Below are 72,089 nucleotides of genomic sequence, written 5' to 3'. Positions count from 1 at the left end.
ATGGCTCCCTCAATAAGGTATTTCTTTCCTTGCTCTCATCTCTGTCCTTCCTCCATCTCGACTATCCTGTTTCCTCAAATTTTCCTTGCCCCTCCCATTCTCTCTTCTTCCCATTCTATCTTCCCTTTCCCCTCTACCCCATTTTCCCAATTTTGTTAGGTGATTTTGTCTATTTTGACTTTCCAGGTGGATCTATATATGTTTATCTTAGGGTTCACCTTATTATTTAGCTTCTCTAGGATCATGAACTATAGGGTCAATGTTTTTTGTTGATAGCTAGTATCTACTTATGAGTGATTACATACCATAGTCATCTTTTTGGGTCTATGTTACCTCATTCAGGACGGTATTTTCTAGTCCATTGATTTGCATGCAAAATACAGGATGTTATTGTTTTTTTACAAGATAGTAGTACTTTAATATGTAAATTTGCCATATTTTCTTTATCCATGCTTCAGTTGAGGGGCATCTAGGTTGTTTCCAGGTTCTCTCTAGAACAAATAATGCTGCTATGAATGTAGCTGAACAAATGTCCTTGCAGTATGATTGAGTATCTTTTAGGTATATGCCCAAGAGTGGTGTTGCTGGTTCTTGTGGGAGATTGATACCCAATTTTCTGAGAAACCACCATACTGATTTCCAAAGTAGTTGTGCAGGTTTGCCTTCTCACCAGCAATGGATGAATGTTCCCCTCACTCCACATCCTCTCCAGCATAAACTATCATTGGTGTTTTATCTTAGCCATTCTGACAGATGTAAGATGGTATCTCAGAGTTATTTTAATTTGCAGTTCCCATATAACTAATAATGTTGAACATTTCCTTAGGTGTCTTCCAGCCATTTGAGTTTCTTCTGTTGAGAATTCTCTGTTTAGTTTTGTACCTAATTTTTTAATAGGGTTACTGGGAATTTTTATGTCTAATTTCTTGAATTTTTATATATTTTAGAGATCAGTCCTTGGTCTGATGTGGGGTTGGTGAAGATCTTTTCTCATTCAGTAGGCTGCCTTTTTGTCTTATTGGTTGTGTCCTTTGATTTACAGAAGCTTCTCAGTTTCAGGAGGTTCCATTTATTTATTGTTATCTCAGTGTCTATGCTACTGGGGTTATATTTAGGAAGTGTTATCTTGTGCCCGTTTACTGGAGGCAACTTTCCAGTCTCTCCCATATCAGGCTCAGTGCAGTCAAATTTATACTGAGGTTTTTAATCCATTTGGACTTGAGTTTTGTGCATGGAGATAGATATGGATCTATTTTCATTCTTGTATATGTTGATATCTAATTATGCCAGCACCATTTGTTGAAGATGCTTTTTTTTTTTCTATTCCATTGAATAATTTTAGCTTCTTTGTCAAAAAGCAGGTGTTCATTGGTATGTGGATTAATATTCAGGTCATTGATTTAACATTACTGGTCATCCTCTCTGTTTAAATGCCAACACAAAGCTGTTTTCATTACTGTAGCTCTGTAATAGAACTTGATGTCAGGGATAATGATGCCCCTGCAAGTTCCTCTATTGTACAGGATTGTTTTGGCCATCCTGTTCTTTTTCCCCATATGAAGTTGATTATTGTTCTTTAAGGCCTGTAAAGAATTGTGATTTTGATGGGGATTGCATTGACTGTATAGATTGCTTTTGGTAGCATTCCCATTTTGTTATGTTGATCTTATCTATTCAAGAGCATGGGAGATATTTTTATTTTCTTGTATCTTCTTCAGATTTTGCCTTCAAACACTTAAAGCTCTTGTTGAATAGGTCTTTCACATCTTTGTTTAGTGTTACTCCAAGCCAATTTATGCTTTTTGTGGATATTGTGAAAGGTGATTTTTCTCTGATTTCCTTTTCAGCTTCTTTATTATTTATATATAGAAGAGCTAAAGATCTTTTAATTGATCTTATAATCTTCTAAATAACTAAAGGTATTTATCAGCTGTAGAAGTTCCCTAGTAGAGTTTTGGGGTCACTTCTTTATATTATTGTATCATCTGCAAATAACAAAAGTTTGACTTCTTTGTTTCCAATTTTAATCTCCTTGATCTCCTTTTGTTGTCTTATTGCTAGAGCTAGAACTTCAAAAACTATATTGAAGAGAAATGGAGAGGGTGGACAGCTTTGTCTTGTTCCTGATTTTAGTGGAAGTGCTTTGAGTTTGTCACCAATTAATTTGATGTTAGCTGTCGGCTTGCTGTATATTGCTTATATTATGTCTAGATATGTTCCTTATTTCCTAGATCTATCTGAGTCTTTTATCATGAAGAGGTGTTGGATTTTGTCGAAGGCTAGTGCAATGATTATATAGTTTTTTCTTTCAGTTTATTTATATGATGGATTATATTGATAGATTATTATATGTTGAACCATCTCTTTTTCTCTGTGTTGAAGCTGACTTGTGTAACAGCGTAAATGAATGCAGACAGATTATAAAAATATATACAGTTTTAATGGGGAAATAGACTTACAGGACCGCAGGTTCCCGCGGAGAACAGGAAAGCAGAAAAAAGGGCTGCTAGGATCATGCCCGGCAGATTTATCAGTAAACATTAGCCCGAGGTGAACACGCCCCCAATGGGCGGGACTTATCCCTACATCTCCCCCTTTTGTCTAAATAAGACAGAACTAAACCAAATACAACTATATACAATAATAACAAATAATAAATATAACAAACAATATTGAGAACAAAAGTTTTGCTAAATATTCTATCTCAAGGAGTCTAAATAATGTAGAGAGTAACTACAATTATATAATCTTCAACTGCGTCAAAGATCTGAGAAGGGAATAAATATTACTTAACAAACGAGAGATATCCAAAATGTGCAAAAATTGACAGAGACAACTGACTACCTAGGCAATCACCCAAAGTCTCGTTTGCAATGTTGAGTCAACCAACTTTGGCTAAGGCCTAACATAACTGACATACCATTCTTAGAACTATCCTACCCTGTCTTGGCAGGATAAGACAATCCTGTTTCCACTTAGGGATATTCTGTGTCTTTGTCAGAAGTTGAGGTAAGGGCTTTTCTTAACCCAAAGGACATTTCTGCCAAGAAGACAAGCTCCCAGTGGAATGTCTTTGGTGCTCAACGTTCTCTCGGGAGTAGAGTGGCATTGCCAGGAGTAATTGTGTCTAGTTGGCACAGAATTTTAGGTTAGATTAAAGGCCATTTTCTACAGCTCTTTAAAGAGGCTGAAGATCATACTATGTATACTAAATATAATCTCTATGTATCTAAAAGACCTGATTAACCTAAAAATAGATATGACAAACATACAATTCTCAATACCTATCTAACTTGAAGACTAAAAGAATAAACAACTGTGCAATATATGAAGACAATTATCTTCAACTGTAAACAATGTCATTATATAAATAATATCAGAGGTAGAAATGTACATTGTAATATGGTAGATGTATCAATACAATATAGACAAAGTTATAAGCATGCTTTTATACAAAAATGGAGGTAGAAACACTCACATTCAATATTCAATATATCAATATACAAGAGAAAGTACCAATACAATTTTCTAAAAACAGTAATTCACAAATACTAATCATCTCATAAAACCAGTTTTTTTTTTGAAAATACCCTTAATTCCATAAAATATCACCCCATCCCCTCAACCCTAAACCAACCACTAAAAGATGTCCATAACCCTGAGGGCAAACTCTGTTGGGAGAGGGGATGTCATCCTCTAAGATTGCTTCTAGCTGACATGGGGGTGACGTTCTTCTTAGGGGGTCCTGTGAAAGCAAATGATGGTAAAATTCCCAATTTAACCTTCGACCTAAGAAAATTGTAACTAGTCTCTGAGTGTTTTGAGAAGGTCCGGCCAGAGTGTTGTCAAAAATGTGCACCATTCGAAATTGTCTCATGTAGTTGGTACCAAAAGATAGGTCTAATATTAGCGTTATAAAAAAAAATTCATGACATCATAAAAACCAGATTGAGTTGATGTCGTGGGGCCTCATCTTCATCCTGGAATCTTCAAAGATTACTGTAGGAAAATTTGTTGCTTGTTATGGGAAATTTAAACATTAACAACAAGGACATATACTGACATATAAAGAAAGACACAGATATGAGGAAAGGCAAAGAAAGTTTAAGATATATATATATATATGTATGTATATATATATATAATTAATACTTACAGAACATGTCTATCCATCAGTAATTAAATATTCAGGGTCCTTTAAATTCTTTAAAGATGGGTATTTTCCTGTGGAGATAAGAAAGGAACCCTGCTCCCAACCTATCTGTATTACTTACCATCAGTATTATCACCATCCTTGTGATTGAATTACTATTTATCTTTTCCAAGTGGTTTCTCTTTATCAAAACGAACCTTTATTACTTTTGACGGTATCCACAATTTTTCCTCACCTGTGGAGACAAGAGCAAATCCCCTTCCCCAACGCAGCACATCTCCTGGCTTCCATTGTGAGGTCAGCACATCCTTGAAATAAACTGGTAGTTCAGTAGACTTTTTCATTATCCAATGTCTTTTTGCAGCCATTGTTCCCTTCTCATTAGCTCTGAGAAAATTCAAGGTTAAAAAAGCATTATGTAACCTATTTCTGGGGGAGTTTTTCACCCATTTCTGTTTGTTCAACATATCCTTTATAGTTCGACTTGATCTTTCTCTGACTGCTTGACCTGTAGGATTGTATGGTATACCTGTAACATGCTTGATATTGTAATAATCAAAAAACCATTTCATTTTCCTAGAGACATAAGCAGGAACATTATCTGTCTTTATTTGTGTAGGTATACCCATGATAGCCATGACTTCTAATAAATGAGTGATTACTGAATCAGCTTTTTCTGAACTTAAAGCCGTTGCCCACTGAAAGCCTGAATAAGTGTCAATGGTGTGATGAACATATTTTAATCTGCCAAATTCTGCAAAGTGGAACACATCCATCTTCCAGATTTCATTCCTTTGGGTGTCCTTTGGATTAGCCCCTGAAGGCAGTGGCGTTTGGTTATAGAAAGAGCAAGTAGGGCATTTCTTTACAATCTCCTTAGCTTGTTGCCATGTAATAGAAAACTCTTTCTTCAAACCTTTGCTATTAACATGATGTTTTTTATGAAATTCAGAGTCTTGTAGCACACTACCAATCAATAATTGATCAATTTCTGCATTACCTTGTGCTAGAGGACCTGGTAGACCCGAATGGGATCGGGTGTGTGTTATGCACATAGGACAAAGCCTGGTCCTAATCAAATCTTGTACCTGGATAAACAATGAGGTTAGTTCTGTATCATCAGGTACAAATTCAGCAGTTTCAATATGTAAAATAACTCTTTCTGCATATTGTGAATCAGTAACTCTATTAATAGGTTCTTTAAAATCCCTTAGCACCATAAGAATGGCATATAATTCTGCCTTCTGGACAGAATCATAAGGACTTTGTTCCACCTTACCCAAGTCTTCTGATTTGTAACTTGCCTTCCCTGATTTATTGGCATCAGTATAGAATGTATGGGTTCCAGTTATTGGAGCATCATGGATGATTCGAGGAAGGATCCAAGAAGTTCTCTTTATGAAGTTAAGCCTCTTGCTTTATGGATAGTTGTTATTAATGTCTCCCAAAAAATTAGCACAAGCTCTTTGCCATGGTTCATTATCTTCCCATAATTTCTTTAGTTCATCAGCAGTGAAAGGCACTATAATTTCTGCTGGGTCTATGCCTGCTAGTTGACGAAGTCTCAACTTGCCTTTTATAATTAACTCAGAGACTTTTTCCACATAAGTTTTCAGTTTCTTACTTGGTTTATGTGGTAAAAAGATCCATTCCAAGATAATATCATCTCTCTGCATTAAAATTCCTGTAGGAGAAAATTTTGATGGTAGTATGGCAAGAATACAATCGAGCTCTGGATTTACCCTGTCCACATGTGCCTGTTGTAATTTTTCCTCAATCATCATCAGTTCCTTTTCTGCTTCAGCTGTTAATTCTCTAGGACTGTTTAAATCTTTGTCACCATCCAAGGTTTTGTTCAAATGAATTATTAGATCAGGTGTTATCCCAATAGCTGGTCATAGACTGGAAATGTCTCCTAACAGTCTTTGAAAGTCATTAAGAGTCTGTAGGCCATCTCTCCTAATTTGTGCTTTTTGTGTCTTAATTTTTTGCAAACCTATTTTATAACCTAAATAATTAACAGAATCTCCCTTCTGAATATTTTCAGGAGCAATTTGCAATCCCCATTTAGGTAAAAGTATCTTTATTTCTTCAAACAGTATGTTCAAGGTATCCATGTTTGAATCAGATAACAAAATGTAGTCCATGTAATGATATACTATCGATTTGGAAAATTTCTTGTGTATTATTTGAAATGGTTAATTCACAAAATATTGGCACAGGGAGGGGCTATTTAACATACCCTGGGGGAGGATGGCCCAGTGGTACCTCCTCAAAGGTTGAGAATTATTATAAGTAGGCACTGTGAAAGCAAATTTTTCTCTATCTTCTTTTTGTAAAGGTATAATGAAAAAAACAATCCTTTAAATCAATAACTATGAGAGGCCGTCCTTTTGGCCATAAAGAGGGCAAAGGAATTCCAGATTGCAGAGGGCCCATAGGTTGAATAACCTTGTTGATAGCCCTGAGATCTGTCACCATTCTCCATTTACCTGAATTTTTCTTAACCACAAATACAGGAGAATTCCAAGGGCTGGTAGATTCTTCTATATGTCCAGCATCTAATTGCTCTTGTACCAGCTGTTCTAAAGCCTGTAACTTTTTCTCAGCTAAAGGCCATTGCTTTGTCCATATTGGTTTCTCAGTCAACCATTTTAGAGGCAAGGTTGTTGGTATCTCTGAAGGGACATCAATTGCTTGCTCTTGTACAGCCTGAATGGCCGGTTTTCTCCGTTTTTAATATCTTTTAATATTATTCTCAGAAATATAGGCTCTAGAAGTAGCAGGAATGTTAATTTGGGTATTCCATTGTTGTAATAGATCACGACCCCATAAATTCATTGCAATATTGGCTACACATGGCCTTAATTTTCCTATTTGTCCCTCTAGTCCTATACATTCAACCCATCTCGTGCTCTGCCTTACTCAAGATAGGGTTCCAATTCCCAGGAGCTGAACATTTACATTCTGAAGAGGCCAATATGGATGCCAAGATTCTGGGGTAATGATACTTACATCCGCACCTGTGTCTAGCAGACCAGTAATAAAAATGCCATTTACACACACTCTTAGCTTTTGTTTTTGATAATTTATAGAAGTTTGCCAAAACACATGGAACTCATCTTTCTGATCATTATTGCTTGTAACTGTAGGCATGGTGCGTCCTAATTGTCCTGATGAGACACGTTCTCTGCAGTAACTGGAAATGACTGAACCATGTTTGCCATGGGGGCCTGTGAGGTCCCCCTCTCATGTTTCCCGTCTGTATCAGGTTGCCTTGTCTATCTCTTGTAGACCTGCATTCATTTGTCCAATGTCTGCTTTTTCCACATCTTCTACATAAACCTGAAGGCTGAGTCCTCCTATTTCTGTTATTTCTAGAAGATGCATTATTATTATTTCTGAAAATCCATTTTCTACAATTCTTTTTCATATGACCCATTTTGCCACAATTAAAACTTTTGGTATTCTGATGTCTCCTTTTACCATTGGAAATTGCTTCTTCTACCCATGCTTCAGTGCCATAGTCAAATGTATCAACATTCAGTGTATGCAAGACCCATTTTTCCAAGAGCGCTGATCTGAGCTTTAAAGGCCCCAAAATTCTTTTGTATTTTACATTTGTATTTTCATAAGCCAAAGACTCAATCATTATATGTCTTGCTTCTGGGTCAGATATCGCTATTTGTACAGCTTTAGTTAGTCTTTGTAAAATGTCATTAATGGGTTCTCTCTGACCCTGTTTAACTCTGACAAATGATTGCAATCTCTGTCCTGGGTCTTGCACCCTGTCCCAAGCCCTTAAGGCTGCTGTAGTACACATGAAGAGTGTGTTTTCATCCAAATTAGCTTGTTCCTGAGGGTCAGAAAAGAGCCCCTCTCCTAGAATTTGATCTAGGGAAATCTCAATTCGCTTTGCTCTTTCCTGCTGTTCTAAAAGTCTAGCCTCTTGCCTGAATAAGCATTTCCATTTCAATTGCGGTCCACTCTCAAGTACCACAGAACTCAGCTGTAACCAGTCAGAGGGAGTTGCTTTGCTTGTCGTGGCCCAAGATTTTAACAAATCTTTAACAAAAGAGACATGCATCCCAAAAGTCATTACAGCCTGTTTAATTTCTTTGAGAACATTCATACGGACAGGCTCCCATATATCTTCCTTGATGACCCTAGGGTTTCTGGAACCAAACACTTTCTCTGTTGTTTCTACTGGAAAGGCAGGTAGAACTATAGGTAGAGCTTTGTGGGAATTGTCCCGGAGAGATTTACCCACAAATGTACTTAAAATTTGCCTTTCTACCCCTTGCTCCTCTTCATCAGAATTTAGAAATTCCTCAACCTTTTCAATTCTATTCACCATTGCCTTCTGCAATGTCTGAATCTCCTGTCCAGAATTATGTTCCAAAGCCTTCATTGAGGATTCTAAAGTATGAAGTTTGTCCATTAGAGATAACATCTCATCTTTGGACATAATTTTTATAGCATAAACCGTGCCTTCTTGTATTGACAATCTTTCCGTCAATCTGTCATAAGCTTTAGACAAAATCCGATTGTCACATTCAGCAGTTTTGATTCTCTCAGTTAATGTTTCAGTTCCTACTGAAAGGGACTGAAGCTTACGATCCAAATCAGCTGTTCCCTCTTCCATAGTAATGAATTTCTCCTTCATATCAACTGTTAATATTTCAGTTCTTACAGAAAGGGACTGAAGCTTATGATCCAAATCAGCTGTTCCCTCTTCCACAGTAATGAATTTCTCCTTAACATTAGCCTGTACCTCTTCTAAATTTTGCTCATTTTGTCGAGTTGTGTTAAACAAAGATCTGTTCTTTGCCTGGAGAACTTCAAACTTGTTCTTGAGAAGATTGTTGTCATTCTCAATTGTTTTTAAACGTTCAACCTCATCTCGTAAAGACTTTATCATATTTCTATTATCAAACCATATAGTACCAAGTAAAACTACGAATCGCAGAAACATCCATATCTGTGGGGTGACAGACACTTTTTGTAAAATCTCCCACATGGTACAATCAAAAAGGCTGATAAAGTCTTGAATGATAATGTTTTCAGACATTTTTCTTATTTATAAAAGAAAATTATTTACCTGTAATGACTTTTTCCTGCCAGTGGTGGCAAAAGAAATGCACCTGAGTCCACGTGGTCTAAGCCAGAGCCGGTCTGAAACAATTAACTCAAAACAAAAATTATTGTACTGCCTGAGAAGTTAGATTGGTCGCGGAAGGGGTCACTTTGCTGTTGTGGAGGCTTTTGCTTCAAAACCGCAGGTGCTTCCGCTAATTCAGGCATCAGGGTAACGCTGCAAACTTAGCCAAGGCAGGCAGGGAGCAGTTAATGTGCTCTGGCCCGATTAAGTCTGAAAGGCTAGGCGTATGGGGCCGAGTGGGGTTTCGCGGCTCTGCAACTGTATCCTGGCCTGGACTGGGGGAAGGGAAAGTGAGCCAGGGAGCATGCTGTGAAAGCTAGCAGGCTGTGCTCGCTGGAGCCCAATCACACTTCCTGAGCTCTGATAGCTAACTTGCTTGCAAAGGCTGGGAAAGATTGAGCTTGTGCCCCTTGTGCTGGGGCGGGGGCAAAATAGCCTGACATTGGATGCCAAAATGTAACGGCATAAATGAATGCAGACAGATTATAAAAATATATACAGCTTTAATGGGGAAATAGACTTACAGGACTACAGGTTCCTGCGGAGAACAGGAAAACAGAAAAAGGGGCTGCTGGGATCAAGCCTGGCAGATTTATCAGTGAACATTAGCCCGAGGCAAACACGCCTCCTAATGGGCGGGGCTTATCCCTACAGACTTGATTATGGTAGATACCTTTTTTGATGTGTATTTGGATAGGGGTTGCCAATATTTTATTGAATATTTTTGCTTTTATGTTCATGAAAGAAATTGGTCTATAATTGTCTTCCTTGGCTGAGTTTTTGTGTGGTATTGGTAACAGGGTGACTGTGGCCTTATAGAAAGAATTTGGCAATGTTCATTCTCAATCTATTACATGGAAAACTTTGAGGAATATAGGTATTAGCTCTTCTTTGAAGCTCTGGTACAATTCTGCACTAAAACCATCAATCCCAGGCCTTGTTTTGATTGGGAGGTTTTTTGATAACAGTTTTTATGTAGCTTTTGTGTCTATTTAAATTGTTGACCTCATCATGTTTTAATTTGGATATATGGTATCTGTCCAGAAATTTGTTTATTTCTTTTATGTTTTCCAATTTTGTGGAGTACAGGTTTTTGTAGTATGACCTAATGATTCTCCGAATTTCCTCAGAGTCTGTGGTTATGTCTCCATTTTCAATTCTGATTTTGTTAATTTGCATGTTCTCTGCGTTTTGATTAGTTTGGATAAGAGTTTGTCTATCTTGTTGATTTTTTCGAAGAATCAGCTCATTGTCTCATAGATTCTTTGCATTGCTTTCTTTCTTTCTTTCTTTCTTTCTTTCTTTCTTTCTTTCTTTCTCTCTCTCTCTCTCTCTCTCTCTCTCTCTCTCTCTCTCTCTTTCTTTCTTTCTTTCTTTCTTTCTTTCTTTCTTTCTTTTGTTGATTTCAGCCCTCAGTTTATTTCCTGTCTTCTACTCCTCCTGAACTCCATATCCCAGCATTACAATCCCACAGGGTATTTAAGTGAGCTCCCAAAAGAGGAACACCAACATGTGGTGGTCTCTTTCCTTTTCCCCCTGTGGTGGTCACATTAGTGGCCTCCTGGTTTGCCCTCTGGGCCATCCGAGAGTGCAGGAATCCCGTTAAGCCCAGATTTTTTTTTTTTAATTTGGCTTGTTGTGATTTGGCTTGATTGAGATTTTTGCGTTGGCAGAGAGCTCATATTAGGAAAAAATTCTAACAATACCTGTCTCTGTAGTTCCTGTTTGTTTACTGAGATTTTTTTTTAATATCCAGAATTCCATTGATTTTTGTTTTCTTTATTTCCTCTATTTCATTCTTCAAATCTTGAACTCTTTGCTTCACTTTTTTGATTGTTTTTTCTTGTTTTTCTTTAAGGGATTTATTACTTTTTCCCAATTTTCTGTTTGTCTTTTCCTCCATTGCTTTAAGGGAGTTTTTCATTTCCTCTTTAAAGGTCCACATCATCTTTATAAAGTTACATTTAAGATCCTTTTCTTCTGTTTCTTCTGGGTTAGGATAATCAAGTCTTCCTTCTATGTGACCACTGTGTTCTCCTGTGACTATGGTACTTTTTAGATTGTTGTTGAGTTCTTGCATTGGCACCTACCCATCTCTTTCTTCAATTGATGCTGGCAGTTTCTTTGTGTCTTGGTCCAATCCTTGGAGTGGCCTTCTGAGTCTTTGGGAATTGTTCTTGGTCTGTTCTGTACTGTAAATATTTGTGTCTCATGGTGCCACTAAGGGCTCTCTTAGCCTGCTCTCTTTGTCTTCTTTCCTAGTTCTCCCTCTTGATCTTTTCTGAGGGATCACTGATTGTGCTTTAGAATTTCTCTTTTGGTTCTCTTTCTTTACCCTCTCAGCAGGGAATGCCCCTGCCAGCCTGCTAGATAAGCTGAGGCAGGTGAGGGAAGGGTCCGAAGATTCATTTGCCCTACTTTCTAGATCCTAGAGAATGGGATGTCCTTCCAGGTGGCTGGTCACTTACCTCTTGGTCCTTTCTATATTGTAATAAGCTGAGTTTTAGAGTTTCACCGAGGTTGCAGGAGAATAGGCAAGTTTGGGGATGGGATGGGGCTTGTAACTTTCTGAGTCTGGTGGATGGAGTGGATATTGGGGTAGCCTACCTGCAGGAAACTTTCCTGCTGACTGGCTAGAGAAGCCTAGGCAGTTGGGGGAGGGGCCCGGGGTTTTGCCCCACTATAGAGGGCCTTCAGAGTGGGGTGTCTTGCCAGGTGGCTGGTCACTCATCTCTTGGTCTTCTCTGCATTGTAGCAAGCTGTGTTTCAGAGTTCCACTCAGGTTACAGGAGGATAGGTGAGTTTGGTGGTAGGACGGCTAATCTTATCCTTTTCAATGGTATTAAATTTTTCATATAGTTGGTTATTATTAGTCTGTAAATAGTTTATGTTTTCTAAAAGTGCCTCATTCTTGGCTCTGTTATCAAATCATTTTCTTAGCAAATCAATATGAAAAACAAAGATAACTCCCAATATCTAAAAAATGGATTTACCAGAAAAACCATATAAGCCTTGAAGAATATCATTCATAATATAGCAAAAAGTTTATTAAATTCCTGAATGATAATATTGTCTGCCATTGTATAACTTTCAAATTTATTAATTTACTTTCTGCCATTAGATTTCAGAAAATTCTTGTAGGTGTAATAATCTTTATTTACCAACATGTCTTATGTTTGCAGCCACGTTGTGGGGAGATGTACCCAGTGGTGGTGTGGTTTGTGCCACTTTTGTTTTGCGTTTTGGTGTCTGGTTAAATATTTGATAATTCTTTGATTTCCAAATGTATAACTAAATCAATTACATACACAGAGAGTTTTTTTGTTGGCCAGAATATCCAGGAGCCCAGAGCTCATGAGCAGGGAACACAAATCAGAAGCTGTGCATGTTGCTGTGTGGCAGGGAAGGTAGCAGAGGGGGCAAGCCAGCCGTGCCGTATCTCTGTTGTAACAATAAAACCCCTTAGTAGGTGAAATCAAGCCAGGTGGGCAAGGGGTGGGAGACCTTCTGTGGTGCAGACATTTTGAGCCTTTTATGCCAGTTCCTGTAGGCATGAAGTTGTGATTCCCATGGTTGTCAGACAATGTTGTATGCTATAAAATAATCCCACACTAACTCAGAATTGAGTATAATAAAGGGCCATTTTTTTTTAGGGAGAGACTCACAGATCATTATTCTTTTTATGAACAGGGAACAGGAACCAAATTCAGAAGCCAGTAGAGAGAGTAAATACACACTTTCCATTGGCATTTATAGTATAAGAGGTCACACCCACGTGGGCTGATATCTTAAAGGCTACTGGCCGATGGAGTTCACACAGCAACTGCTAATGTTATCGCAGAAATTATATATAGACAAGTAATGCTAAATTGACTTAGTAGATTGTATACACATGCACACACACATACTCACACATAGACACACACATGCAGGCATGCACACAAACACAGATATACACCTGTAACAACTAAAAAGTGAAAATGATGTAATCATATTTTAGTTAAAAAAATAAATGGCAGAATGTATAATTTGCTGTGGTCATCACATACTTCTCTCTTTGCCATTTGTTCACACTTATATATGGGATATTCCCTTCCAGGTGAGTTCATTTTACATTTGCTAAAGAGCTGTTTCTTCAGAAGAGTTAATAACAATCTCACATAGTTTTCATGATGCTTTCTTTTTCATTGTGAACAATATTAACTACAACTTTTTATAAAATATTTGAGGCATTTTTCAGAGCTTAATTAGTATGGGTGACAGATTTTAAGATGACTTTTACTTATCACTGCCTCCTATTACTCATGATGGTGCATGTGGGTGGGATGACAGATTATGACAAAGGTGACTAAATGCTACTTCTGTGATCATATTACATAAGACTGTAATATCTATCTTGACTAGGAAAACTCTATTCTGCTCCAGTCAATTAAATGACCTTACATGAGAAAGCCCCTTACAAAATGGAACTGAAGAGAGTTCCTATTTGAAGAAAAGAAATCAAAATTCTCATATTGAATGATCCCTAAAAGCCAAGTCTCAACAAACCATGAACCAGGAACCATATCTTCCCCCCATAGAGCATCAGCTAAGACCTTAACACCTGACCTAACCTTATTTCTTGCTTTTTGGGATGTCATGAAGCCACAGCAGATCTACTCATTTTCTGGACTCTTTACTATCTAAATCCAGACTGTAGTTAGTACATGTGCATTGTCCAAAGACACACCTTTGACATCTTTTGTTATGTAATATAAAATAACCATCATATTTTTTAAAAAGTCACACAAGATCTATATTTGTTAGTGAAAATTCACTTCAATTTTTAAATTTTGATCCTTTCTTGGGATAGTAACCTGTGGTAAGATAGCCTTATCATTTTTGATTTTATTTATTTATTTTACATACCAATGGCAGTTTCCCTTGGCCAATTCCCTCCTCTTCCCCCTCCCTCCCTACAGTGCACTGTTTCTCTATTGTTTCTGCTTAGAAAGGAGCAGGCCTCCCATAAGTGTCAATAATGCATGCCATATCAAGTTGTGGTAGAACTCATCTTCTCCCCTTGCACAGCTAGACAAGGAACCCCTATGTGATGAATAGGCTTCCAAAATTCAGACAAATAATTAGGGACAGGCCCTATTCCCATTGCTAAGGGTCCCAAAGATAGACAAAACTACACAATTATCACATATATGTAGAGGGTTTAGTTGGGTCCCATGTAGGCCCTTGCTGTTTGTCCAGACACTGTGTTCGCCTATAAATCCAGGTTAGTTGTTTTTGTGGATTTTCTTGTGATGACTTCCATTCCCTTGGTTCTTACATTCTTTCTTCCCTATTTTCAACAGGATTCCCTGAGCTCAGATCAGTGCTTGGCTTGTAGGTCCCTGCAAGTCTGCATGCATTTTCATCAGTTGTTAGATGAAGGTTCTTTGATATCAATTAGGGTAGTCACCAAACTGACTACAGTATCTGGTCAGTAAGAAATACCTATCCACTAATGCTGGGAGTTTTAGCTGGGATCATCGTTGTAGATTGCTGGGAGTTTCCCTTAGACAAGGTTTCTACCTGACCCAAAAATGCCCCCTTATATCAAGACATCTCTTTCAGTACTCTCCTCCTACATGTATACTTCCAATCTAATCTCTCATTGTTGGGGACTGCAGACCCTCAGACCCTGAACTTTCTATCACCCTTTGCCTGCTGGAGTGAACAGCTAGTTTTCCTTTGCTTACAGATGCTTTGAGCGTGAGATCTTCATGAATTCTTGATGACAGTGGAGTGGTTTCTGGTGCGTTTGCAGCTGAAAATCCCAAGAATTGGGGCATGGCCATTAGTTAAGTAAAGCCCTATATAAAGTACCCTGAAACACAGTAAAATTGGTATTCTTGTTTCTAGAGTAATCGTGTCTTTGTGTGTTTTATAATCTCCAGCCCCTTGCCCAACTCATGAACCATCCCGTAGTGCAGGCACTACACCTCATGATATTCTAATCACCATCCACCTCTAGTCTACCCAGGAGATTTCTTCTGTCTCTTTCCCAGGGAGACCCATGGATGCTCCTTTGAAAGTTCCTTGTTAACCTCAGCTGGGTGTATGGATTTATAGCATGGTTATCTTTTACTTTGTGGTTGATTGTACACTTATGAGTGAGTACATACCATGTTTGTCTTTCTAGGTCTGTGTTACCTCTCTCAGAAAAACTTTTTATAGTCCTATCAATTTGCCTTCAAGTTTCATGACGTCATTGCTGTTAACAGCTGAGAAATACTCTGTTATGTAAATGTACCACATTTTTAAATTGATTCTTCACATGAGAGAACCTAGGTTGTTTACAGGTTTTAGATATTATGAATAGAGCTGCTATAAATACAGTAGAGCAAGTGTCCTTGGGGTTTGAGTGGGCAACATTTTGATATATGTCCAAGAATAGTATAGCTAGGTCTTGAGGTAGATTGATTCCCAATTTTCAGAGAAACTATCATATTGATTTCCAAATTGACTGTACAAGTTTGCATTCCTACCAGCAGTAGAGGAGGATTTCACTGGATCCAAATCCTCTCCAGAATAAGCTGTTATTTGTGATTTGATCTTAGCCATTCTAACTTGAGTAAGATGGAATCTCAGAATCATTTTGATTTGCGTTTCCCTGATGGCTAAGGATGTTGAACATTTCTTTAAGTGTATCTTAGACATTTGAGAGTCTTTTGTTTAGATTTGTACCCATTTTTATTTGGATTATTTGGGGATTTTTTTTTTTTGGTGTCTAGTTTCTTGAGTCCTTTATATATTTTGACAATCATCCCTCTGTTGGATGTGGGGCTGGTGAATTTATTTTCCCGTTATGTAGGCTGTCATTTTGATCTTTGGACAATGTCCTTTGCCTTAGAGGAGCTTTTCAGCTTCCTGAGGTTTCATTTATTAATTGTCAATCTTGGTGTCTGTGATAATGGTATAATATTCAAAAAGTTGTCCCTTGTGACCAATGAGTTCAAGGCTATTTCCAGTTTTCTTTTCTATCATGTTCAGTGTAAGTGGATTTAAGCTGAAGGTTTTGATTTACTTTAACTTAAATTTTGTGCTTTGTGATTGAAATGGTCTGTTTGAATTTTTTCATTGTCCAAGAGTGTTTGTTGAGCAGTATTTAAAATTGTAAGATGCTAGAAACAAATTAAATGCATAATAAAGATAATTAATAAATTAAAGGCCTATACACTGAAGTATGATTCATCCAATGAAATGAACATCTAATTCTTTAATCACATAAATTATTCAAGATATATTGTTAAAGTAAAGGATTACAGAATTTTATAGCATGATCTGTTTTTTTTTTTGAGAAATGAGGAACTAATTTATTAAATACAAGTATTAAACTGCCAAAGAGTAGGAAAGAAAAAAAAACAGAATTAATAATAAGAGCATGTCTGCACCAGGTTCTCTGTATATATACTGTAGCTTTCAATTTAGTTCTTCTTTGGGACTTCTGAGTATGTAAACAGATGGGTCTCTGATTCTTGTGTCTTCGAGTGTGTCTGTTTTGTTTTTCTGTTGACTTATCCTGTCCAACTGCAAAATGATGGTTTTTATTTTATGTATTATATTTTACTTTGTTATTTTTGTTGTTATCTCTTAGAAACCTGCTGTTTTCTAATGAGATCTAGGAAGGGATTGGATCTAGACTGAAGGGGAGGTGAAGAGGAAGTAGAAGTAGTAAAGAGAGAGGGAGTATATTCAGATTAGACTGCAGGAGAAAAGAATCTATGTTTAATAAAAATTAAAAAAAAACAGAAGTGATACAAGGTAGACAAATTCAAGAGTATAAAACAAAGGCAATTATATTGATATGTGAAGAACAATATCTAAAAACAATACCCTGACTGATGTCACAAAAATTCACAGCTGTCTTGTGGTGAATATTCACAACTTGAACACTCAGATATTTATGATGTACATTGTGGCATTTTGATATATTTATAGATTATAAAATTGACGAATAAAGCATTGCAACATATTGTTGCCATATACTACCAGTTTGAGACAGGATTGTTTAAATTCTATTATAATAGAAATACAATATATTGCTATCAATGATGATAATCAGATCTTTGAAATATGTTTGAACTCTTCTACATGCCAAAATAAAATTATAACAGCACCATTTATTGAAAACTCTTTCTTTTTTCCATTGTATAATTTTGTAAAAAATCAGGAACTAATAAGTTTATGGATTTACTTTGGGGTCTTCAGTTTCATTGATCTACCTATCTGTTTTTATGCCAATACAGTGCTATTTTTTATTTCTACAGCAATGTAGTAGAACTTGAGAACTCTGCAAGTTCCTTCATTGTACAGGATTGTTTCAGCTATCTGATGTGGGCGTGTCATATCAATCTGTTGATTTCATTGGTTAAGTAATAAAGAAACTGCTTGGCCCTCATAGGTTAAAACATAGGTGGGTGGAGTAAACAGAATAGAATGCTGGGAGGAAGAGGAAGTGAGCTCAGACTCAACAGCTCTGCTCTTTGGAGCAGACGCCATGCTCCCCTCTCCCCAGCAGATGCAAAAAAGCTCCGACCCAGGATGGACGTAGGCTAGAATCTTCCCGGTAAGCACACCTTAGGGTGCTACACACATGAATAGAAATGGGCCAAGCAGTGTTTAAAAGAATAGAGTTTGTGTGTCGTTATTTCAGGTATAAAGCTAACCATGCGGGAGCCGGGCTGTGGGAAGAGGCCCGCAGCTCCCACTACAGCTATCCTGGGTCATCTCCCCCCATATATAGGTAAGTATTGTTCCTTCCAGTTCTATAAAGTATTTTGTTGGAACTTTGATGTGAAATGCATTGAAACCATAGATTATGTTAGGTAAAGTAGGAATTTTTACTATGTTAATCCTACCAATTGAAGTGCCTGGGAGATCTTTCCATCTTCTGATATTGTTTCCAATTTCTTTTTTTTCAAAATTTTAAAGTTTTTTTATACTTCTCATACATAGGAGATTGTTCCATCTCCTGATATCTTCTCCAATTTCTTTTTTCAAAATCTTAAAGTTCTTCTAATACATGCCTTTCATTTGCCTAATTAAAGTTACCCCTGAGATATTTAATATTATTTGGGGCTGTTGTGAAAGTTATTGTTTCCTTAATTTCTTTCTCAGTCCAATTATCATTTGTAGACTGGAGGGATAATGAGTTATTTTAGGTAATCTTGCATTCAGTCACATAAATAAAAGTGTCTATCAGCTGTAAGAATTCTCCAGTAGAATTTTTTGGATTGCTTATGTATATTATTATACCATCTGCAAACAGTGATACTTTAATTTCTTCCTTTTCAGTTCACACCCTAATTTCTTTCTCTTGTCTTATTGAGCTAGCTAGAACTTCAGACTATATTGAATAGTTAGGAAGAGATTGGACAACTGTGCCTTTTTGTTGCTTTAGTGGAATTGTTTTGAGCTCCTCTACATTTAATTTGATGTTGACTACTAGCTTGCTGCAAACTGCATTTATTATGTTTAGTTATGTTCCTTATAATTCTGATCTCTCCAACACTTTTATCAGAAGCACTGTTGAATTTTGTTGGTGACTTTTTCAACATCTAATGAGATGATATATTTTTCTTTCAGTTTTTTTTATATTCTGAATTACATTGATAGGTTTTCATTTGTTGATCCATTCCTGAATCTCTCAGATGAAGCTGACCATAATCATGATGAGCAATTATTTTTTCTGATTTGTTCTCGGATTAAGTTTCTGAGGATTTTATTGAATACTTTTGCATTGGTATTCATGATAAAAATTGGTGTGTAATTTTCTTTGTGATAATACTGAGGGGATTAGGTTTCAGGGTGTTTATGACTTCATGAAAAGAATTTGGCAACATTCCTTATATTTGTATTTTGTAGACTAATTTGAAGAATATTAGCATTGTCTCTTCTTTGAATATTTTGTAGAATTTTGTGCTGAGTTCATCTGTCATGGGCTTTTTTGTTTAAGGGAACCTTTAAAGATTGTTTCAATTTCTTTAGGAGTTACTGATCCATTTAAATTGTCTATCTAATTATGATTAAATTTTGGCATGCTTTACTTTTCAAAAATTTGTTCATTTATTTTATATTTCCAATTTTGTGGGTACAGGTTTTTGAAGTATGAAGTAATTATAGTTTAAATAATAAAACCCCAGAGATAGAAATTGGGGTTCAACCTGAAAGCCACAAAACCAATCAACCCAGTCACTAAGGAACACATACCTCTGCCAAGGCAGGGCAACTGAAGACTAGCCACCTAAACCTCTTTCTCCTTGCATTTTCTATTCATTCCCTTTAGTGCTAAGATTAAGGGTATCACTCCCTAGTACTGGGACTAAAGGTTTAGGCCACCACCTGCATCTTTCTCCCAAATCCTGATATTAAAGGTGTGTGTGTGACCATTACCTGACCTCTAGTGGTTTTAAATTTTGCTTCTGGTTTTCAGGTAAGATTTATTTATTAAAATACAAATAATATGCCACTATATTTCCTTTTCTTGTTTAAGATAATAAAAGAAGGCTATAAATAATATAAGAAATACCACATATAATAAGTACAATGACTATACAGGCAATAAATTCATCAGCAATGTCTAACTTATTTTATTTGACAAATACAGAGAAAATACTCCATATGTATCCTATTTTGATGAGTTCAAAGTCTTGTACCTAATTTACTTTCTATCAAAACTTACTTTCTGCATCAGGTCAAAAAGGAAAACTACAAGCTAGTCTCAAGTCTCTCAAAGACCCAAGAAGGAAATAAAACTGAGTAAGCAGGAAGTGCAAGCAAGCAACTCCCAAAAGGTGAGTGTAATGACAGAAACAGCTGGCTGCCTGGACAATTACTCAGTTTCTCTGCAATGTTGGGGCATCCATTTTCACCCTATAGGCCTAGCATATCTGATAGATTTTACTGTGAAGCAGGATATTCTGAAGGGCTGTTCCTCTTTGTCTTGACTATCTTTTGTGTCCCGCTTGTCCAGTTAGGGTATACTGTCAAAAGTTGAGGCAAGGACATTTTCTTACACAGTGGCTTACTTTTGCCACAAAGAAAGTTAAATTCCAGGTGGAGTCTCTTTGTTGCCTGTCTCTGAAGTAGGTTGGTGCTGCCACGAGCAGACATGTTTCATTGTCATAATAAAGAAGAACGGAGGTTATTAAAACATATTAAATTACATATTCTGTAGATCTCTAAAGTGTTTGAAGATGACATGTCTATCTAAAATATATCTTTGATTGACCTTGAAAACATACCAAAAGCCACTGCAAGTTTGATTAAATTAAGTGACTATTACTAACCTGCATTTCTTTATTATCCTAAATGGTTGGTAATAGTAATTTGCATTACACTGTTAAATGAGTTATATAGGAACAATACCTTGAAAGAGAGTAAAAACACATGTATAGTATGTTCTAATAAAATCAATCTCATTATATAAAATTTGTATCAATATAAAAATGTCCAATCCAATATAAAACATAGCTGTTTTAAAACTAGTAGTTGCTTTTTAAAAGAAGATTTAATAATCTACCTTTTTATTTTATCATATGCAAATTCTCCCTCTTTTCTTTTCAGAGTAGATTCAATAACCTATCTTTTCCTCCAATCATTTCTATATCTATCTTTTTTCTTTTCAAAGCAAGAACCTTGAATCTAATTTCATTTGTTTTGCCTTTTTCCTGACCATTACCTAACAACTTGTAACTAATCCCCTAAACAATGACAAACATCTATAATCCATTGAATGATCAAAAACCAACACTCCACCTCTTGGGAATGTGAGTGTAGTATTTTTAAATTTACTTTCTGTTGTTTGGGAGTTGACAGGATCTTTGGGAGCTCATGAAAAAAAATTGGGTTAATTATCAAGTCCTTAGAGAGGTAGCTATATCATTGTTTGTCCAGTCTATGCATAATGGGAAAGTGTAAGTATTGTTTCAAGTCCTGAATGGAGTAGTCTATAAGCTGGATCATCTCAGCAAGCCACCTCAATATTTTTCTTTCTGAACAGTTTGTAGTCCAAAGCCAATCCACAGGTGGTGTTTTTCAGCTTAGTAGTGTTATCAATAGTCCTGGAAGAGTTATTGTTGTGGGGCCCCATCCTTCTTATGAATACTTCAAAGGATGCTGTTAAGTGTGCTCATGGTTCACTGTAGAAAGCCGATAGAGACTCAAAGCCAAAATCATGTACAGGAAGATATAAGAAACCTTTTTCTAGTATTAGTACTCTATATTATCATTAATATCATGACAAAAATTTTAATAAATACATGTATAATAAATATATGTATATATTAGTCTTATAAACTTTTATTTTAAGGAAAGCTGTCAAAGGGTCAATATAAAACTAAAGGATTATGAGATTAGAAGCAATAAAAAAAAGTCCTTAATTTTCTGTTTTTTTTCTGACTCTTTCATGGCTCTTATGACATGAGACCAAGATTTTGAACTTCACTGTAATAAACATGCTTGTGTTTAGAGAAGGAGAGAGCCACATTCCAACTCAAAATTCAACTCTAATTTTTAATTAGACTGTGACTACAAAAAGATCATTTGCATTATATTTCTGCAGAGAATAGGAGAAACAAACATTTGGAAAGATTTATGAAATTTTACCATGATGAAAATGTGATATACTAATATATCAATTTACTCTTTTTCTTGAGACATTTTAACTGGTTCATTTGTCATTTTCCTTCCGATGTTCCATTTGTCTAGTGGTCTTCAGATTTTCTAGCTGGATATCTTTATTCTTCCAAAACAAAAGAAATAAAACCCTTCCCCAACTCTAATTTTGGGGAGATTCACTTTTAGCAAATTATATCTGATTAAATGAAAAGCATTCGTTAGTTATGTAGGTTAGTTTAGGTTAAAAGGCCATGATGTTTGATCAACTATTATCTCTCTTTTTTAAAATTTTTATTTATTTATTTTCTATTATCTCTTCTAATTAAGGATAGTCTCTTTTTCATATTTAATCTTTGTCAATTTTGATGGTATCCATAGCTTTTCTTTTACTGTGAAAACAAAAGCAACCTAAATGTGCCTTGATAGAAGAATGGATAAGGAAAATGTGGTACATTTACACATGGAGTACTACAGAGCAGAAAAAAAAATAATGACATCTTGAATTTTGCAGGAAAATGGATGGATCTAGAAAACATTATTTTGAGTGAGGTAACCCAGACACAGAAAGACAATTATCACATGTACTCACTCATAAGTGATTTTTAAACATAAAGCAAAGAAAACCAGCCTACAAATACAATCCCAAAGAACTTAGACAACAATGCAGACACTAAGAGAGAGACTTACATAGATCTAATCTAGATGGGAAGTAGAAGAAGACAACATCTCCTGAGTAAATGGGGAGCATGGGGACCTTGGGGGAGGGTTGAAGCAGGGAGGAGATACTCAAGGAGGGGAGTAGAGAAAAATGTAGAGCTCAATAAAAATCAATAATAAAAAAATAGTAAAATTCTGACTGGATTTTAAGTCAGTGAACTAGTTTTGCAGCATTCTGAGAAGAGGGTTCAAGGAGAGACTGTAACCCATGGTAGAGAAAGAGAAAATGAAAAGAAGAAAAGAAACTTAGCTGGGTAAGACTGGAGCACCACATGTAGCTATGGCCTGTGTTGGTGGCTAAAAAGCCTCAGCAAAGTTTTTTTTTGTTTTAGTGAATTCATACTCCAAACATTGCATGCCAAATGTAACACACAAAAAAAATCAAAACCTGGAAACAAAAATTGAGATTCAACCTTAAAACCAGAAAAACAAAGCAACCCAGCCAGTAGAGAAGTCTTACCTCTACCAAGACTTGGCGACCACAGACTAAGTGCTTAAGCCGCTCTCTCCTTGAATTTTATATTTCCTCTAGTGCTGGAATTAAAGGCATGACTACCTTCTACTGGGATTAAAGGTATAGACCACCACCACTTGAATTTGCTTCTGCACTGATCTTGTGTAACCCAGAGTAGCCTTGACATCACAGGAATCCATCTACCTCTGTCTTCAAATCCTGGGATAAAAGGTATGTGTCATTATTACCTAACCCCTAGTAGCTTTAGTTTTGCTTCTGGTCCTCAGGTAAGATTTATTTATTAAAATGCAAATAATATACCACTATACCTAATGATCCTTGCTATGCCTCCCTTTTTGTTTCTGATTTTGATAATTTGGTTATTAACTTTTCTGCCTTTAGTTAGCTTGGATAAGTGTTTGTCTACATTGTAGATTTTCTCAAGGAACCAACTTCATTTGATTGATTCTTTGTATTGTTCTCTTTTATTGACTCCAGTGCTCAGTTTGACTATTTCCTACCATCTACTCCACTTGGTGTATTTGCTTCTTTTAGTTCTAGGGCTTTCAGGTATGCTATTAGGTTGATATTATGAGATTTCTCCAAATTCTTTTTTTCCATTTAAGCACTGCCTGACCTATTAGTTCTAGCCTCTTCTTGGCTAATTCTCACATCTTGATTAACCCATTTCTAATAATCTGTGTAGTACCATGAGGTGATGGCTTACCAGGAAAGATACTAGCCTACATCCATTTTGGGTCGAAGAATTATGGCATCTGCCTGAATCTGCTTCTTTCTCCCAGCATTCTGTTCTGTCTACTGTGCCTCTCTAAGCTGCTGTCCTATCAAAGGCCAAGGCAGTTTCTTTATTAACCAATGAAAGTAACACATAGACAGAAGACCCTCCCACATCATTTCCCCTTTTTCTGTTTAAACAAAAAAGAAAGGCTTTCACTTTAACATAGTAAAACTACATATAACAAAGCAGTTATCAAGTAAGAATTACAGTAACAATATTTATATCTATTTTATCTTTATCATAATGATGGAAAACTATAACTACAACTAACCATTCTTTAACTCCATCAAAGATTCCAGAAGGATATAATATTACCTAAGTAAACAAGAAGTAAGAAACTTCCAAAACTCTAGAAATGACAGAGACAACTTGCTGCCTGGACAGTCATCCAAAGTTCCTCTGTACCATTGGGACATCCATCTTCGGCCTACTGGCCCATAGTATCCAGCAGACATTTCCACGAATCAGGAAATTCCAAAGATAGTTCAGTCACTTTTTGATCTTCTGTAAGCTTCTTGTATCTTTATAGCCATCTCCTTTAGCTTAGAAAATTTTTCCTCAGTCACCTTTTTGAATATATTTTCTGGGCCTTTGAGCTAGCATTCTTTTTCTTCTTCTTCTTCTTCTTCTTCTTCTTCTTCTTCTTCTTCTTCTTCTTCTTCTTCTTCTTCTTCTTCTTCTCTTCCTATTATTTTTAGGTTTGGTCTTTTCATTGTGTCCCAGATTTCTTGGCTGTTTTATGTTAGAAATCTTTTCAATTTAACATTTTATTTGACCAATTAATCTATTTCCTTTATTGAATCTTCAGTGGCTGAGTTCTTTCTGACATCTTTTGTAATCTGTTGGTGATGCTCACATCTGCAGTTCCTTTTCATTTGTCCAGATTTTCCATTTCCAGGATTTCCTTGATTTGTGTTTTCTTTATTGTTTCTATTTCTATTTTCAGGTTTTTATCCATTTCCTTCTCCTGTTTATTTGTTTGTTTGTTTTCCCTCACTATTCTTTAAAAGATATATTGATTTCTTTCAATTTTTGTTTGGTTTTGGTTCAATTTTTTGAAATAAAATTTCATTTCCTCTTTAAGGGTTATCTTTGTAAAACTTTAAAGGTCATTTTTCTGTGCTTCAGATGGACTGAAGCATTCAGGTCTTACTGTTATGTAATTTCTGGGTTCTTTTGGTGGTATTTTGCCCTTTCTGTTATTGAGCATGTTCTTATACGTCATTTAGGACTCTGGGTTTGGGATGATTATAGGTGTAGGTGTTGAATCTTAAGTTTGACTTTGTTGAATGGATGTTTTGATCCTTTGTTATATGTTCTGCCTCTGATCTTCTGGTCTAAGTGGACATGTGTTCTGCTGAATGGCAAGTCTTCATGTCCAGTAGGGATTTTTGATGAAGTTTCTAGGGTCTCAGATTCACCCTGGCCTCATTTAAGGTTGAAATCTTTTTCTGAAGTTGTAGATAAAAATATGGAGCCCAGTAAAGATGTTTTTGTTCTTCTTACTAGTGTGGGTTGCATATGGGCCTATGGAGTCTTTTCTAGTTGTGGGGCATATCTGGTACAGGAGGATGTTGAGGTGCTTGGGGTAATGCCATGAAGTGGGTTTTGGGGAAGTGGAATACAGTGAGTGGCTGCCAGTTGAGTCACTCATCTGCTAGCTGACTGGTGGGCCCAACATTAGAGCTAATATATATTACCTTATTCTTTACAGAGAGTGGGCTGAAGCTTCTAATCATCCATACAGTTACAAATATAAAGAATGAAAACATCAACAATTGTTGCCAGAAATTTTTTTAACATTATTTATGATTTTGAATCCTTTTCATTGTGTCTCCAAAACCACTGTGAGAAATTTTTTGGCTGGTTAAAAGATAACAATTACTATTTAGATGAAATTCAAGATAATTATCTAGCACAAGATAAAGGTACCAATGGCAATTGCATCTGACTTAGGGTTTTCCAGTCTGTAATCTGATCATTTTAAAGGATAAGGAGTCAGTTAATCAGTGAAAATGTTAACACTGCTTCAATTCATTCAGTTGAAAAACGTCATAAACAATGAGCTGAAATAATTGATAATATAGAAAAATACTAAACATTTTCATTGAATTCAGTTATAGCTGTATGTGTGAATGATTCTTTTGAGGATCCAGGTGATTCGGGTTAGGACACTAAGTGCTGTTGATATGCTTACAGTTTGTCAGTGGTTACACATGTATGCAAATAGGATTGCTAGCCATAAATGATTTCAGTATTTAAGAGTGTTATACTTTTTCAAGGTAAAACTGAGCAATTAGATAGTAAGTGTCAAAACTGAAAATGCTGAAGGTTTTAATTAAGAACTGAATAAAATGCTGATGAAAATATTTGTTAGAGAGAGGCTCATGAGGCCTCATCTCTTGCTGAAGAGCTATTGGCTGCAGGGGAAGAAGAATCCATTTTCTTCAACAGTGGAACTACTAATAAGTTGCCCAGACTCTATGTAATAAATGCACACACAACCCTTCCTAGATACCTTAATTAAGCTCAGGGGTCATTAACAATGCATGAAATTAGGTAAGAAACTTGTTGAGAAGAATAAGGGGAACAAAGAAAATGAGAAACGGATGAAAATATGCATATATATGACATTGTCAAAGAATACATAAAAATAATTTAAGTAAAGTAATTTTATAAATAAAATTTAATAACAATAAAAAGCAAAGATTACAGAAGTATGCCATAGAGTATATGCATGTATTGGCTCCAAGACTATATCAAGCCACTCAGAAATCTTGCAATGATGACCTTGAATGAAAACTTGATTCACATAAATTAATTGTGACCTACAACTCAAAGAATTTTAGTCCTTTTGATATTGTTAACAAACTCATATTTTCCATTTTTTAACAAAAACCTCAGTGGTACTAGCCTTATTTGAAAACTATAGAATTATTTTAGTCTGTATATAAGAGCATCTTATAGAAACAACTATATATAATTCTGTCAGTTTGAGCAAAGTTTGTGAGTATGTATAGCATATCCATTTTAGTATATCACCTGTGCATTTGCTTTTGAACCTACTGAACTCATTTGACCACTGACCCAAACAGCATGTTCATATTAACTTTTATAGTAAAAAGTCATGCAGATTGTTGTGTAAACAGAATCTGACCAAATATTCTGTTCTAAGAGTTTGGGAAATGCTTCAGCATTCTAAATGCTAGAGTGTACTGCTGCCTTAGGAAGGTCACACAGTCAAATATAAACAACATTACTAAGAAATTTTGGTGACTTATAAGAACACATTCAAAACTTTTCAAAGATTTGCTGCTCATGAAATAGAGAGCAACCACTTATTAGTGCTCTGGAGAGAGCTGAAATAAAACCATGAGGAAACAGCTGTTTGTCATAAGGAAACAGCTGTTTGTGACCTTCCTGTAGTGCAGGAAGGGCTTCAGGGAGAACTTAGTGGAATTTCAGGAAAAAGTGTTGAGGCAGAAGAAATAAAAACACCTAAAGAAATCAGAAAACAAATAGCAAACCGATAAAGAAATTTGCTTCTGTTTGCAGTAGCATGGTGATGCTAGCATACATAACATATATAGATGACAATTATGGGAGATTGCAAAACCGAGAAGAAACGGGTAGTATTACTTGCTATAGAAAAATGAAAAAGAATGAAAAAAGTGTTGAATCAAAACTTGGTTTCCTCTGAGTCACTCTATGCCAGCTGAACCTTTAGTTGACGATGTATTAATGTCTTTTATCAACTTGTCTTAAGCCTCATTTTGAAGCTGCTGAACTTGTCATCATAACAGTCCTCCATCTAGCTTAGTTCTCAAAAAATTTTAAGGTCCAGTGTGCTTTTAGCTATGTGGCTTTTTGAAATGAATATCCATGCAAACATTTAGTTTATCATGCATACAACAGGACATCATAAGTCACAGGAGAGAACTAAAACTTTGTCATAGGCAGATGTGTAAAACATCTTTCCTAATTGTGGGCCCATGCTTAATATGATCAAGGAAGACTAAGCTTAGCTTGAAATGTAGCAAGTAAGGATCACAAATTCACTCAGGTGTATCCCAAAGCATCAGAGCATTGCTGAGATTACTCAAGCATAAATGAGCAATTGTCCATAATTAAAGATATGAGATCATGCCCAAAACAAAAGAAAAAGAAACAGAGGCAAATCTGTGGGTATAGCATCAACATAAGATTTCTGGAGTCATAAATTCCATATAAAGATAATTATATATGTTTTATTTATAAGGATGTTTAAATAATATGGTTTTAAGATTTTTTCCATTTCTCATTTTTCTTGGCCATAATATTTCTAAAAAAATTTTTGTAATATCTTAATTTTTACCAAAACCTTCAACATATGAATAAATATTGAAGATGGTCACTTATAAGAAATCCCACACTAGCTCAGAATTGAGTATAATGGAGGGTTATTTACTTAAAGGAAGACTCAAAGATTGCAGTCATCTGCATGAATGGGTAACAGGAAAGAGACCAGACACACGCTTTAAATTGGCATATATAGTATAAGAGGCCACGCCCAAGTGAGTGGGTAACTTAAAGGCTTCTGGCTGTAGAAATTCCTACAGCACCTCTCACTTTTGTTTAAAAATGTTCTAAGTCTAATACAAAGTTATATACAATAAGAACAGATATCGGGTATTACAAACAGCATAAACAATATCAAGCAAGAAACATAATATAAATGTTTCAATAATTAGTCTATCCTAATGAGTTTAAGTCGTATATAATAAATAACTTGACTAAGTCATGAGAGGAGAGTAGCTTCAACTATCTAGTCTTCAACCACAGTGAAGACCTGAGAAGAGAAATAATATCATTTGAGTAAACAGGAAATGCATGAAGCAACTTCCAAAATGTGCAACAGATGACAGAGACAACTGGCTACTTGACCAATCACCCAAAGTCTCATTTGCAACACTGGAGCAACCACCTTTGGCTGAGGCCTAGAGGAACTGACAGACCATTTTCAGAGGCAGGAAATGTTTCAAAACCATCTTACCCCGTCTTGGCAAGATTTGACAGTCTTTTTTCTTATATCCTGATTGTCCTGTCCAGACATAGTGCATTTTGTCAGTGGTCGATACATGGGCAATTCCTTGCCCCAAAGGCCAGTTTTGCCAAGAAGAAAACAAGCTCCAAGTTGAGTATATTTGGTGTTCAACATTTTCTTGGGGACAGAACGGTACTGCCAGGAGCAATTGTGTCTCAATCAACAGAACCCTAAGTTATTTAAATGTTATATTCTACAGTTCTTTGAAGTGGAGATTACCTATCTATGCAGAATACAATCTCTATGTATCTATGATTAGTCTAACTATAAGTATGATAAACATGAATGACTATTGACCTATAATTCTTAATACTTATATAGCTGAAAATCTAGGACTTTATATTAGAATATTAAATAACCTTTAAACAACTGTGCAGCACATGAGGACAATGATCTTAAAATGTAAACAATATATAAGTATCTTGATCAGAGGTAGAAATGTATATTGCAATATCCTAATATATCCTTATATCTTAAAATTGTATCAATATACAAAATGTCTTAAGCAGATGTAGAATGCATACAATATGACAAAATTACTTAGCCTACATATATAAGTATTGTAGATGAAAATATGAACAAATTCAATATAATTTAAGTTTGTATCAATATACCAGAATCTATACCAATGTAAGTTGCCTACAAATAATAACTCACAAGTATTCACTCCATTATTCACTATTATTATGAGTGTTGGTAAGCTCACACTAATCTATTAACCTATCTAATTTCCTCTTTCTATTTTTTGCGAAGAGATCCCCAATCCTACATAATTTTCTCCCCAACCCCCAACCTTATACAAATTATAATCAACCCTTAAATGATATCCCTAATCCTGAGGACAAACTTTGTTGGGAGAGGGGCATTGTATTCTAGAATTACTTCCAGCTGTCATGGGGGCAATGTTCTTTCTGTGGGATCCTATGAAAGTAAAATGATGGCTAAGTTCAAAGATTACTGTCTGGTATAAATGCAGATAGTCTCTGAGTATTTGATAGGGTTTTTCTGAGATTTTTATTTGAAGCACTGATCAGAACATTGAAAAATGTGCACCATTTCAGCTAGCCAAGTTGAAACCATCTTGAGCAGCTGGTATCCAAAACAGGTCTTATAGTAGCACTATCACCATCATGACATCATATCAACCAGGTGAAGTTATTGTTGTGGCACCCCATCTTCTTCAAGGAAACTTCAAAGATTACTGCAGTAAATGTCATTGTTCACTATGGAAAACTAAAACATTATTTATATATACATATATAAATTTATAATAGAGCCAAAAATAGGTGTGAAGAAAAGTAAATATTTTTTTAAATTCTTTTTTCTTTCTGCCCCATACAAGACTTGAGACAGAAACACTGATTTTTTTTAACAACATGCTTGAATTTATATAAGGACAGTGCTGTTGACCAACTACAAAGTCAGTTCTATATATCCATATATATATATACATATATGTATGTGTGTGTTTGTATGTATATGTATAAATGTATATGTTTTGATCACCTGTCCTTACAAGATATATTCCTTTTTCTTGATGATCCCTATTGGATAGTTATTTTTCCTTCTTTCAGTATCCAAATATCCAGGGTCTCTTGAATTTTTGAACATGTGCATTTTCCTGTAAAGACAAGAGCAGAACCCATCCCTATATGGTTTTTAAAGCAAATCTTTTTTAATTTTGATGATATCCATAGTTTTTCTTCTGTTGAAACAAGAGCAAAATCCCTTCCCCAATGTACTACATCTCCTGACTTCCATTGCAAGGTCAATACATTGTTGAAGTACACTGGCTGATTTAATTCAGAAGACTTTTTTATTATATGATGTCTCTACACTGTTGTTGTTCCTTTCTCATTAGTGTTAAGAAAATTCAAGATTAATAAAGCATTATGTAATCTATTTCTAGGGGTATTTTCTATCCCTTTCTGTTTGTCAAACATATCTTTTATAGTTTGATTTGATCTGTCTACAACTGCCTGACCTGTAGGAATGTGTGGTATACCCATAATATGCTTTATATTATAATAAGCAAAAAAAACTATTTTATTTTCTTAGAGATATATGCTGGACCATTATCTGTCTTTATTTGTGCAGATATACCCATGATGTCCATAACTTTTAATAAATGTGTGATTACTAAATCAGCCTTTTCTGAGCTTAAAACAATTGCCCATTGAAAACCTGAATAAGTGTCAATGGTGTGGTGTACATATTTTAATTTTTCAAAATCTGCGAAGTGGAACACATCCTTTTGCCATATTTAATTTCCTTTGCTTTTCCCTGTTGTTCTAAAATTTTAGCCTCTTCTCTGAAATTACATTTAAACATCAATTGAGGCCCATCATGCAGGACTGTTGAAACTAACTGAAGCCAGTCACGTGGCATCATTTTAATTCTAGAGGCTGATGTCTTTTCCATCTCCCTAACAAATGCCAAAAGCAAGCCATAAGTTACAACAGTATGCTTAATTTCTTTTAGATCATTCATTCATATAGGTATCCATCTACCTTCCTTGGATCCTTTTAGGCATTTATATCGTGATGCTGATGCTTTGTCAGAGTAGATTACAGGGTAGGAAGCTTAAACCCTGGGTAAGTCATTGCTGACAGCTATTGGTAATGTTGAATTCTGTCCTTGTGTCTTCTTTCCCTGCTCATCAGTTCCAATAATTTCTTTAATTGTTTCAAGTCTTTTTACTACTGTATTTTGTAAAGACTGAATCTCCTAGCCTGTATATATTTCTTGTGATGTGCCTCATTCTTGGCTCTGTTATCAATCCATTTTCTTGAGAATATATTATGAAAAAAAAAACTGAGTCCCAATATCCAATAAATGGATGCATCACCATAACCATATAAGCATTACAGAATACATTCCATAGTATTAGCAAAAAAGTTACTAAACATTTCTATGGTAATTTTTTCTGCCATTATATAACTTTAAGGTATATTGATTTATTAATTACCTGTTATTAAATCTGTTAAAATGTTTTAGGTGTAATAATCTTTGTTGTTCAACAGATGTTGTGGTTGCAGAGTCATGAATAGAGGCGCAATCTGGTACCACTAACAGTCCTGAGTGGCTTAGGTTTCCCTGCCTCAATGTTGGTTAAATACTAAGAAATATGTTTGCATGACAAATTAAAAACAATTAAATCAATATGAAGCAAGAAGCCCAGAAATCATGAGCTGGGAGTATAAACTGGAAGTTGCGCAAGTTGCCATGTGGCAGGGAATGTGGCAGTAGTAGGAGGCATGCGCACGCTTGGGAAATTTCGCTGCTGTGGCAGGGGTTTTACAAAAAACTGCTTAGCAGATAAAAGCAAGTCAATCAGAGTGAGTGGAGTGGGGGGAGGGGGAGAGGAATGGGAGGAGGGGGAGGGAAATGGGAGGCTGGGAGGAGGCAAAAATTTTTTTTTTTTCAAAAAAAAAATTAAAAAAAAAGACTTTCTGGGCTGTGGATCATTTAGGCCTTTAAGCCAATCCACCTAGTGGGTGTGGAATCTGGATCCATGTGGGTGACAGATGAAGATGAACACTTAAAAGAAATCCCAAACTAGCTCAGAATTGAGTATTATAGAGGGTTATTTATTTAGGGATAAATCACAGATTACAGTCCTCTGCATGAACAGGGAACAGAAACCAAATCATGCTGCCAGAAGAGAGACCAGATGCATGTTTTACATCAGCTTATATAATATAAAAGGCCATGACCAAGTGGGCGGGTAACTTAAAGGCTACTGGCAGTAGAAATTTCTACAGCAAAATATTTTCAGAGATTGGTGAGAATTTTACTTTTGTAATATTTCTTAACATATCGTGTTTGCAAAAACTTATGTGCAGTAAGGTAGATGGGAATTAATACATTGTATACAGTTATTAATTTTTTAAAAAACACTATCCTTTTTCATTATACATACCAATCCAAGTTCTCAATCTCTCCATTTTTCTCATTCCTTCCATATAACCTCTCACTCCACCCCATCCACTGCTCAGAGAGGGTAAAGACATCTTGCTTTGGGGAAGGTCCAAAGACCTACCTACTATATCTAGGCTGAGCAATGTATCTGTCCAAAGACAGTAGGTTCCCCAAAACCCAGTACAAGCAGTTGGGATAAATTCTGGTGCCATTTCCAGTGACCCCACATTCAGAGGAACTAGTTTGGTCCTATGCTTGTTCCTTCCAAGTCTGGCTGGTGTTGATGAGCTCCCATTAGCTCAGTTAGACTATTTCAGTGAATGTACCCATCAAGGTCTTGACCTCTTTTCTCATATTCTTATTTTTCTCACTTGTCAACTGGACTTTTGGAGCTCAGTCCAGTGCTCCAGTGTGGATCTCTGCCTTGATTTCCATCAATTGCTGGAGGAAGGTTCTATAGTAATATTTAAGATATTCATCAGTTTGACTACAGGGCAAGTCAAGATCAGCCCCTCTCTACTCTATTTCTTAGGGTCTTAGCTGTGGTCATTCTTGTGGATTCCTGGGAATTTTTCTAGAGCCAGGTTTCTTGCTAACCCTATAATTGCTCCCTCAATTAAGATATCTCTTTTCTTGCTATCATCTCAGTTCTTCCTCCATCTCCACTCTCCTGTTCCCTCAAGATTTCCTTTCTCCTCCCCTTAGCCCCTCCCCGTCTCCTTCTACCTTTCCTTCTCCCTCCACCCCTATGCTCCCAATTTTGTCAGGCAGTCTTTTCTATTTTGACTTTTCTTGGATATCTATATATGGTTCTCTTAGGGTTCACCTTATTACTTAGCTTCTCTAGGACCATGGACTATATATAGGCTCAACATCCTTTTATTATAGCCAGTATTCATTTATGAGTGTTTACATACCATATTCATTGGGTCTGGGTTACCTCACTCAGGAAGGTGTTTTTTAGTTCCATCAATTTGCATGCAAAATTCAAGATATCATTGTTCTTTTTACCACTGAGTAGTGCTCTAATGTGTAATTGTGCCACAATTTCTTTATCCATGCTTCAGTTAAGGGGAATCTAGGTTGTTTTCAGGTTCTGGTTGTTATAAATAATGCTGCTGTGAACATAGATGAACAAATGTCCTTATAGTATGACTGAGTATCTTTTGAATGCCCAAGAGTGGTATTGCTGGGTCTTGAGGTAGGTTGTTTCCCAATTTTCTGTGAAATTACCATACTGATTTCCAAAGTCATTATGCAAGTTTGCATTCTCACCAGCAACGGATGAGTGTTCCTCTCACTCCACATCCTTTCCAGCATAAGCTATCATTGTTATTTTTGATCTTAGTCATTCTGACAAGTATAGAATGGTATCTCAGAATTGTTTTGATTTACATTTCCTTGATTGCTAAGGATGTTGAACATTTCCTTAAGTGTCTCTTCCAGACATTTGAGATTCTTCTGTTGAGAATTTTCTGTTTAGCTCTGTACCCCATTTTTAATTGGGTTATTTGAAATTTTAATATCTAATTTCTTGAGTTATTTATATATTTTGAAAATCAGTCCTTTGTCTGATTTGGGGTTGGTGAAGATCTTTTCCCATTCAGTAGGCTGCCTTTTCATCGTATTGACTGTGTCCTTTGATTTACAGAAGCTTCTAAGGTTTTCATTGTAGCTCTCAGTGTCTGTGCTACTGGGGTTGTATTTAGTAAGCGTTCTACTGAGCCCATGCATTGAACGTTATTTCTCAATTTCTCCTTCTCTTTTTTTTTTAACAAGGTATCTTTGTGTAGCTTTGGTGCCTGTCCTGGAAACAGATCTCTTCCTCCCAAGTGCTGGGAATAAAGTTGTTCACTTCCACTGCCTTTCTATCTTGCACATTTTTAATCTTAAAGAAATACTAAGTGTGAATAGATACATTTAATGTGAGTTAGACACTACCCAGTGTATATATATAACACAGCTCTGAATTATAACTAAATCTGAACATAAAATATAAATGAAACTTTAGGGATTTATGAATTAGTTAAAAATAAATATAATTTTAAAAATGCTTTCCATTCTTTGCTTCTAGCCACAATGAATCAAAACAATTGGATCACTCCAGAGATTTAAGCAACAAATTAAGTCAGAGAATTCTAAATACTAATTTTGAATTGACTGAATAACTAACTACAAAAAGAGAGTGATCATTGAGAAGTGCTGTTATACTGCCTTTTCTACTTACTGACATCAAATATTTTAACAAAAGCAAACTAGGAGAAGAATGATTAATTTTGAGTAACAGTTTCAGGTTGCAGTTCATTGTAGGGAATCCATAATTAAGCTTGAGACAGGTGGTCCCATGACAATCACAGTCAAGAAGTAGAGAGGAATTAATGTAATATGGCTCTCCATTCTCTGTTCTACATACATAGTCCAGCATCCCATGGTTAGGAAATAGTTCCATACCCAATTAAGACTGGTCTTCCCACATCAATCAATCAATACAGCACTTTAGAGGTCCAGATGTCCATTTCTTAGATGCCTCTGGAGTCTGTCAAGTTGATATTTAACACTAACTATCATGAATGGGAAAGTAAAGAGACATGTCTGAATCTTCAGATCACCCAGTTTATTTTACTGATTCCAGTTTTCAGTGCAGGAGTGGGAAATAAGACAAAATCCAGGAAAGTCTCAAATTTGAAGATCCAGACCTGAGCTATTAAGAGACCAAGGAAAGTAAAGGCCAGTAGAACATAGGAGACAGAGAGGTTGACTCTGGGAAATATTCTGAGTTCTTAAGAGGGTCCTCTTTCAGTAGGGTAATCCAGGATCAGAAAGACAATTGCTGCATGTTTCCTCTCATATGTGATTTTAATCCTTATATATGAGGGGGAAGAGAGAGAATCCAGGAGACAACAGAGGGGAAAATTAAAGGGAGAAAACAGAAGCTTTATGGAAGGGGCAGGGGAGAATAAATGTGATATGAAAGTGGAAGGCATGGAAGGGTACAAAGAGGAATGAGAGGAGGGGTGTGACAGACTAACCAAAACTGTGTGAAAATGCCCCTTGGAAGCCTATTATTTTTCTGTGTCAATTAAAATATGAAGAGAAAGAAGAAAAGCCTGCCCTCTTCAAGCTTATAGTCTGAATTTGATGCTTCCAATTTTAATTGACTTCAAATTGGAAAAGCCTTTATTTTCCCACTTGAAGAGCTATATAAGTTTAACAAACAGGACATTCCATGATCACTGAATTTCTTTGTTCACTTTCTGCCTCAAGTCAATGTTATTCATTCAGTCATGGTTGATTTTTGGGTTATTTCCTTTGTCTTTGGTACTTTCTGTGTTCCACCTTCCATGCCCCATTTGTTTTGAGTTTGCTCTATGTTCTGAAGTACACTGTGGTCATATATCTCTACTTATTCTGAGGACTCTACTGTGCTTTTTACCATTTTATTTGTTTGAGTCAAATTTAGACTACAATGACACTTTTTTGGGGAAAATTTACTCATATCCATAATTCATAGGAAAATGATTATCTGTACTTCATTAAGTACATGTGTTAATAAGGATTTCTATTTCTGTGAAGACACTCCATGACCATGGCTACTCTTATAAAGGAAAACAATTAATTATGGCTGGCTTACAGTTTTTGAGGTTTAGTCCATTATCATCACAGTGGGACAAGGTGGCTTGCAGGCACCTATGGTGCTAGAGAAGGAGTTGAGAGTTGTAGATCTTGATGCACAGGCAAAAGGAAGCAACTATAATAGTGGGTGTAGCTTGAGTATAGGAGACCTAAAACCTTGACCTTACAGTGAGTGACATGCTTCTTCCAAAAAGGCTTCATCTACACCCACAAGACTATACCTTATAATAGTACCACACAGTGCATCTGATTTATGTCTTTACTTATTAAATATTATAAAAACATCTTGCAGACAAATGCAATATAAACCACATGCTCAATTTAAACCTATATCTTATGCACTTTATTAGTCTCTTCATTTTGTTGGGTTATTAAAGTCACACCACTGGGAAATTTTTGCAGTGAGTTACTTTCCATCAGTTTTGTGTGTGTGTGTGTGTGTGTGTGTGTGTGCATGTGTGTGTGTATTATTTTCTTTCCTTAATTTTTTGTTTTTAAAATGCTACTTACTGGAAGGACTTTCATATACTATTTAACAGAAATGATAATGCTGGTTACTCTGGCCTCACTCTCAGTTTTGAAAGCAATGTTTTTAAATAATGATCTTTTAAAGAACCATTTCAATATGATGGCACAATCAGTTTTCTGTGCCTGTGTTTTCTATCTCCAAATATTAAAACAACTACATATCAAAGAGTTTAGAATACCTTTGTGCTGATTACCTACAGAATATTTTTCTAAATCCCTAACTAAAACAGCTTAAAAATTAGTTGCACAATATTTACACTGTATTAGGTAAATTAGGTCATTTGAATTGTTTACAAAGATGTGTGTAGATTATATGCTAAGTTAATGTGCTATTTTCTGCAATGGGCATCTGTAGATTTTGGTCTTCAAGAGTCTCTGGAACCAAGTCCTGTGGGTCAGGATGAACAAAGTTGTTTGCTCTCCTAAGCTCATTTTTTTGATACCTATAATTCTACAGCAGGCTGCACAGCCCTTCTCTTTCTTTATTTTGGTAGTACTAGTTTGATGTAACTTTATGTACCTTATTTAATCTCAAATGATTTTGTCATTTATGAACATGGCTTTATATTTTCAATTATTTTTATACTCACATCGATCTTCTATTTTCCTTTGATGTACCAAAATTTTTACTCTAGCACATCATTTATTTTATGCTTATATTTTTCAGAATGATTTCATAGGTTGTTTTTCAACAAAACAAAACTTTTCCTATGCATTTGAATACTCCTACACTGAGGATTTTCTGCACAATTTATTTTAGTGTCATGGTTTCTTTTCTTATTTTATTACACCCCTCTATATTGTTTATCTGCTTATGTGGTATTCCCGTGGGCATATGGGTTTGTATGTAAGCTGGCTTTGGTAATTATTCTTGATAGCGCGCCACTTAATTACTTGAGGTAGGGTATCTCAATTGAACATGGAGTTTGCTAGTAAAGCTAGTCTAGCTAAGCACTTTGCTTCGGGGATCCCATGTCTCTGCTGCTTTTGGGCAGTGGAATTATTGATATATATATATATATGTGTTTGTGTGTGTGTGTGTGTGTGTAATATGTATGTATGTATATAATCAGACACTTATGTCTGAACTCTGATCCTCCTACATGTAAGTAAGCAAGCACCTTACCTGCTTTACTGTCTTCTCAGTCCTACACTACTCCTCCCAAGAGTCATTGTGTGTATTAGTAGTGAAGAATAAAGGTCATAAAGATTAGTGTCAAATGTTAATGATTCCCTGTGCGAATCTGGAATAGTCACTTACTCTTGTTTTTATGTTCCCTTAATTTTATTTCTGTTTACAATGGAATTGTGATGCGTCATTTATTGCCCCAGTGACAACTTAGTGAAAGTTAGGTAAAAGCAATAGGAAATTGAAGAGAAATAAGACATGTTATAGTATTTTCTTCTAATGTTTTCCTTGAAGCTATTCACTCTTATTCACTCTGGTCTGGAAGGTAGCAGGGTTGGCTCTATCTGTCTTGTCTACCTTTTACTAATTCACAGAGTCTCTCTATTCCCAAGGCCTGTGCTGTTTACAATCTTTTTACTGTTATTCTCTTGGATTAAGAGATAGTATTTATAAAAGATAAAGTCATCAGTTTTTTGGAGCTGTAAGAAAGGAATACATTTTTTAAAGTCTATTTTACTGACTAATCAATGTGTGAACCAGGTAGATGGATTGAATGACTAAAACAAGATTTTGGTGAGCAAACACATTTGGAGACCAGGGAGATCATACAAATATGTAAATAAAGCAGAATATTCCACGGAGGGAAGGTGACCAAATCTCTGTTGGGCAGTGCAGACTTTGCCTGTCTACAAACAAGAATTATTTTGCATTTTTATGAGCTGTTTACAATGTAAAGTCCTAAAGAGTCTCTGTAGAAACAGAATCCAGGAACCTCAGGAGGTATTCTCCAGAGTTTTATAAATACATTGATGCACAGAGTTATTCTACCTTGGGTTCTGTGTTCCTTTTCACTGTTTCTACAGGGCTAATCCCAGAAGAGAAACACAGCTGTCTGTGATGATTCATCTTTTTGTGACTTGAAGATGAATTCTCACAACATTTTTATTATGTCTTTCTACCTATAGATATTGGGCAATTTTTTGAAAATTGCAAAACTTTTTTTTAGGAAATATTCGATTTATACTAAAATAATTTTCAAATCATCCATTGAATAATACTTGAATGTTTATCTTCTGTTTGGTTTTAATTTGAGGAATGATATGTTATCAATTTTAAACATCTGATAATTTTGACTTCTGCTTTTTTTAACATTTTTACATAAAATTGACATGTAAATTTGCATTTGGTGTTTGGTAAGTACTGTCTTAAGTGTGAAATGTTTTACCTAAATAATAAGAATAAATACCACTCTTAATACTGCAAATTCTCAAATTTATAATCAACCTAATAAATCATATATTGAATATCATCATTTGATTTATCTGTTTGATTGATTTAATATCTTTTATACTTTGATGTTGTAGAAAGATATCAGCCATTAATGCCAATGATGCTCTTGCTTGCATGTTTTGTTTCATTCATTTAATATAAATTTATTACCCTTATTAGATATGCAAATGAAAGCATAATTTGCAGATATGAAATTACCTCTTATGAACATGGAGACAGTAAATGACAATTCAAAATTTTAATGGGATAGAGAAATATGACATAAATTATGAGGTGTATTGATTATGATAATAATCTGTCTTCTGGGATCATCACAGCCATTTTCAAGTATCTCCTAGTCATTTACTTTATGTTATGCATATATATATATAATATTCAATTTATGTTACTGTCCAATAGTCTCCCCGCAGTCACCTTTCTCCACTTCCCATTTCCTAAAAGGTAAGCACAACACAGCTCCACATCACTGAGTTTTTCTGTTTATCTCTACAGTGAGATAGAAAAGTAAACCTCAAATAAGAAAAATAAAGTAAGTACTGTTCAGAAATCATGATCCAAAGATAGCGTTGACTTTTTCATTCTCTTATTTAAATGCAAATACTGCATCTAGCTGAAGTATTCACTTTACATTTCAGAAGCAATTACTGACTGTGCACAGCTGTGCTCCACCCCTCAACTGTCAATACTGTACTATTTCAGCCATAGAAAAATTATTCTTTAACTGTTGTAGCCATGATATCTTAGGATGTACTAGGAGAATCTTCTTCCCTGTAACAAGTTCCACTGCACTGCAAATTCAACTAGGAGTTTTTTTATTCAAGTTACCTGACTATAGGTAAGGTTTCCAAGGCAGAGACTCTAGCTATGAACATTTGCTTTCCATTTGAAGTGTTTCTTTTAAGCTGTCCTAAATCTGAATTACTCTAACATCTATTGCTAAATTTGTCAGTGTCTTCCTTCATGTTCTCAAAAAAAGTCCAAGAAATATGTTTAACACGTGTTTTAACACAAAATCCATTATGACTGGTCTTTGTAAAGCAATGGCATTTTTTGGGGTAGTTTGAATTTTTAAACTAAGTGCTCTCACATAGCTTTTCATGTGTTCCACTACACTAGTGCTTTCAAGTACCAATGAGACTCAGGTTTAGTCCATGATTAAGGATAAAATCTGCCCAGGGGTTGGCAAAGCCAAACTGTAAAGGAGGATGGAAATATATGGGAAATTAAAGTAACTTCTCCACAAAATTAAAGGTAACATATTTAAATAGGGTACTGAAGATGGTCGCTTAAAAGAAATCCCACACTAGCTCTGAACTGAGAAATTGATGGTTATTTATTTAGGGGTAAACTCACAAATCTGAATCCTCCTCTGGGACGGAGATCAGAAACCGAAATCCACAACCCCAACAGAGAGAGAGAGAGGCCGGAAGAGAGGCCGGACGAATGCTCTGCCTCAGCATATATAGTACAAGAGGCCACGCCCCAGTGGTCGGGTAACCACCAGCTCTAAGAGTTCCTACAGCAGGGTACTGTTCATGGCAAGAATGAAGGAATTATTCCACATAATTAGTTCTCAGAAAGCAGTACGGCTTCTACAGAGGCAGCTGAATATAAAACTGATGATGGTAACAAAGTAAACGACGCTCTAAACTAATACCATATCGCTGCAGCATTTCCTATAATGGGTACTTTTTACATGGCTTTACCTCATGCTCCTATTTTCAGAGTGGCAGCAGGATAACAATCACTTAGCACCCCAATCTAACAGTTTTGCGTTGACTCCTCTACAAGTTTCTCCTTTGGTGATTTTGGCAACTTTGCTTGGATCATTTATAAAATAAGGACATTAATGCAGACCAGCATGAAACTTAGTGCAATCTCTTTATAACAAATAGGGGTGGAGTTAGAGGGAGTTATTCAGTGTGACTGAGAATTTTGCATCACAGTTGAGCGTAACTTGTGAGTCTAGCATTCTGGGAATTCAACTGTCACTATCCTCACTCTCAACCAGGCTACATGCTTTTACATCCTTTGTCTCCATAACTTTAATTCATTCCAGAGACAATGGACTAATGGTATTTATAAATTCGTTTGTGTATGTGTGTGTATGTATGAGTAATAGAGATTTTAAAAAAGAAATAAGCAGCAATCTTATGATCCTAGAGAGCAGGAGGTGTTAGCATTCTGGCATCAGTTCTGGCTTCGCCTTAGGGTCCTGAGAGGCACTAGGAGTATCTCCTCTGCTCATTATCTAATTCCCTTATAAAAGGTGGGCCTTGCCAGCCTTCAGTATCTTTCTTTTTCCATCACTCTTGTCCTCAGTGACCCATCTCTGCCCTCAACCTCTCTGCCCCTTATCTGTCTCTTCTCTGTACTCTTCGAATAGAACTCCCATATGAGCAACACTGTCTGGAGTGACTTCTTCCTGCTATTTTTATATGAATTATAACAGGAGGGGACCCAAAGAAAGAGGGATATTATTGGGTGGTCTTTGTCTAGGGATTAACAATTCTCTACTGGTGCTAAGATGTGCTTGTGTGTGTGTGTGTGTGTGTGTGTAGGTGTGTGTTGTGAAGGATTAGGAGAGCTGGTCAGACAAACTTGCCCAACTGCAGCTCTCCACTATATAGTCACATGCCTTTCCCTTCTGGGGACTGGACTGCAGTTTCAACACAACTTCAACAGCCAATGGATATTTGATAATCCTTAGTATTCAGGTAGCTTCACATGTTAGGTTGTTATGTAAAAAGAAAAAAAAAAGATAACAGGAAGCCAGAACATTTCTGGATTGTCTGGCTCCAGCCAGGACAAAATTCCCTTCAAAACCAAGGACTTCTGACTCAAAACAAATTAGTTACCAAGTTTCAGAAACAGAGCTGCTCTTGTCAATATTCCTGCCCAAACTGCTAGACAAATTCCTTCTGCTATTTTTATAAATATATTTATTGTTGCTATCACCATAGAAGTGAGAAAAATTCGAATGAGAAATACAAAATGGATGTCCTTTTTGTTAAAGCTAATACGCAGTTTTAAAGACATAAAACCAGGAATAATAAGTTATTTCTGCACAACATGAGCCTGAAGTCTGAAAGCTTAAATTCAACTGTTTCATAACTACTGGGACATAGGCTTGGGGTGTTAATAAATCTGTTTTTTAATTATCTACTTACAGCCTTAAAGGCAAGTTGATAACAATTGCTATATCTCAAGGATTATCCTAAATCATAAATGACCTGGCAATAAAAGTAGTTCAGACACACTGCCTTGTATTTAGAATTCACCCAATCATATTTCAGCATGATTATTATCCTGCATGATCTGATTGTTCAAAGGAAGATTTTAACTCTTTCCTAAGTGATTTATTTTTCTACATTGAAGGTGTTTTTCCTTCAGCTTATTTTCAAATTGAGTTGCATGATCTGTTTTTACTCATCTCTACCAAGCTCTGTTGTTACTGGAGAGTGAGTTATTTCTAAAATGATTAAAATGCATTGAGTCATAGACTATGATTATAACTTACATTGTCTGGTGCATTGGGATCTTTCAACTAGAAACATCCAAACAAAACATAGCCACAGTTAGAGCTGTGTAGGATTCTACTTAGAGACATCTCAGCATAATAACTTTGAGTTTCTATTTTAAACCTAATCAGCTCTTTCTGTAATACTGCAAACCAGCCACACTGCTGCTTTTTATTTCTTTGAAGAAAAAAAAGAGCACTGCTAAGTAATTTCTTGATTTCCAATTCCATTTCTGTGACTTCTTGGTACCAGACTGCATGCTTTGATGTAGTTTAGGTAGTTTCACTGGTTTCTTTATATACCTGAAAGACATATATGTAATACTTACCTGCAAAAATGATCTCTATTATAAAAAATGTTTAGATTGCTGCAGGTCCCAATAAAAGAGAAAGAAGTTCCATTCTATGAGCAACAAATTAGAAAAAAAGTTCAAAATAAATTTCAGGGATATAAAAATAAAAATATAAAAAATTTAGCAAGAATTTTAAACTTGATGTGAAAATGCCTATACTGTATGTACTGAGAGATGACAGCATAAATGACTCTACTATTTTTGTTTTTATTGTTGTTTTGTGAAATAATATTGTTATAATTTGCCAAATACACAAGTTGAATTTAAGGAGTATGTCTTTTCTGGGTGATGCACAGTAATCAGAGGTTTCTTGAAATGACCCATGTACCATAGGGTTAAAAATGGCTACTATCCCTGACCAGGTGGGTGGGAAGAGGACAGAGCAGGTTAGATAAAAGAGACCTCATTGGACAGAACTGGCCAGAAGCAAACCTTGGACAAATAGGGCACAGGCTTCTTCCCAGATCTTCAAGTGATCATCCAGACTACACTCTGGGATGGTAGTCATTGACTCCCACAGCAGCTACCTACTACACTACATCATGCCCCTCCTACAACCTAGTGTGCAATCTACTGAACCTCTTTACCCCTCTTTCCAGGTACCCCTTAAACAATGTTTCAAATTTTAAAAACAACAAAAATATTCAAATAGTTAAGTATGAAATTCTGTCTCAAAGATATTAGCTTCCCATGCCCCACTAACCTCCATCTCCTGAATGATTTCTGTTGGAAGATGAAGAGCAAGCCCCACGGAGCAGGGGATCCAGCTGGTCAAGGTCAGTATTAGCCTGCTCTGTCTTCTTAGTCAAGGGAATCTTCATGAAGTGCTCTTTTGATTTTTGCTTCTTGATTTCTTCATGTTCTCTACTTGAAAGTTCCTTTGGACCCTCCAGGTACAGCTGTGTAACCTTCTTGCTTGTCTGTGTTACCCAGTTGTGGTTCTCAATGTCAATGGGTCCTTCCACTCCTTTTTGGTTTTGCCGGTAGTCAGAGTCTTCATCCTCAGTCTCATCTGAGTCTAGACACTTCTCCTTTTGAGGGGATCATCAGAATTACATATCCACCTTTTTTTGGGGGGGGGAGTTTGAGACATTGTTTCTCTGTAGATTTGGAGCCTGACCTGGAACTAGCTCTTGTAGACCAGGCTGGCCTAGAACTCACAAAGATCTGCCTGCCTCTGCCTCCCAAGTGCTGGGATTAAAGGCGTGTGCCACCACCACCTGACCTTTTTTTTTTAAAAAAAAAAAAAAAAAAACTTTTTGTTTACTCTTTGTGGATTTCATATCATGTATTCTGATCCCATTTATTTCCCTGTCCCCTTGCTTTCCTTCTCTTTCTGTCCTTGCAAACTCCCCCCAAAGCAAAATTTAAAAGTTAAAAAAAAAAATCAGACCAAACAAAGCAAACCTTCAATCAAACAAACAAAAAGAATCTCTGCATGGAAGTTGTAGTGACCCAATGAGTCACACAGCATACTCTATAGTCTATGAAGTGGATCTTTTATTTATTTATCTATCTATTTATCTATCTATCTATTTATTATTTATTTATTTATTTATTTATTTATTTACTTTTACTTTTGTTCTTTGCAATGAGTCATTGTTCTGGTTTGAGACCTCTGGCTTCAGATACTCCCTGGATATAGGGCCCTCACTAGGACTCCTGGATTTCCTAATGTTGCTCTGTGTCATGGATATGTTGTAGCCTTGGGTCTGCAGGTCCAGTACCCTCACATTCTCCAGCGTTCATAGATGAGGTGGGTGTTGGAGTGTCTTACCTTGTAGTGCTGGTTGTGGGCCCTGGTAGTAGCTGGGCTAGTCAGCCTACCAACTCCTCTTCGTTGTCGCCACCTGGCGGGCTCTCCGGCACTGCCCAGACTAATTTACCCAATGTAGCAGACAGCAAAGAGCAGGTCCAGTTCTCCTGTTCCCACATGCTGGCGCCAAGCTTGCCAGCACTTATACCATTAGAGCCAACTCTATTGTTTTGCACAGGGGAGGTGCAGGGTCTGCTCTCTCTATACTTGGTGAGGGGTAGGACCAGCTTTTCTGTTCTTAAGCTCCGAGGTATGCTCTCCTGTCTGTCAAAGGTGGAAAGGGGCGAGGGAGACAGAATATTTCCTTTACCCTTGCCATGCCGTGGCACACCAGATAGCTCTACTGCTTTCATGTCTGCAGACCTAGCTCAACTGTTCCCTCCTCCAACAGTCTCAGCTCTAGTGTACTGCCCAGGAGAGGTGCCATATCTGCTCTCGGGTGTGCTGCAGCTGGTGAGCGGCAGGGGCAGTTCTCCTACTTCCTTAGGCCAGTTCTGTCACCTGCCAGTTTCAAGGGATGAGGGGAGGGAGGGAAACTTTTCCTTACCCATGCCACCACCTGGCTGATGGGAGTCTCATCAGTCCTGCTCTTACTAGTCGGCACTCTCCTGTGTTCCCACTAACAGGGACAGCTCCACTGTGCTGCGCTAGATACAGGGCCTGCTTTCCATAGAGCTGCTGCTGCCACCTTCTTGTTTCTCTTCTTTGGCCTTCTGCTTTTCTGCCTAAAGCTGGGCATCGATCTCCTCAGGACTTGTATATTGCCTCACAAATATTGCCACAGCCTTTGTGGCCTCCCTTTCTACATTCTGTTGTGGGATATCTGTACACTCAGTGAAGATATACTACTGAGATTGGCTTAATAAAGAGCGTAACAGCGAATAGCTAGGCAAGAGGTATAGGTGAGACTGCCAGGCAGGGAGAGAGGAAGTAGGACATAAGTCTAGATGTGAAAGAAGTGAGAGACAAGGAACGCCAGACACATAGAATGGCCTAGAGGTAAAAGTCACATAATAGAATAAAGATTAAAACTATGCATTAATTTAAGCTATAAGAGCTAGTTAAAAACAAGCCTCAGATAAAGACTGAGCTTTCATAATTAATAACAAGTCTCTGTGTCATTATTTGGGAACCGACTTGCGGGACAGAGAAAGACTATTACAATCTTTGGGCATTTCAGCACCGATGGCTGCAGATAAAACTGGCACCAAAACTGGAAAATAAATGGCTTTTAAAAATTATAGTAAAAATTATTTCGTTCTTGATTAAAATTTTCATGAATTTTAGAATTCTAAAAAATTGCTTTGATGAACATTAAGGGAAGAAAGTAAAATGAGGAGGCAAAGAAGAAAGAGAAACAGTCCGGAAGGAACGAAAACTTCAATGCGTTTTAAGATATTAAAAAGCCTTTAATCCCAGCACTCGGGAGGCAGAGGCAGGTGGATCTCTGTGAGTTCGAGACCAGCCTGGTCTACAAGAGCTAGTTCCAGGACAGGCTCCAAAACCACAGAGAAACCCTGTCTCGAAAAACCAAAAAAAAAAAAAAAAAAAAAAGATATTAAAGAAAACAGACTCAAAGTAAATTTTTAAAAAAATGTGTATATGTTCTTTTTACTTAAAACAAAAATTGTATTAAAATATCAGATAATGCATATATGAGTGTGAACATGTGACATTTGGTTATTAGGGTCTGGATTTCGACACTTAGTTTAATATTTTCTAGTTTTATCCATTTATGTGGACATTTTATTTTTTACAATTGGATATATTCCATTGTATATAGGCACTATATTTTTATTTAGATTACATTCTTTTAAACAGGAGGATGTAGTTTTTCTTAATTGATTTTAACAATCCCAGATAACTGCACATTTTGTATCATATTTTAAATCTTGAGAGGCAAACTGATGCTTCTCTTACTAGCATTGTCGTGGAAGTGTGGGATGGTTATCAAGGAAAGGTCCATCCTAGTGGGCTCCAGGGCTGTTAATAGTTACCTATGAATTTGTCTGTTGTATACATACTTGAAAGTTAGAAAACTTACACTTTATAAAAAATACCTGAGAAAGCAGAAAAAAAATGTTTCATCTGGTACAGTCATGCTTGTTTAAGCACTAAACTCTTTTTTTTTTTTTTTTTTGGTTTTTCGAGGCTAGGCTCACAACCAAAAATATAAGCACTAAACTCTTAAAACAAAAGTTTTTCCTGATGAGTGATTGAGAAAGTGGAAAATTTGTATGTTCTCCTAATGAAACTATTCACTGGGTCTGACATATTGAGCCTTTTCTTTATTACTGTGTTTTATTCTAATTTCTCTTTCTTTTTCGAGTATTATTTGCATATCTGTCACAATGCATAGTCTCTTCCTGAGGAAGAAATATGAAGGAAGCTGAAAGAAATCACTTTAAAAATATAATTAAAATGTTGTCACACTCAAAAAATGCATTTTTATGGCACTTTGGGAAAATTGCACAGAAAGACAAGACAGTATGCATGATGCTGCCTACTAATGTCTGTCATGTAGACAAGCATCTTTTATCTCACTGCGCTTCCTTTTTATTGTTTGTGCACCTTGTATAATAATAATGTCTCCCCACCACCAAAGGTTGGGATGAAAGCATATCCAATGCAGCTTTGACTTAACCTTGTGGTAAGAGTAACTATTATTTGGTATCTTAATTAGGCCTTAACCATACTGAATTCTCAACCATGTATTTTAAAGAAAAAATGTCAGATTATTTATTAAATTATAAATTAAATACAAACTTGGAATTTGAGAGAAGAGTAAAAGTATTTTTAAACTTTCAAAAGTGAGAGTTCAAATGTAAAACACATCCCCAAAGGCAATGTCACAAGGGTTTCCAACTTCATGAGCCATTAAAAATCACCTAGGGTATTCCAATCAAAGCAGGAAAATACAACTTTGGGTTGCCATAGGGATGAATGGGATAACCTAAATGACCTTTCCATCTTTAAATGCTTTAAAATCTAAAGTTATATGAACACTTTTTATTTTCTTGTGTGAGCTTTGCTTTTTGATTTATCAGATTATTTTGATGATTGGCATATTTAAGTTTTTCTAAGTCATGTATTCAGTAATAAATCTAACATACCTTTAAATTTAATTTAATCACTAAATTATTTTTTCAACTGACTTGGCAGACAACTTGTGTCCCAGACTCAAAACCTAAGGAAAATTAACTGCTTACCACAAAAACCAAAATCTTGATACAACTTCGCAATGGCTTGCCCCTAGACTCAGTTATACATTAAGCTTCCGTCAATTTAGACATTGTCAACTTTTTTCTTCATCATTCATTGCCATCTTCATCATTTGACATTGAACTATAGGATTGAGATTAGGCTAGTGTTTTATAAAGCTATAGTACCTCTAATATTCAGAAGACTTGTTATTTATAAAAGAAATATTGATACAACAGTGGCCAAATAAGTAAGTTATAATATACAGGTATGTTAGGACTGGAAATTTCAGAAAGGACAACAAATGTTTTCCAATATTTTAATACTTTAGGTCTATTACAATTCAGTTAAATTTACTTATACTTCTATTATGCAGATGAGTTGAGTAAAAAGATAGAGAAGGTAACCTCCATATTAGGGCCATAGCAGTAAAGGGGATTTTACTTCATAGAGTACATAGGCTATACTACTTAAAATAATATAAAACCTTCACTAATTTTATGAGAATTTCATAAAATGCATTTTGATAATATTCATCCCCTATTCATTCCACCAATTTCTACAAGATCTATCCTGCCCTTACCCACATCCACAATCTCACAGTAAATACACTGATTTTTCTGTCTCTTATCATCCTTATGCACCTTTCTGTAATGTTCACTTAGCCTTGAGTGCAGGCGTAGGGGTCTAAATAGATTGACTAGGGATGGGCATCCAATATTGTTGGGTTTTTTTCCCTGCATTTTGGGCAGTAGTGACTTTCTTTAATGGTCTCCATCTGCTGGGAAAATCCTTCTTTGATGAGGTGTGGCAGCTATAGCTACCTGTGGTGTATGTATTTAGACAAGTTATACTGTTTAGGGAAGTGGAAGTAGCTGCTTTTCTGTTAAGTTCCATGGGTTGCCAAGCCCAGGTAGTTACCTAAGTTTATAATACCAAGCATGAGTTTGCTCTTTACATATATGTGATTTATTTGTAAATTACTGAAATTTAAATTAACATGAAATAATGAAGTTTTCACACAGTCTTCGTGTTATTTGTCCCTCCTTCCTGTTCCTCTTGTTGTCCCTGTTTTCCTCCCCAGGCAAGTCTCTTCCACTGAATAGAAGAGACATGCACATTATTTTTACTTCACAGAAAACTTGGCATATCCATTCATATAATAAAATCAAAACAATCTATGTAAATGATAAATAATAGCAATTCAGTTTTGAAAATTCAAATGCAGTAAGCATAATAAAATAGTAAATTATATACTGTCAATATAAGCAAATATAGACTTCAAATTTAATAGTACCATATTATGTAAATTATATGGTTTATACTATATCATATTATATATAATAAACCTATATGTATCAAGGGCCACATTTTCTTGAAAATACTTTGCCATCTCCTTTGATCATAAACTTTTCAACATCACCAGATCTTTCCAACACACATTGTCTTGAAAAATTACTTTGGAAATCCAGGATTTAAAAAGTTTCCTTCAAATATTTTTATTATTGGACTCTTCCTAGAAGGTCTCATGTTTCACTGATCAAGGTCAGGATTGTCAAAAATATGACAATACAGGACAGTCTCTAGGTTTTTCAGACAAATTGACATGCTTAAAAATTCCTTAAAACTGCCTATTAGTAATGCAGAATGTGCGCTGTTGATTCATGACTTCATTCACCTGTTTTAATAATGTATAATCAACTAAAGCACATTGAAATTCCTATTATTTTCAACTCCTTAATTAAAAAACTCTTATAATCCAAATTTCATTAGCCAGGATACCCTGCAGAACCCGGTTTATATTTCAGGCTTCCTAAGTTCGTAACATTTGTAAAACCTTATTTAGGAAAATTAAAACAAATTTAAATGCAAAAGTTCATGTTTTTAAAAATAAGATGTTAAGGATGCTGAATTGCAAGTTGCAAAGTTCTTTCAGTATCAATATATTACAAGTCAAATGCTAAATAAAAATAATTTATGACTCATAAATCTTTTAGAATTAGCTCCTAGCAGTTTTCTATAGACCCTTTATTTTTACAATATTCTTGGTTATATATTTTCTTTCTTTCTTTTTTTTCTTTTTTCTTTCTTTCTTTCTTTCTTTCTTTCTTTCTTTCTTTCTTTTTTCCTTTTTCTTTCTTTCTTTTTCTTTCTTTCTTTCTTTCTTTCTTTTTTCTTTCTTTCTTTCTTTCTTTCTTTCTTTCTTTCTTTCTTTCTTTCTTTCTTTAATTCTTCCTCCCTTCTTTCCTTCCTTTCTTTTTCTCTTTCTTTCATTGGGCTTTTGCTTGTTTGTTTGTTTTTTAAGACAGAGTTTCTCTGTGTAGTCCTAGCTTTCTGTAATTTGCTGTGTAGACCAGTCTAGCTTTGAACTCACAGAGATCTACCTGCCTCTGCCTCCTTAGTACTGAGTGCTGCCACTACCCAGCATGTTTTCTAGTTTTAATAGTGATTATTTTCATCTCTTTTTTTCTTTCTTTTTATTCTATGTGATAATTTTAATCTAGTAATTTCCTTTTTGTTTGTTTGTTTTTCTATAAATGTTTTCTCTTCAGCTTTTGGAAGGTGTCCTGGAACTAGTTCTTGAAGACCAGGGTGGCCTCAGACTCACAGAGATCCACTTGCCTCTGCCTTTCGAGTACTGGGATTAAAGGTGTGTGCCACTACTGTGCAGCTAATCCCATAATTTCTGTGAAAATATAAAACAGAATTATTCTTTTCTTTGAGAATTGTTGATCAAAAAAATCCTCGTTTTTCTACTTTTGATATCTGGAACAGTTCCAGTTTCCCAACACATTACAGCAAAGTCCTACATGGCTATCAATGTGCTCTTTCCCATAAACTGTTAATTCCAGCTCACATTCTATACAACACCTACAGATCTGAACTTAAAATGAAACTGAATTAAATACTGTCTTGTACAATATTTCTTGCACATGTGTTCAAATCGACTTGCACTGTAAGTAAATATGAATTTACTTGGAGACAAACGGGAACCGATGTAACCCCATTAGCCTGAGATCCTGCTGGAGTAGTGTAGGGGCCAATTTCAATAAGAAGTTCTAGGCTTTGTCTTTTTCAGTTCAGCAAAGACCAGCATATTTGAGGCTGGACCCCCAGCTGGATGCCACTGTGGTGTAAACTTGAAAGGCAATAAATGTGGAGTCTTTAGAATATTATGAGCATTTCATCAAGAGAGTGGTGGAGTCTGTGCTGCTTTCTCTCTTTTCAGCTGCTAGCCATGAGGTACATAGGCTGGCTTCATTATTATGTCTTCTGGTATCTTGCTAACATTGAAAAAGAAGACCGGTGGGTCATGGAATACAATTTTCTAAACTATAAAACAATGTTTGTCTTTCTCTTAACTCAATAATCTCAAGTGTATTTTATAGTAACAGAAAGATGGCTAATACAAATGCCAACTTTATGAAATAAAGGAAGGGGATTCTGAATGGCAATGAACAATAAACAGTCAGAGGGAAGAAAGCCATGTAGAGACAGAGATGGATAGCCAAGAGCCCTGGAAAGACACTAAAATCTGACAGAACACAATTCTCTCCAAATATGTGTCATGATTTTTAGTTTTTATTCATAATTTGTTCTGGGATTGCAGAGTCTTTGAAGGAAGGAAGATGTTAGAAATAGATGTTTTACCCTCATGATTTAGATAGTGTGTCATCCTGGTGAAACCTTGACATCAGAAATCCAGAATCCAAAACCATGAGAGAAAAATACATCTGATTTAAGTACCTAGTATCAAAAATTATTTTTGACAACTCTTAGAATCTTGCCCCCACACATACGAGTTTTAAAATCAACTGTAGTTTTAAAATGTACCTACAAATTCTTTTCTTAACAGAATTTAGTTGGTTGATGTCTAAAATATTGGAACAAGTAACTGTTCTAGCTGTCCTTTGTATCATATCAAAGCAGTCTTTTGATTTCTTCCCCCTTTTGCATTGAGGTCCCAGAGTCTTCCTCCTTTCTCTTTTTAATTACTCTCTCTAGATTAAATAAGGACACAGGAAATCTTATGAAGAAGTTTATGTAATGAAAACCAGAGAGGGCTCCTTGAACAGCTGTCAGCTGTTTTATTGACTTTTTCCAGGTGAGATACATACAAGCAAGGATTCATGTAAGACTTTTTATCAATGGAACATCCTGAAATGAACCTTTATAGCTGACCTGCTACTAATTACAGAAATACATGTCATAGAGTGAAAACCACAAAGAGAAATCTTTACAAACTCCATCTAAATCTACTACTGACTCAGTTGTTCCATAATTGCATCAATAAATCATATGTTATCACTCTAAAGCATCCAGAGAATGGTGGAACCTAAGAGTGGAATAAGACAAAAATCTTGCTGATGCTTAAAGTACTTTATCTTATAAATTTGGTAAATTTATAATAACATAAGTAAGGCAAACAAATCACTTTAGTGTTCTTCCAGAGCTGGGAAAGAAAGACTCCAATGAATCTTCGCAAAGCTCAGGTTTCCCTAGCTCAGAAGTAAAAGTGCTTCTTCTCCCTATGCATGCTAAGTTAAATATCATATATATTATCTTGTGTTTTTTTGAACTTGTGATGGAATCTTATTTATTATTAAGTTACTAGAGCCTTCTGAATAACAGTATGAGAGACCATCTTTATAATTTTTATGGAAATGAAAGCAAGTGAATTAACCAAAATTCCAAATAAGCTATCAATAGTGTTTTAAATAACATTACAGGAAGTTTTCATTCTATTTATTTATTTATTTGGTTTTTATCAAGACGGGATTTCTCTGTAGCTTTGTAGCCTGTCATGGAAGTAGCTTTTGTAGACCAGGCTGGCCTTGAACTGACAAAGGTCCTCCTACCTCTACCTCTCGAGTGCTGGAATTAAAGGCATGCGCTACCACTGCCCAGCTAAGTTTTAATTCTTATAAGAAATTGCCATCATTCATAGAAAAGATAATTTTAGGTATATGTTATGACCCATTTGCTTCTAATTATTTTCTGGTGAATGATGAACTATAGAAAAGAAGCACCTCAAAGCATAATTTTGAGACATGATAAAGTGTTGAAGGAGCTGTGTTCCTGCCGCCCCAGCTCATGGTCGCCTGGCTAGCTTATGCCCCAAAATAATGACACACAAACTGTATTCTTTTAAACACTGCTTGGCCCATTAGCTCTAGCCCTTACTGGCTAATTTTCATATCCCAATCAACCCATCTCTAATAATCTGTGTAGCATCAGTCTTACCAGGAAAGATTCGGCATGTCTGACCTGGCGGCTTGCTTCATCGCTTCTGGCTCTGAGAGGAGCTGCCCTGCATCTGAGCTCACTTCCTCTTCCTCCCAGCATTCTGTTCTCTTTACTCCACCCACCTGTGTTCTAACCTATGAGGGCCAAGCAGTTTCTTTATTTTTAACCAATGACCTTCCTCCATCAATAAAGAGCTGCCCATTGACCTCTTTTTCTTTGCTCCCCTCATTTACATGTCCATGACACAAGATTTTCAAAGTCTGGAAAAAGCTTGTTTAAGATAACAGAAGAGATTAGTCATTTTTTATTAGACAGAACAGAAAATATATAAAATAAACATTTTCTGAATAAGCATACACTACGATTATATATAATATTAATCATATTAAATATATGGATTATATAAACGAAATATTAAATAATTGATTTATTTTAATATTTATGTTTATATAATTATATTATGTAATTAATTTATATAATTATATAGTTTATATAATTACATTACATAGTTACATTTTAGCAAACTGCTTAGAAATTTTTTAGTTTCACCAACCATACCATAGAATAGTTCAGCAGAAAATCGAAAAGTCACTTTTCATTGCTATGTATAACTGACATTACAGGGCAACTGTCAGGGGAATATAGAAAAATCACATCATTAGAAACAGAAACCATGAAGTCATAATCTAAAAAAAAAACAGAAAACAAAAAAAACATCAAAATGTTTGTTGATAAGTTTCTGGAGGCTGGATGTAAACTGACTTCATATTAAAGTCTGTAAGTTTTCTTTTACTTGGGTGAAGGGCTCTACATTTTACTGAATTTTCCATTAAGGTTCCTCTAATGTTTCACTGAAATGATGACAGAGAAATTCCTTCATGCTTTTAATAACAGGAAAAGAATCTGTGCTCAAGTCTTCCTATTAGAAGATTATTCAAAGTCAGGCCAATGACTCATCTCTGTATTCCCAGCACCTGAGAAGCTAAGGCAAGTATGTCACATACGAAGGAGAGGTGTCAGCCTGGGCTACAAAGTAAGTTATAGAGCAACCTATGCTCCAGAGTGAACTCCTGTCTCAAAAACAGCAGCAATATGTAAAAGGGACAATGAACAAAACAAAAGCAGTGAGAGAGGAGAGGTATAGACACAGTGAAAAGAAGGCCAACACAGAGAGACAGAGAAAGATAGAGGAGAGAGGTAGAGATGGAGAGAGTCCTAATAAAATATAGCCAGAGAATTCAATGCTTGTGCTTGTCCTCAAGGAGATTCTCATGCTGGAGGCTCGAGTGACATAAAAACATTTGGAAAGCCGGGAGAACTCTGTATCCTGCAGTCTCACTCAAGGGACTAGAAGAAGGGCTAAGTTACTCAGCTTATTAAAAACATGAAGAAGGGTGGGAGAGATAGAGCAGCTGTTAAGGGCATTGACTGTTCTTGCAAAGACCCTGAGTTCAGCTCAGAGCAACTACATGATGACTCACAACCATTCTTAATGATATCTGGTGCCCTCTTCTGTTCTCCTGGCATTCGTGCAGGCAGAACACTGTATTCATAATAAATAAACAAAAATATATAAAAGCATGAAGACTGAGTCATAATATTATAAAATATTTCCTCTTTCTCATACCATCCCATAATTTTCACAGGGTTACAGCAAAGCAACAATGAGTCTTAACTAAGAGGATTACAAAGTACAGCTTCTATGTTGCACAGAGAGTTTCCAGAGAAGTTCAAAGAAAACATAGGTTACAAAAGCATGGGTCTTAGAAACTGCAGTTACAGATAACAGCAAATATGGCCTGATGTTTTGACTTAACAGTAGGAGTTCGCCCTAAAGACCTTACACACAACTTCGTACTACATAACCCTTCATGTTCTACTTTCAAAACAAACAAAACACTAAAACCTTTTAAAAGGCAAGATAGACACCAAAATATGCAAAGAAAAAGAAAGCAATTAAACAAGACTTTTTTTTTTTTGCTCCAGAAAGCATGGGAATTATTAGGCAGGAGTTTTAATATAATTCAGAATAATACATCAATGGAGCTGGTGAAAAAGGTTCACAAAATGCAATACTAGACTGAGAATGTGAACAAACATGACAATTAAGAAAGAAGTAGAAAAAGATGCCAAAAAAAATACAAGCCATAACACAAATGAACAGTCTCAGCAGTGGACTAGACTGAGTTACGAAAGTTCAGTGAAGTTGAATATATTTGAGTACAGATGTCCTAATCTGAAATACAAAAAGATAACTAAGTACAGAAAGTCCCATGAATTGTGGGACAATTATAATTATAACATAATTATGACAGAAATATGAAATAAAGGATAAAACATGGGACTGAAATAAATATATGAAGGAAGTCAGTCTAATTTACATTGAAGATAACAGTGTAATGAACCGTGTGGGATGCCAGGCAGATAAGCAGGGATGGGGTAGGGATATAGCATGAATTAGTGAGGAGTAAAAAATTTTAGTGTGCTGTTTTACAGTGAATTCATTACAAACCACAGCAATAATATACTAAACATCTCATGAATTCAAACAAACTGATTTTGCATAGATTTCATATAAAATTCTAGCAACTTGAAGAAATAGATGTGTTTAATCTACTTGAAACATTGTAGAATGTACTTAAATGCTACCAGATCTCCAGCTAAATATACATCTTCCGTGCTTTATGAACCATAAAAAGTAAACTTAAATGAACAAAACATTTTATTCTATGACCACCAAGGAAGGTCATATGAGAAACCAGTAAGAATGTGGACATTTCTGAGCCAAGGAGAGAGGAATGAGGGAAAAGGAGCTCCGGTATATTGACCATGGGCTTCAACCTCCAGAGATGTGAGAACACAAATTTTTCTTGTCACATAATTGGAATGCACCATAACATATGTAGAAACATATGTAGAAAAATACATAGTTTAGGCACATGCATTTGAAGATAAGAAAAATTTAAAATAAAGAAAATAAAAGTACTAAAAGTCTTGAGAAAGCATTGAAAACCTATAGAAAGTAGAGGAATATAAGCAGTATCAGTACAGGAATAGATGGAATTGAAAACAAGGAGACAGTAGGAAAGGGAATGTGACATTACTCCTTGGAGATCCAATGGGCTCATTTCCATGCAATCTTACCAATTTTTAAGAGATACAAGTTATTGTTACCAAAAATGAAAATGTCATATAACTTTTTATCCTATGTTTACCAAAGGAATAGCACAGTATTAAGAGATATTAATGCTGATAATCTGACAACATGTATGACGTGAAAAATATTTTAAAACACAAGATATAAGTATTTATGATACCTTTACCTGAGATTCAGCAAACATCTTGGAAGAGGAGGCAGGAAGCTTATAAGAGGCAGAGGATCATGGCACCTGATGCAAAATATTATATTCATTATATGACGTGGAAGCTGCACTGAAATCTCAACAATATTGTTGCCTGTAAAAACCTGGAATATGACAATACCACCTGGCTCAATAATGAAGATGGAGGAAATTTCATAATACACAACCCCTAGCTATAGAACGGTTGGCAATTAGCAAATACTGAGAGAGAAGGTGACCCAATCTTCTCTAGGGATAAATACAATGACAGGTTAGCCAATCCCAAGACGTCACCCATAAATAAATACACAAATGAGCAACAATAAATAAGAATAGTGAAAAAAACTAAATAGCTGGATTTTGTGTAGAAATTGACAGCAGAATCCACCAAAAGCATATATATATATATATATATATATATATATATATATATATATATATATAGGCAATTTCAACTAAAATTCCTGTCAGTTACTTAAAATGTCTTCCAGAATATATGTTCCAAGAGACAAGCATTGCCCTAATACTGAGACCTGAAAACACACTGCAAGAAAGGAAAACTGATGAATAATATCTATCAGGAAAATAGGTGCAAAAGTCTCCAACAATTGCAAAATCCCACCCAATCCCACCATGTTTAAAAATATATAGCACTAAAGAGATTAGACTTTAGTTCAAACCTAGAATAGCATTTAAATTAATTAAGGCATCTTGTCATTTTTTTAAAGTCCAAAGAAGGAAATTTATATAGATACAATAGCTGCAGAAGAATCATACAGAAAATCCACATACACATTCATAATAAAAGCTCTACATTCATTCATAAAGGTTTTCTATATATTTTTTTTTCTTTTTGGTTTTTCAAGACAGGGTTTCTCTGTAACTTTGGAGCCTGTACTAGAACTAGCTCTTGTAGACCAGGCTGGCCTCGAACTCGCAAAGATCTGCTTGCCTCTGCCTCCCGAGTGCTGAGATTAAAGGTGTGTGCCACCACTGCCTAGCTGATTTTGTATTTTTTTTATAACAAAACCCACATAGAGCAGAGTCTTCACAGTCTGTTAAAACAGCAACAACAGAAAAACTACAATTAATATCAAATGTAATGCTGATGAATAAAATACTTTACCTCTAATTTTGGTAAATAAACATAGTTTTTTTCTGTAAGGTTAATAATGTACTGAAATTTTAGCAAATCCTATAAGAAAATGAAGGGAAAGAAAACAAGTACATTAGAAAAGAAATAGTTTCTTCTAATCGCTAATACAATTTTCTAACTAGAAAACCCCAACTTTGTCAAAATCACTTGACATTAAAGAGTGAAAATACCTACAATGTTGCAAGAGAAAGCATTAACATTATATATATAAAGTAACTCTTATACAGGAGCAACCAGAAGACAAAATTGAAACTCAGGAATTTAACACCATTATACGAAATTCAGACTATCTTGTACTTAAGATAAAAATTTAAATATATATATATAATCTATCAGTTGAAAAAACATTGATAAATGAAACTAAAGAAGATTAAAAAACTACTGCATGTTTCTTATTCATGAACAACAATATTAAATATTGTCAAGAGAAAGTCAACTTTTTCCAGCTTTCTATATAGGTTAAACTCAATGCAAATAAAATTCTTAACAAGTTATTTTGTACTTACTGTAATAATGATTATAAAGTTTCTATGAAAGTGGCAATACTCAAAATAGCAGATACAGTATTAAAAATGAAAATTAAATAATTGGATAGTCTAACTTCAAGACTTACTATAAAACTACAGATAGCTAATTTTAAATGATCTGAAAATTGCATTCCAATTAAATAAATTCAAGCAAATAAAAGTTGGTGCCATGCACAAACATGTATGTGGATATTTAACATTTAGGTCCTCAGACTTGTTTCTTTTACTGAATACCCCTCTCCATATTGTAGTTATGGTTTCTGAAGAAATAATACCAAATGATAGTAGATTTACTAAAAAGATGTGAGTATTCAAAGAGTTCTAACAATACTCAGATTTGAATAATAACATCTAATGTTGAAAATCATTTAAAAAGTCTTGTCAACCTTACTTAGAAAAAAGTAACTTAGAATTATAAGACAAACCAACCTGGAGAGATGGCTCAGAGGTTAAGAGCACTGACTGCTCTTCCAGAGGTCCTGAATTCAATTCCCAGCAACCATATGGTGGTTCACAACCATCTGTAATTTGATTTGGTTCCTCTTCTGGCATGTAGACAGAACACTGTATAAATAATAAATAATTAAATTAAAAAAATACAAACCAACCAACCAAGCACTCTTTTGGAAAAAAAAATGATATGGTAACCACTTCAAACTACTTTAAAAAATGGAAAAACAATCAATTTATAATTTGTTAGTTCCTGAAAAACACTCTAATTATTGGGATAATCTGTCAAATGCTTTTATTAAGACTTTTGTGGTCAAAATTCTGAAGTACTATAGTACTTCATTTATAATAATCATTTGTGTATTATAGTAATCATTTGTGTATAGTATTCATTTATAGTAATTTGTGTATAGTATTCATTTATAATTTGTGTATAGTATTCATTTATAGTAATCATTTGTGTATTGCTAACAGGTTATCTGTTGGATGACCTCTGTTCCTTAGGAAGGAATAAATGAATGCTACCAGACCAAAAATTATTTAAAATCAGTATTAACTACAAGAATAGAACATAATTCTTATTGTTCTAAAAAGACTTGAGTTAAATGAGAAGATACTACAAATAACAAATAAAATAGGTCTAATATTCATTTTCCTATTATCTCATTTTAGTGTCTCCAAAAGACAAAAATTTAATGCTTAAGGAGAAATAATATGTTGATTTTAAAGACAAGTTTGAACAGAATCTGATAATGACAGTGTAAGCCTTCAAACTTGATAAATGGTAAATGAGATTACAATTATTAAAAATGTAGTCATTATAGTTTTCTTATTTAATTAGCCCTTCTTATTTCCAATAAATTCATTTTACTTTTATAATAATGAAAACAGTTCAGAAAATACTTTTTAAAATGACTTTTAGCTCTAAATCCAACCATAATACTCTTCTGATTATCTGAGTCAGTTCAAGGTGATTATCTCTACTAGATACATTGCTAGCCCATTGTATGTAACAGAACATGGACATTCCTTTTCTAAATTATAGTTCAACCAAGATTATGATCTATGTAAGTGTAGAGGCCCAAAAACGTGAGCCTCTCTCCACCTTGACCAAAGGTCATGGAGTTGGAAATTACTTCTATTCCTTCAATATTACTGTGCTTCTACCTCAAACAAAGGTTTCACCTAGGTTCAGGTCAGAGAGTTCTGTTCTCAAGGTTATTGTCAACAGGTGTGGCTAATATCCAGACCTTGTATTTCAGAAATAGAGAAGTAGATATGTTTCTACCTCAAATAAAAGTTTAAGGATCAAACCAAGGTTCCAGTTTCTTTAAGGAGATAACATTGGATTTCACCCAGGGAGTGGTTTGCCTACAGAATATCTTGGTCTAGGGTTTGAGTGTGATTTGTTTTGTCCTAGCAACAGAATGTTTAAGTATGGATGCAGCCCATGACCTTCAACTGGTGTATTCATTTCCTTGTATCATACTAATGTACTTTTTTTTTTTTTTTTTAATCTTACTCCTACCTTTTGGGGATGGAGTATTTTAAGCAATTGAAATTAAACACGGGTGATTTCAGTATTGACTGTAACTCCCTCCTGGTACTATTCTATGTTTTTCTGTTTTATTATTACTAATATTTATAAATCCCCATACAATATTTATTAATATTTCTAAAACCCACTGTGGCAAGAGGTGTTTTTGTTGAGGCTGGTCCCCAACACATAAGGATGCTGCAGTGCTAAAGGTATTCCCTACATGCTTTGAGTGACTGAGAGTAAACTATTTGAAATTCCTATGTTGGACTCTAGTGTCCAATCACTGAGGAGGAGGACTCGCCCCAAGAGACCATCTCTCATCACAGCTGATGTAAAAGCATGAGGATTTTATTAATTCTGTCATGACAGGGTCTTCCAGCAGTCGGGAGGCTAGAAGACCCTGAATGTCTGGTACAGGCTATTTTTAAAGGGAAAAACCACAGAAGGAAGGGGTGTCTGGAAGTTGTTCTTTGTCATGATTGGCTTATCAAAATGGCTATTCCCAATAATTGGCTGGAGAGTGGTTGCCAGATCAGATGAAGTAAAGGGAAACTTCTGAGGGTCACTTTGCCTCTTCCCAGGGACTAAGTCAAAACATCAGTAACTGAGTCAACACCTAAGGGTTATCATGCCCCTATTAAGGGAGATGGAAAGTTCCTAACACCTCAGTATGTGCATGCATAGCTGTTATGTCCTTGGTTCCCAGGGGAGGAGGGGAAGTACTAAGAGTTGTCAGAAATGGTTTCAGAATTGTCTTAAAGTTCTATACCCAGAAGAATATCATAAATACATGTGACCGAATCCACAAAATACAGACATGTATTATCTCAGATACTTTTGTGAACTTGTGAAATTCTTATTTTTATTTAAATTGTGTAAGTTCTTTCTAACAGTTCACAAGACATTTACTTCAGAATGAGTTTTTTTTAATATATTAACTGTAATCTCTTTAAGTAAAGGCAGTGCCAGGAGATATTAATCTCTACATCCCACTTAAATTGTTTTTATATCTTTATTTAATATGCAGATAACTTCTCAAACACCAAGTCCACAAATTATTCAGTGAATTTTACTTTATAGGAGTACTTGTTAATACTGGGCCATATGCAGAATGCCTGTGTTTGTCTATATTACAACTAATTTAAAAACAGGATTAAGAAAGTACGTTATTATAAACTCACAAGTGCTGGCCCAGTAAGCAAATATGGAGCATCAAGTGATAAAAGTCTAAATGTGTCATTCTCTGTATAAAGTGTGTTGTGTCAACTGAATAATTTTGCAAGGACTTTAAAGGCATGAACATTGATTTAAAATGTTATATTGGTGCTTCTGTTTCTCTGCAGGCCTCTTCTATGAGTATTTTCTACACTGCTCATCCTTAAGAAAATTACTTGTTCTCACCCACTCACATCTTTATTCCAGTCCTGAACTCAAACAGGCAACTCTCTGGGAACCTACAAACCACTCAGGCCAGGTAAGCATGTAGTATGACCGTATATCTTTTCTTTTTCCTTTGTACCTCCAAATGAACCTCCAGTCTCATCCTTACCTTTACAGGGAAACACCTGCTGCAGTCTCCTCCACCCCTGCACCCATTTTCAGTGGATGACACAGATCTTTCTCTCCTCACCTCCCATCCCCTCTGATTGCATTGCTTTATCCTATCCCTCAAATCCAGCAAGGAATCTCTGGAAATCCACAAGCCAATCTGATCAGAGAAGCAAGTAGGCTCACAACAGATCTTCACTGCTCCCTCCATTTGTCCAAGGTCAATCTACCAGACTCTGTAGCAAACTTTCTGATGTGGCCTTTGCTCACACTCTGCCACCATTCTTAGGAAACTAAGCAGATTATGGAGGAATATCCTGAATTTCTTCCTTCATCGGACTCCCCCAGTCCCTCTTCCTTTACCATCTTTATTTCTACGTGTCATCTCTCAATACTTAGAAACACATTTTATCTGGACCCCCATGGCAATGCCTACATCTTTCAGAATCCCAGAATTTCCTACCAAGCAGCACACATGTACCAAAGTGTCCTAAAAATGAGAAAGCAAAAGTAACCTAGGCCCAAAATACCCACTGAAGAAGAAATGATGAGATATCACCACCTAGAATTATAATTTTCCCAATCCCAGATGTCTAGATGCCAGAATAAAAGCACAGTCAATTACAGCCAGGATGATAAATCTCCACTAGAGCTAAGCAACCCAACCACACCAAGCCCTTAGCATTACAACATAGTAGAAGAACAAGTAAAATACCTTAAAACAGCCTTTATGAATATGATAGAGATTCTTTTTTTTTATTCTTTTTTAATTAAAATTTCCAACTGCTCCCCGTTTCCCATTTCCCTCCCCCTCCTCCCACATATTGCCCCCTCCCCCCGCTCCCCTCCCCCTATCCCCACTCCAGTTCTCCTCCCCCTAGTCAACTCCCCCTCCCTCTCGATACTGAAGAGCAGTCCAAATTCCCTGCTCTACAGGAAGACCAAGGTCCTCCCACTTCTATCTAGGTCCAGGAAGGTGAGCATCCAAACAGGCTACGCTCCCACAAAGCCAGTTCATGTATTAGGATCGAAACCTAGTGCCATTGTCCTTGGCTTCTCATCAGCCTTCATTGTCCGCCATGTTCAGAGAGTCCAGTTTCAACCCATGCTTATTCAGTCCCAGTCCAGCTGGCCTTGGAGAGCTCCCAATAGATCAGTTCCACTGTCACAGTGGGTGGGTGCACGCCTCGTGGTCCTGATTTCCTTGCTCATGTTCTCCCTCCTTCTGCTCCTCATTTGGACCTTAAGAGCTCAGACGGTTGATCCAAATTGGGTCTCTGTCTCTCTCTCGATCCATCGCCAGATGAAAGTTCCTGTGCCATTCTCCTTGGCCTCTCGTCAGCTCTCATTGTCCACCACATTCAGAGAGTCCGGTTTTATCCCATGTTTTTTTCAGTAGCAGTCCAGCTGGCCTTGGTGAGCTCCCAATAGATCGGCCCCCCTGTCTCAGTGGTTGGGTGCACCCCTCATGGTCCTGACTTCCTTGTTCATGTTCTCTGTCCTTCTGCTCCTCATTATAAACTTGGGAGCTCAGTCCGGTGCTCCACTGTGGGTCTCTGTCTCTATCTCTTAAACAGAAAATAAATAATCTCTTAAAGAAGTCTGTAAAAGCACAAAGAAGTAGTGGAAGAAATGAATAAAACTTTTCAAGTCCTGAAAGTGAAAAAATTGAATAATAATAATAATAATAATAATAATAATAATAAGAAGAAGAAGAAGAAGAAGAAGAAGAAGAAGAAGAAGAAGAAGAAGAAGAAGAAGAAGAAAAAGAGGAAGAAGGAATAACCTAAGGAAAATCTGTAGGTGAAAAATTTAGAAACTCTAATAGGAAACTCAGAAGCAAGCTTCAAATACAAAAGAGGAAAGAAGTAATCTCAGAAGTTGGAGGTTTTATAGAAGAAGTTGATACTTTGGTCAAATAAAATTTAAATCTAAAAAGATCCAGACACAAACATTCAGGAAATCTGACAAATCTAAAAATAATTAATAAGAATCGACAAAAGAGAAGAAATTTAGGCCAAAGGCCCAAAAGTATTTCCAGCAAAATCAGAAGAATATTTTACTAACCTAAAGAAGGAGATGCCTATCAAAGTATAAGAAGCTTACAGAATGCCAAATAGATGAGTTGAGAAATCAAATTCCCTCTGACACACATTATTCAAAAAGTAAGTATGCAGAGCAAAGAAATAATGGTAAAATGTTCAAGGGAAAAATATCAAGTAAAGTAAAGACAGAAATATTAGAATAGCAACTGACTTCTCAATAAAACGTCTAAAAACCAGAAGGGCCTGAACAGTTGTTTGACAGACTGTAAGAGACCAAATTACTATATCCTGCAAAACTGTCTGTCACAATAGATGGAGAAAATAAGAAATTCCATGACAAAACCAGATTTAAGCAATATTTATCTACCAATCTAGCCCTATTGAAGTCATTAGAAGCAAAAGGAATAAATAATCCCAGAATAGCAAATCAAAGGCACCATTCACAGAAACTCACACATGCATGCAAACACAGATAAAATAACAGGAATCAATAGAACCTGGTCACTGATTGATATTTCTCAACCTCAATAGTCTCAATACTCAAAAAAAAAAGAGCAATGCTTAAGAGATGGATTGATGTATCCACCACACACAAAACTGTCATGCCTATGTTTCTAGCACCTTTTGGTGCAGAAAGATATTCTGCATGATACCAAAAGAAAAGTATAAACACAAGTCTAGTCACAAACCTGTTATCTTCAAAAGTCTGTCTGGGAGATATGGTAGGACAATGGTGCCATAAAGCTTGTGGAAGCAACCAACGAATACCTGACTTGATTTAAGGTCCACTCCACAAGGTGGGACCCATACATTGCTAGGGTGATCAAGAACCAGAGACATATAGCTTACTGACCTATTTAAAAGGAGGAAAACATGTAGCAATAAAATGATTCCTCATGACATTCTGCTATACTTACAGATTAGTAGCACTGTGCTCAACCATCACCAGAGTTTCTTCTTGTTGTAGGTGAGAACAAATAAAGAGACCCACAGCCAGACATTACACAGAGAGAAATAAGGGCCTCTAAAATAAGCAAAGCTCTTAGGAACTCAAAGAGACTAAGGTAGCAAACGTAGGGTCTGTATGTATCTAAACTATGTACTCTCTATGTATATACATACACACATATATGTATATACTGAGAGTATATATGTATGTGTGCATACATACATAATACACACACACACACACATATATATACTTATACATATTTCATTTTATTAATTTTATGGGATTCCTGAGTGTATGAACAAATGGGACTCTGGTTCTTATGGCTTCTCTTAAGGTCTTTTTTCTCTGTTTGCCTTGCCCAGATAAAATTTGTTAGTTTTTGTTTTGTCTTAATCATGTTTTAAATTTTCATACTTTATTTTATTATCATTTAGAAGCTTGTTTATTTTTTAGTGAGAGGCAGGAAGGAAAGGGATCTGTAGGGAGAGATGGAAACATTATTGGATGTAGAGGGAGAGAAAACTCTATATGCATATTTTATTGAGAAAAAACTATTTTCAAGAAAAGGAATAATGACAAAAATTTACTTTTCTTATGTAGTTTAAATGTCTGCCTTTACTGTTAATACCAGTGACATAGTTGGACACTGTTAAACTCAGGTTATGTGGAACTATAATTCAGTATATCCATGTGTCAGTCGCTAAAAGAAGGTTTGGAAAGATGAAATGAATAGTGAAACTGGTAAATATATAAATTAATTCATAAGGATAACTTGAAATTAGAGTCAGGCATGAATGTCTTCAATTGAGATTCACTATTGAGTGTAAAAGGGGTCCTTTCCTCAATAAGATATAATTTGGGTAGTTCTTGAAAAGGTGAGGAGCAAAGTCTTTCAAAAGCAAACGGCTAGTCAAGATGGCACATAACTCATAATCTCAACACCCAGAAGACGAGGCAAGAGGATCATATGCTTATTCCAGTCTGAGCTATAAAGTAAGGTCTTGTGTCAAAAGTCTAAAGAAAACAAACAGAATTTTGTAAAAATAAAAAATGTACACAAATATATAACTTTTTAAAAACAGAAATAGTCCCTTTAGCTCTCAATCTTTCGTTCTGCAATCTAGAAACTAGATGAAATGGAATAAAGAAGTCACATATTTTCTATGAATACCTTAAAACTTCTGTTCAGAATATTCAAGGTGTAGTCCTTTTCATGTCAGACCTTGAACATATGAGAAATGTATCTTAAGGCCAAATTAGAAAGAGTTGTGCTTATAAAAAATCAATTAGCAAACAGCAAATTGCAGGTTATAATGTTTGTAACTAAATGCTAATTTTCAGTTCAGTGATGGCTATGGTAGCCAGCAATGCTACTATTGTGATTTTTATTTAAAGATCCCTTTACAAAGACCAGTTGTTTCCAATCTCCCTGTTTCAATAAACACAGGTTAAACAGCTCCTTTAGAAAAGTCTCTGTCTCCACACACAATGAACTTCCATGGCACATGATTATAGGCAAATAGAATGGCTGGATGGAGTTCTCAACCTGTGATTATTTTATTACTGATTCCTGGGAGGGAAATCTAATCATGTATTTAGAGGTTTTTTTTTTTTTTTTTTTCTGGAGGGTGACTGTAGATGAAAGGGTTGAAAATTTCCTCAGATAGAATCATCCACTATTGTAATTTCTTCAGCATAGTTTGCCCTGTCTATTAAATATAAAATATGTTTATTTGATTGCTTCCATATAGACATCTTTTTGTACACTTCACTTTTGCTATCTTATATATATTGTCTTAGCAAATATGTATTGAACATTTATGTTTTATATGTGTAACATGACAAGTACTAAACAAATCATGCCTTCAGTGAATGGTTCAAGTAAAATGCACACATTGAAGCCTGATCTGAAATTGAATTTCATTATAGTTGTTTCTAATCCTCTGAAAGAATATTTCATCAAGATCCAAGATCCAATCCCTAGGATTTTAACAGTTTCTCCCCAGTCACTTTTTCACATTAATTTGAACGTAAGTAAGCCTTACACTCACAAGACTTTTCAAAGCATTTGAAAAGCTGTTCACATAAAGTACATTGCTAGATCCCAAACTCCATCTGTGTTTTCGGTATAATGTTAAACTCTCATTGGATTCAATGTAATGAGGCAAATAAATTCTCTACAAGGAAAGTAGAAATATGTTAATTTATTAGCTTGCCTAATCCTGGACCAGTAGTTATGTATGTAAAAGGTGTACTTAAACCAAAGAATAGTAATATAAATTTGAATAATAATATTGAATGTCCAATAAAAGCATCACAATTATAATTTTCTAATTATTCTTGTATACCTAATTTAGTTACTTTCTCAAGATAATATTATCAGCAATTTAAAGTTATTGATATTTTAAGACGCTAATGTTGGAATAAATGGCAGAGAAGTTCATGCCACTTCATTTTAAAATTTCATAAATACTAATATTGTTCTAAATCACTAATAGTAGAAGATTTGGTATAAATCTTCTACTATATATATATATATATATATATATATATATATACTATATACACACACACATATGTGTGTGTGTGGTAGATAATTGATTAAAATAGAAAATACAGTTTATAAATAGAGTATACATCATAATTATATGCCTCATAAATACAATTCTGAACAAAACAATTGAATAAGTGAGCTCAACATCCGTACTCTATACTTCATAAACAGACATTCCTTGTCCTTGAAATAAAGACATTGAAGAGAGGGGCACCATCAGTTTTTGTATGTTCTAGATGGTTCCTTATCATGATTTGAGTAATGATTATATCATTATTCCTTAATGGCTGTCACACCTTATTGTGTCCTTTATCACACTTTAGTTCAAGAAAACTCCAGAAAATCCTTCAGTTTTCAATAAAACATTTCAATAAAACCCTTGCTAAAATGATCTTTTTGCCAAAGGACCCATCAATGAATCAGACTTCTGAAGCACTGCTCCAGAGAAGTGTTCACTGAAACTGGAAAGGGCTGAAGAGTTTTGGAATCTCATGGCTATGAGTGCACTTGGGAAACCTAGGTGACAACTCCAGCCTTCAGCAGAAAAGTTAGCACAAGTTCTTCAGTAGCATAAATCTTATCACCTGATTGGGGATAAGGTTTAGTACCCGAATTCTAAGTAGCAATACTTTTTTCCTGGCTCTCTATCTGTAGTAGAGCCTATAGACTTACTATTTTTGGTGTAATTATTTTTTTTACTAGGTTAATCTTTTATTAGGAAATTCACTTCATAACCCCAAGGCATGAAGTTCTCCCTTGACTCTCTCAAGTATGTACTTTTCTCTAATTCCTCCCTTGGAACAAGTGATTTTTTTCTTGTCTCGTTTTAAGATGCTTCAGTTCTCTGCTGTGATACCACTTTTACATGTGCCATTATAGAGTTTCAGTTTACATAGGAATTATGTTACGTGTATTAGTTACTTTTCTATTGCTGTGATAAAACAGCATCATGAGCACAACTTACAAAAAAATATTTAATTTGACAATTTTAGAATGTTAACAGTCTACGACAGCTGAGTGAAAGCAGCTGGAGAAACAACTGAGATCTCATTTCTAAGATACACAAACAGAAGGTAGATAAAGATAACTCAGGAACAGCTTACCCTTTTGAAACCTCAAAATTCACCACAAGTGATACACCCCTTTCTGCCTAATTCTCCTTAAACAGTTATAGCAACTGGGATTCAAATGGTTATATGAGCCTACGATCATTCATAGTGTACAGCACACTATCTTAAGCAATAGTCACTGACAATAATCAAAATTATGAAAATGAGAAGAGAAACTTTGGTAGGGAAAGTATATAAAATTGACAAGTAATAAAAGTCTGTAATATATAAAGGAAATAATTTTGTAGAAAAACAACAAAATTAATTTCAGTATAATGTATAATTTCTATGGAATAATACTTTTGTACACTGTAAAGATTTGTCACTCATTATGACTACTAGTAAAATGCTGATTAATCAGTAGCCAAGCAGGAAATATAGGTGGTATACCAGAAGAAGAAAATACTGGGAAAATGAAAGACAGAGAGATGCAGTCCCCAGTCAGACACAAAGGAAGCAAGATGATGATGCCTCACTGAGAAAAGATACCAAGACATGTGGCTAAACATAGAGAAGAATTATGTGTTAATTTAAGTTATAAGAGCTAGTTAATAGTAAGACTAAGATAGTAGATTAAATAGTGTTGTAATTAATATAGTTTCTGTGTGATTATTTGGGTCTTGGTGGCTAGGAAATGGAAGTACAGTCTCCACTTTACATATAATGACTGTTTATTATACAAAAAGATAAAAAAACCTACAGGAGGGGAATAAGCATAATGAATATAAGAAAGTTGTAAAAATTTTGTGAAAAAGATATTTTATCTCATTGAATAAAGTCAGATATATATTTTTGATTTGATAATATAAATAAGTATAGATGTATTTATTTTCATTTTAAGTAAGTTTTAATATCAAAACTACATTGAAGTGAACCTAGTATTTTGTCTTCGGACTGTTCACATAAGACATTCCTTAGAATTTTGTTCTGTTCTTAATAAGAGATTATATTATGCCTCTTTTTGTCTTAAGTATCCTAACCATGAAACAATGATACATTATGATTTAAAAGAGACTAAACATGGTTTCATAATGACCTATAATCTTACTTAACCAAATGTTCAAAACTTACCAAATTTTGCAGAATCATGTAACTATACTTTTAAAAAGTCATCAAACCAGACATCTATTCATTTTTAAAATGGATAATAATTAATTTTAAACATTCTTGTTTTAAATTCGAAAATTTTAAAAGATCGATTATTTTGCCTTTTAAGAGAAATGTTTAAAATACAGACTTTTTTGAAATGTAGAGTGGCATAAAAAGATGTTACTAAATCTGATGGTCAGTTTCTCTTTGATTTCTACTCCTAAGGACTTTTCACAAGTCCAAGTTGAGATTCTTAGAAAAAACTTTCAGTTAAAGAAAAGCAAAAGTACAAATAGTCAAATGTTATTCTTTGTCCACTAAAAATCTAATGAATCCAGTTTTAATTTTCATTCAAGAATGCAAAGAGGAATTGTAACTATGGAAGAAATTAACTGTTTTAATGATAATTTGTAATATACCTGATGTGGGATTCCCCTCTGTATGCTATAAATATGTTTTATTCCCATGGATTAATAAAGATGCTGCTCTGACATACCAACAGTGCAGAATAGAGCAAAGTGGGAATTCCGAGCAGAGACAGAAGAGAGTGTAGACCAATTCAGTGAAATGCTATGTAGCCACTGGAGGAGACAGATACCTACACAAGAACCTTCCTGGTAAACCACAAGCCTCATGGTAAAATACAAAATAATAGAAATGGGTTAATTTAAGATGTAAGAGCTAGTTATAAATATGCTTAAGATATTGGCCAAAGATTATTACAATGGATACAATTTGTATGATTATTTCAGGTCCAGGTGGCCAGGAATGAAGAAGGAGTCTCCATCAACATATACCCAGGAGTTGTTACTTAAAAGCTGGTCCTGTGGTATCCTAAAGTGTGCAACTACAATTTTCAAATTAATATTTCCAATTTTTGTTTGTGTCTCCTTAGAATTTAGTCTGCCCCTATCTTCTTTCCCCAAACTTGGCAAGTTGAAGCTGAATGCCTTCAACCAAAGGTCAAAAACAGCACATTAAAAAAATCATATATCATGTACCTGCTTATTGCTATGTGTCCACTAATAATTACAACAAATCATATATCATGTACCTGTTTATTGATATGTGTCCACTAATAATTTTTATGAAGATGTCAGAGTTAACCCCAGTTGCTCAGAAGACAAGACAAGAACACTTTAGATTGCCAAATTGTCTACATGGAGCCACCATCTGGTAGTCTGGACTAGCTGTCCTCTCAAATCAGAAACTTGTTTGATTGAATGCTTCCTTCTTTCTGTATTTATAGAAATTCTCCCAATGAAATCTTTTCATACTGCCAAATAAACATGGTTTATAAACTTGAGGTCTTAGGGTTTTGTTTTATTTTGTGAGTGTTTTTTGTAGGCATTGTTATTCTGTTTGTTTTTCCAAAGAAATAAAGTGATAATTTTATTTAAAACTAAGAAATATTATGAAAAGTTGTACACTGTAAAGACTGTCATTAAATAAACAAAAAAGACACTCAAAGAATCCAGATATTTGCTGTTAATAAAGAAAATGATTCAAATGAAAAATGACCTTATAATCTTCAAAGGAAAGAATATGTCTTTATTATTTGAGCAAGAAAAAGAACTTCTCAAATGGAATCTTTTTCTAACTAAATATGTCTGCTTCTTGTGACCTTATTTCTGGTGAGGGAAAAACCTTAGTTGTTATATATATATATATATATATATATATATATATATATATACATGTATATATATATATATATACATATAATTGATCTTTTAGCTAGATGAGTTATTAATGTACTGGAGATTGAAGTTAGTGACTCAAAGATGCCAGGAAAGAGTTCTACACTTAGATACATAAGTCAGTCATTTTTTACTTTATTTTGAGATAGACACCATTAAATTTCCAGGCCAGTCTTGAACTTTGATTCTGCCTGCCTCCGGTTCTGGAGTAGCTGTGATTGAAGGCCTAACTCACAAGTTTCAATTTTTACATTGCCTAATGTCAATGAAAGTCTGTCAAGATGGCTCAGCTAGGATTTCCTCTACTTTAATAGTTCCCCACAGGAATATTCTGTTGAACTGGGCTCCCCCTTTTCTCTTTATCCACCAGTTCCAAATTTTTGTTGTTGTTGTTAAATTAATGCTGATACTCTGCTTCT

At 35.4% G+C, this 72,089-nt stretch overlaps 1 pseudogene; it reads right to left on the bottom strand.

Annotated features, from left to right (window-relative positions):
• Nucleotides 1–44,093: 44,093 nt before the first annotated feature.
• Nucleotides 44,094–47,177, bottom strand: LOC130883118 (28 kDa heat- and acid-stable phosphoprotein-like; annotated as a pseudogene).
• Nucleotides 47,178–72,089: the final 24,912 nt, after the last annotated feature.

This window comes from Chionomys nivalis, chromosome 1, assembly GCF_950005125.1.
Source record: "Chionomys nivalis chromosome 1, mChiNiv1.1, whole genome shotgun sequence".
Lineage (NCBI taxonomy): Eukaryota > Metazoa > Chordata > Mammalia > Rodentia > Cricetidae > Chionomys > Chionomys nivalis.
This window is presented reverse-complemented; position numbering and strand designations above follow the sequence as displayed.